Source organism: Nerophis lumbriciformis, linkage group LG12, assembly GCF_033978685.3.
Source record: "Nerophis lumbriciformis linkage group LG12, RoL_Nlum_v2.1, whole genome shotgun sequence".
NCBI classification, from domain to species: Eukaryota; Metazoa; Chordata; class Actinopteri; order Syngnathiformes; family Syngnathidae; genus Nerophis; species Nerophis lumbriciformis.
The window spans coordinates 24,145,321-24,217,409 of record NC_084559.2 but is presented as its reverse complement, the minus strand read 5'-3'; the positions used below and the strand labels follow the sequence as shown (position 1 = coordinate 24,217,409).

Sequence of the window (72,089 nt, the reverse complement as noted above, 5' to 3'; positions counted from 1 at the left end):
ACGTAAGAGACACAATCATTTTCGCACATGCTTAGTAAATCAGCTTTGCGTGCGCTATCAGGTTTGCAAATGTTTTAATACACGCAAACCTTTAGTAGATCAAGCCCAATGTGTCTTACAGGACTGGAGTGTATCGAAATATTCCGTGTTTGCTGTGTGATTCAAGATGAATAAACAAGCGATCACGTCAACACACAAAGGTAAAATACTACAGCGTAATACGCGCATAATTGGACGCTAACTGGAAAAATACACTTCAACTAAGGTAACTTTTTTTGGCTTTAACTGAAAATAACATTACCTCGGGCATTCGATACCTGAGGTACCACTGTAGCTTGTTAACCTCCTTTGTCGCAAGCGAACAATGGCAATTAAAAAGAGACGGGGAGGGTTATTAGAGCTGAATCTAATCCAACAATTACAGTCACTTTTATTGAAAATGTTGATCTAAAATTGGAGAACACCAAGCTAGTAGTATAGATTCAACAGGGGGAGATTTAGTCAGCGCAGCGTACGGCGTTGGGCTGGAATGATTCATCAAGTAAATCCATAATAAGTTTTGATTTATATGTTGTTGCTTTGATTAATCATTTAATGAGTGCAACTTATAGAAATTGATAAAAATCCAGACTGCATGGAGTGTCCAGAACTTTAAATGCGCAAACATTGCTTCCGCACAACTGCTGCAATATAGTGCACGAGTGGTGGCGTGTGGGTGCTGTGATTGTGGTAGCACATTTTTTTTATTCTATTTGTGCATTAAAAAAATAGAATCAGGATCATGCCCATCAGGAAATTTGAATAACCCTAAAATACACATTTAGGCTATAGTGTTTAATCGAACAAAATAATTGATTACTCGATCAATAAAATAAACGATAGCTGCAACCCTAGTATGGTGTCGTCTCGGCCTAACCCAGGATTTATTATTATTTTTATGGGTTGTATATTTACCACATATTTTTGGTATTTGCGGCTGGTTTTGAAACGTAACCCCCGTGAATAACGGCAATCTACTTAGGTTTGAAATTGTCAAATTATTAAATTATGCCAACATTTTATGCCTGTAAAAGTCTTGATTTTCGTCATGGTGAGGTCTATATTTATCTACAGGCTATTTTTAAGACAGCTCTTGCTACCTGCGTGCAGTTTTGGAACATCCTTTTCAGACTGCTTTTCATAACCCTATCCCTTAAAGCCAGTACATAACTGCATCAGAGATAACCTTCAAATCCATCACCTTTCTCCCACTCTAAAAATTTAACAGGCATTTCTAAGTGGTCTGTGTTTTTCTGTCACTTCAACATCAGGGCAAGAACAAAGTCAGGAAGCAAAAGCAATAACCATGGTGTGAAATGAAGGCCATGAAAGTGGGAACATGATGGATACCGTATATGTCGGTGTGTTTTGCAAGTGGGAGTGTGTTTAGTGAAAGGGGATCAGTCTACACGAGTGTTTGGAGGTTCAAGCATTCCTCTGGGGAGAAGAACAGATCAATTCTGCTTGGCCGGGAGCCAAAAGCTGCTTCCAGCCAGATATTCATCCACACTACACATAAGCCTCTAAGCTCTGACTGTATATGAAGAACTATGGGAAGGGGCCGGGGGTGGACATTTCACCAAAGCCAAGTCTTCTTTATAAGAACTTTGTGGCATATGTATGCAAATGAAATCTAAATACAGATGCTTCACATACAAAGAGAGACCCTGCAACTATATATATGGAATTAACCACAGGCACAATCATTAAATGGAGCAACTCAGCACAGTTCAAACCATCAGGAATTCCTTCAGAAACCACAGGATAGCAGGACAGACCACTTAAAACCACTTGCAAAACAACTTTAGAGGGTAAGATCACTATACAATGGTGTTTCTCTACAAACATGAAACCCTGTTGAGCCACAACTGTAGCAAGGAGTCAATGTAAACATTCAATACATGTTCCATTTAACTGTCTCTACATTGAAAAAGCATAATGGAGGCTCAAAACAATGGCTGTGATGCAACAGTAGCTCAGTCGTACACACAAGGAACAAAGAGAATTAGAGCAGGTGACCAGGCTGATGTCCATCAGGCCTTCATGGGAAAGGTTTATACCAGGCGAGGGGGAAGGCAATGCACAGAACAGGACAACGAGGGGTGATAAATGTCAGAGTCCAGTCCCGTGCTAATGGCTGACGAATGGCAGTGTGGCTCATCTTGTAGCCAAAGCAGACGTGTGCTGCTTTGTGCCTGCACTAGCCAACAACTCTGTATCTACTACAGACTACCATCGAAATCTCTGCTGATTGCCGCCACACAGATCACGACACCCACACACTAGCACTCTATTAGTATGTATGTAGAAACTATGTCCACAAATTTTAATTTGATACATTTGTATTAGATTAGATGATTATTTGAATCAACAGAATATAATTTTTTTTTTTTATATCAAATTAATCGATTAATCATTGCAGCCCTATTGGGATCAACAAAGAACTACGGTAGTAGCAAAAGTTGAAAAGGTGCTCCCTTGCTGCTCATCACCGTCTTCACCAATAATTCCAACAAAGCTAACAGTGACGTTTTAATGTTTTTGTCCATTTCATTCGTAATTTTTATGTATTTTATATTGTTTTCTGCATGTAAAACTGTAATTATTCTCTGTAATGGTTTTGTTAATATTTTTGGGTTTGAGTAATTGTTTAAAGTTCATTTTGGTCTTCTTCAAGAGTTGGCGATGTTTTTCGGCCAAGGTTGGAGTCGGCTCTCTTGGTTGCTCTGTTGGGTCTGCTCCTGTCTCTGGCCATGCTCCCCCAACCCCGGCAGACGATGGCGTGGAACACCACAGAGGCCACCACAGTGTATATGTTTTTTGTTTTTGTTGTTGTTTAACTTTTGTGGCTGTGTGTAGAAGTGGCTGGTTGCATCAGCCCCCCCCCAGCATTTACCTGTTTCTCACCTTTTTTGTAAGGGGCGCCGGAAGTTATAATGAGCAGGAAGTGACAAACATTGTGTAAAAGTAAGTGCTCCATTGACTTCCATGATATCAACATGATATTGGTTCAAAAAGTTATACTGAATATTGTAAAACCCTTAACTTATATATGTAACCTATCATTCCAGACTGGCTGCTTTCCAAGTCAAATGAAAATCGCTAAGGTAACTCCGCTCTGTAAAAGTGACAGCAAACACGCTTTCACCAATTACAGACCAATCTCCCTTTTGCCTCAGTTCTCAAAAATCTTAGAGAAACTATTTAACTCTCGACTTGAATCTTTTCTTGAGAAGCATCATATAATCAATGACGGTCAGTATGGCTTTAGGTCCAAACGAACAACCTCAATGGCGATAACTGAAGCTATTGAAGAAATTACTAATGCACTGGAGCATAAAAGATATGCAGTTGGTATTTTTATTGATCTAAAGAAAGCCTTTGATACCATTAATCATTCAATTCTACTAGATAAAATGGAAATATATGGAATTAGGGGGCTGGCTGGTGACTGGTTAAAAAGTTATTTAACAGGGAGGGTACAGTTTGTAAAAATTGGTCAATTTTTATCTGATACTCTTGGCAATGCTTGTGGTGTCCCCCAAGGGTCCGTGTTGGGGCCAAAACTGTTTAATGTATATATTAATGATATGTTTAATACATCCAAAGTACTGAAATTCATACTATTGCAGACGATACAAATATATTCTACAGTAGTGATGACTATAATGAGCTCATAAATACAGTAAACACAGAACTAAACATAATTAAAAAAAAATGGATGAACACAAATAAATTATCTTTGAATATAAATAAAACTAAGATAGTGATGTTTGGAAATCGCAACATAACGTCTGAACAGAAAATAAATATTGATGGTACCCAAATTGAAATCGTAAATGAGAATACATTTTTGGGAGTAATAATTGATAGTAAACTATCATGGAAACCTCATGTCAGACACATTAAAACAAAAATCTCCAAAAGCCTCTCAATTATAAACAAAGCAAAACTATACCTCAATGAAATTGCACTCTATACTGCCATACCTTACATACTGTGTTGAAGTATGGGGGAATACTGACCACAACACAATTCATCCTCTGATCATATTACAGAAAAGAGCAGTGCAGATCATTCACAACGTTGATTATTTAGAACATACTCATAATCTGTTTATGCAATCAAAGTTGCTCAAATTTGATGACCTTGTTAAATATAATACATTAGGGACGGCGTGGCGCAGTGGAAGAGTGGCCGTGCGCGACCCGAGGGTCCCTGGTTCAATCCCCACCTAGTACCAACCTCGTCATGTCCGTTGTGTCCTGAGCAAGACACTTCACCCTTGCTCCTGATGGGTGCTGGTTAGCGCCTTGCATGGCAGCTCGCTCCATCAGTGTGTGTGTGAATGTGTGTGTGAATGGGTAAATGTGGAAGTAGTGTCAAAGCGCTTTGAGTACCTTGAAGGTAGAAAAGCGCTATACAAGTACAACCCATTTATCATTTATTTATCATTTATTAATAATCTTATATAAAGCATTTAACAAATTATTGCCGCCTAATCTACAATGTTTTTTTTATAAGACGAGTGCAGGCTCATAACTTGAGAGGCTTTGGATATTTCTTAAACCACTCGTAAAGGTTTTTGTGTGTCTGTATGCGGACTAAAACTATGGAACAAACTGGATTTACAACACAAGCAATACCAAACTATTAATCGATTTAAACTATTATACAAACATGGGGTCTGGTTCAAATATAAAGATGAGGGTCTTTAATTTGACCTGCTGTTGTACTCTGTCTCAAAGTGTTAACATGTGCTCAATGTTTCCTTACCATTATTTCTGTGTTGTCTATTACCATTGTTGGTATATTCATTATTCCTACATTGTTGATACAAATTATTGTTACAGTATAATAATTATTGTTACCTGTGGTAATGCCACTATGATACAACATCTGTATTATAATCCTTGAACAAAGAAACAGTGAAACTCGTGTGAAAAATCACTGAATGGAGAACTGGGGGTGGGATTAAATAAATAATCTTCTTCCCACTCCCTTTCAGGCAAAACTGGACAATCATGCATTAGATACTATACATTACCTTTTGCACTATATTAATTTATATTTTTATGTGTTGTCAACTTTGTACTTTTTTATGTCATTGCCTGAAATAAATAAATAAATAAATAAATAAATAAATGAAATGAAGTTGGCAGACCCGTCAGCGCACCTGTTCTGTCTCCCTGTAATGTTTGTGCTGAAAATCTTAATTTCCCCTCTGGGATTATTAAAGTATTTCTGATTCTGATTTTGGAACAAATTAATGTACACCGGGTTACTACTGTATGAATATTTTGAATCAAAATCAGGGTCATGCAGCACAGTATATCGCCTGAGCAGCTAGCCATTAGTTGAACACAGACTAACTTAATTACACTGTATTCTGCAGGTAATTCTACTGTGAATGAATCAATGGAAACTGACATAATGCAGATCAATGCACAGTGAGGTCACCTTGCATACATACAGTACATATTTGGTTCGCTCCACTGACGTTACGCAATATCATTAAATCATCTCCAAGAGAGATTCACTTAGCCTGCTTCAATTTCAATGTGAAGACTAAGCTACCTTTCCTCCACATAAATTATGCTTTAAATGCTGGGACAAAAGCAAAAAGAGCAAGCATGCTCTGAAGTACGAGATGTGTCATGATGTACGTCAAAGCTGACATGTTAATTTCTTCAGAGTAATGGGCCACTCTTTTACAGTACACTTACTGCCCTTCAAACTGTGACAAAATCCACACAATAAGATAAAATGACAATTAGTAAAAACGTGCACTGAATCGCATTCAAATGCTCACTTCAAACTCATTTCATGGATTCGACATCCTGATAAGAGACCTTTGCTCCAAGCTACAGGACCCATTTACTTGATGAATGCGCTTCCCCTGTGACACTGTGCCCTTCAGCAAGGTTTCACCACAGCAGCAACCCCCTCCTGAATGAATAAATAATTGCAGCACCTTTTCATCTGGGTGGCTCATGCCGTGTGGACGCTCCGAGCTCAGCTGGAGTCCCAAAGCAGGCCGGGACATTCAGGACTCCGATTTATTCCCTGGGACCTTACGTAAGACTTGTGTGGCTAACGCATCAAGGCTGGCTCCGTTTTAATCAGTCCCAAAGAGAGATGATGTGACATCATTTGCAGAGGAAGCAGGATTCTCCTAATTATAGATCTACATCATATTTTTTGTACTAACCGTGTACTTACATGTATCTACCTGCAGGGGCGTAGCACCAAATTCTGGGCCCCCATACACAAGATGCCTGAAGGACCCCCCCATCCCACCCTAAACCCAACATCACCGCGACTCATATTCACACACTTGATATGTTTACATGCACTACAAAACTCATTTTTACATGGTTTTGGTTGAAACCAGCTTTTTCAAAACACATGTAAAAACTTTAATTAAGTTTTTGACTGTTTAAAGATGGAATCAACATATATTTTTGATAATTTGGTTTTGGCACAAAAACATGCCAACAGAATGTGAATTTATATAAATAATAATATAACTTGACAGATATATATATATATATATATATATTAGGTGAACAATGACAAGTTTTCATTTACTTCAGAGTGTAACATATATCATCAGCAGTGGATAATACAAATCATAACAATACAATATCATTACTAAGATTAAATTATTATTAGTGCATCTCCAGGTGGTTGAGTCTCCCCCTGTCTTGAAAAACTCTCTATTTATAACTTTAATCAAGGGTCTTTGAACCCACCACAATTATGTGCAATGAGATGCAAAAGTGAACATTTAAAGACAAGACTTGACTTTGACTTGATTATTTCAGTTCTTCCTATTATTTTTCAACTGTACTACGTCACAGCTGACTTTGGGTGAGTCTTTAATTAATGTGTATGTATATACATATATATTAGAAACATATATATCGCAATTCAGACATGGAAAATTCTATAATCGATTAGTAAACTTCAATACTCGATTGGTTTATTAATTGAATTAATTATCCTCTCTGTAGACTCATACTAATCTACTTGCTCATTTCATGTTAATATCTAGACTTCTTAAAGTTTAAAAAGCACCTATTTGTGTTGTTTAAAGCCAACTTAGCAGTTAGCTAAGCTATTAGCACGCATTCTCTTGGTTTACTCGTGGCGTGTAACATCTTTAGGCTCATCCTTCAGTGATAATACTTAAGATACAAAAAAGTTCAGTTAATTTGCTGCAATAAAGGGGATCATTAATAACTTAAAGGAACGCCGCCACATAATTAGCTGCTAGCCGCTTGTCAGCCGGGGACTAAAAATAAATACAGTCAGCCAGAGGGGATTGTTTTTGATTCGAAATTACGTACTATTTCACAAAAATCTGCTGATCAACTGGCATATTTCTACAAAATACGATTCCGTTCAACTTGAATGTCAAAATATGCGTTTTCCATTTTTAAGCACCATTTTAAGAGTACCAATTTGTAGGGTTGTAGGATTTTTGCAAAACATATTGAATCAGGATTATTTTGATTTGATATTCAAGTCATGATTAATAACACAATCATTAATTAATTTTAAAACATGAGAATTTATTGTACCAACAAAACACAACTTTTAATATAATTTAAAAGAACCACGAATGTCAATTATAAACCAGTAATTGATGTCAAAGCATAATTTTGTAAATGTATCAATATATGTTTTAAGTACACTAAGCTTGTGTAAGGTACTTTTTTGAAACCTTTATTTTGTCAGTGCAGTTACACCGGATGTTGCACACCATGGTATTATTGTGAAGGGGTTTGGGGGTGACGGTGGGGGTGTGTGCTGCTGTCCTGTTTGTACATTGATCTTAAATCGAGATGTCTGAGATGTGTTGTCGGTGTACAGATTGTATAGATTGTTGTGCTTTAGTTTAGTAGTTTAGTCGCTTTTTCAAGTGGCTGTCTTGACATTGTTTAGTTCAGGACGGAGCGGTTGAGTGTTCGGTGATACATTTGCGGTCCCAGACAAATTAATTTCCCAAACATCCATCCATCCATCCATTTTCTACCGCTTATTCCCTTTGGGGTCGCGGGGAGCGCTGGAGCCTATCTCAGCTACAATCGGGCGGAAGGCGGGGTACACCCTGGACAAGTCGCCACCTCATCGCAGGGCCAACACAGATAGACAGACAACATTCACACTCACATTCACACACTAGGGCCAATTTAGTGTTGCCAATCAACTTATCCCCAGGTGCATGTCTTTAGAAGTGGGAGGAAGCCGGAGTACCCGGAGGGAACCCACGCAGTCACGGGGAGAACATGCAAACTCCACACAGATAAATCGAGATGTCTGAGATGTGTTGTCGGTGTACAGATTGTATAGATTGTTGTGCTTTAGTTTAGTAGTTTAGTCGCTTTTTCAAGTGGCCGTCTTGACATTGTTTAGTTCAGGACGGAGCGGTTGAGTGTTCGGTGATACATTTGCGGTCCCAGACAAATTAATTTCCCAAACAAATGTTTTTTTCTCCTCACAATGACAGCATTTCACTCACATTCATGTTAATTTCCTTGATATTCTGCGTTTAACAGTGGATTACATTTTATTTGCCATTGTTATTCGGTCTGCAGTTACGTGAATGCTGAAATCATGTGCCTTACTTTAGTGACTCTTGATTAGGCATACTAGTGTTGTGTCAAATAAAAAGTGCCAACCATGGTGACATCTCAACCTTCTAGTAGATGCACTCTTTTTTCCACTAAAACGCTCACTTGTCTGTTTCCCCGTTACAACACAAACAAACGACGCAACAAATTCCCTTTTTGTCTCTCATGGAAACACACCTGTTGTTGACTTTGGACTGACTGGCGGCTGCAACAACACCAAGGCTGGGGAACAGAGACACGCGGCAGGCTTACACACAGACATGCATCCACAAAAAATATACACCACGCACACATACCCCACCCACCATCCAATGCCCTTGACGCGAATCGCTTAGGGGTGATGGACGGCTGGGCAGCGCCTGAAGAGCTGCAGCCTTACACCGTAGCCCCCCACTCCCCTCTGTTGCAAGTCTCGAGTTGTACTTTGTATGTTGTAATATGTATATATGTGCTTTGCTATGGAGTTTTTTTCCCACTCCAGACTGGGCCCCCTTCGGAGCCCAGTCTAGATTGCATTTTCTTTTACTCATCCTCCCCCAGCGTTGACCTTTTTCCCATCTTTTACAGGGCGCCTTGTGGCAACCCATCAGCGTTTCTGTTCTGTAACCCTTTGTTTACACAAACAATGTGCATCTGGACTGTGGAACCATTGGCACACATGTTTGTATGTCAGAAACTGACATTTGGGCTTTATGTTTTATTGTTTTGTTTTTACTGCTTTATTGTTTTGTTTTTTTATTGTGTTTTTATATGTTTAATGGATCTGAAGGTCTGCAATAAAGATTGATGATGATGATTTGTCTCATCTTGAATGGGTTTGTGCTGAAAACAAAGATTTGTTGTACTTGTGCTATGACAATAAAGACCGACCTACAAGTTCAGGAATTTGCATGCACGTGGCGCGGCCCATAATGTTTTTTTTTCCATTATACTTTTGATAGGAGAAGCCATAATCGAAATTAAAATTTGATTTATTGTCCACCCGGTTTGTCACCGGTATCGTTTCAAATGTAAACGATGCCCATTCGTACTTATGGCCTGTATCGCACGTAGCTAAAGCGTCTCTTACCTGTATCCTGACGAAACTGATGCATGGACTGCAAATCAACGATGTAAGGGGAGAGCTGACCATCCACCTGGCCCAGAACCACAGTTCCGCGGGCATCCCCCTTCAGGATGTTCTCGATGTGGTGGCAAACCGCCGCACCGTAGGGCCTCCAGCGGCCATGTTCATTCAGCCATTCCCAGACCACTACTCTGGCCAGGTTTTGAGGAGGGTAGCCCAGACCATTAACAGGCAGCAGCAAGCCTGGTCCCAGGCGGGCCATCGTCCCTTTGCAGGCCTAACCGAAAACCACCTGTCTGTCAAATGTCACCCAGGATCCTGATCATCATCATAATTATCAGCGCCACTGGTGGGGGGGGGGGGGGACAGTTAAATGAGAGACTTTAGTGATCTGCTTTCAAGCAAGCAGTCATGGTCTCTAAGGTCTGTCATGAAGCTGGCTGCCTAATCCTTGAAGCCTCTCGGATGTGAGCTGGCAGATGTTGAGGAGCTGCAGCAGCGTTTTTTCTGCTTCCTGAGGAACAGGTAGACAGACGGGGGTGTTTGCTGTAGAAATCACAGAAAGGTGCACCAGTGAGTCTTCCAGTGGTTACAATCACACATTCACAAAGCATCAGCATATTGGATGTCATCTGTATTGTGTGAGCTGTTTGAAGGGCGAGAATGATGATGATGATAATGCTCTTCAGGTTGAAGCAGGGGTGACTAATGTGCTATCATCTTGCCATGTCAATATAATGATAATCTTATATCACGTGACACATATTTGGCATGCCTTGTATATATGTATGTATGTATATGTGATGTCAGTACAGACCTGTAGGTTGCAGATGTGGTCCCTCACATCTGGCAGGCAGAGGCTACATTTTACTGGTCCAAAATCACTAAAAAGGGAGAAAAAATAAACAGAACAATATTCCAACGAACCCGAATCTTCACAAGTGTTAATCCCTCGACGCAAGAAAAAAAACTGTCTTCATGAACGCAGAAAACAAATCCGTCGCTTCTTCAGTGCCGTTGGTCTGATTCGCCAGTTTGTTGCTCCGTCGTGTTTGAGCGCCTTCGTGTCCCAGTTAGTCTTACGTGAAGACATGAGAGGTCGCCATTAAGTCTTACTTAACACATTTCGAAGATAAATTAAATACGCACTGTTTGCTTCAAACAGTTAAAACGCCAATGTCCGAGCGCACCTGTATGGTGAGTGGCTGAAAACCATCCAAGTCGTCAAGCGCTTTTTTTTTAGGATAATTCCACTTCCGGTGTGTGGTTTCAGAATAAAAGCGTTGGCACTAGAAACATCCGGGCGTCGTTCGTTTCTTTTCTTTTTTTTGTTTAGGTTTTTTTAATCTGTCCTGTCCAGCTTCTCGGGCAAATCATACTGTTGATGTAGATGCCCATATCGGCTGTACAAATTGACTTTACAAAAGAGAAATGTGGGATACTTCTCTTGTTGCTTTATTTGTATTTGACTTTATTAAATGGATTTATATTATTATTTGGTGCAGCCGGGCCAGAGCAGGAGGGGATAGAAAGAGAGAAAAAAGGAAGACAGAGGGGGAAATTGTGGGGACAAGAGGGGGATAAGACAGAGAGACAACAACAACAACAGCAAACACAACAATAACAATAACAACAACAACATCAGCAAATAGGATATGTACAAATATGATGATAAAAGTGATAGCAAAGAAGCAGTTAGTGAAATGAATAAATAATACAGAAATGACAATGAACATTATTACACTAAAAATGGAGCTGTCATGTCTTTTGATCATGTTTTGTTTGGCTAGGTTCTGTTTGGTTTTTGGACTCTTTTCAGTTCCTGTTTGTGCACTCTTGTTTGTTTTTGTTTCCATGACAACCAATTAGTTGCACCTGTTTTCACGTTCGGACTCACGCACCTGTCAGCAATCATGTCACTATTATCTAAGCCTGTCCTTTTCATTTAGTCTGTCTGGCGACATTACCTTCTGTTACCTCGGATACCCATATCACCCTTGCTACCCTTGTTACCATAGTTCATGCTGATCGTTTCATGTCACAGTAAATGTTTTTGTTTCTTGCCCATAGTCTGCCTAAGTGCTAGTTTTTGTTTCATTAGTCAAGTTGTGTCTCCGCCTTGTGCGCGCTTTTTGTTTGTTCTTTTCATAGTAATAAATAAATCATGTCCTTACCTTCACGCCGTGTCCGATCCAATTTCCTTGCATCTCGGGAAAACAAACCCCGCCATAGTCCACGTCGTGACTGGAGCAATACAAATACCAATAGAAATAGCGCTATTGATAATGAATATTAACAATAATTACCTCTATTATCAACAATACAATTGTTCAAATGCAACCATATATATATGTAATGATAACTTGAAATACAAAAGAAAGCAGGTAAATGGAGGGGAAGAAAGAGAAGCCAACTATATTAACCTTGTAGATTGTTATAGTAACAATAGGTTAAGCTCAGTCAGTGTGCCGTGTGTTACCCAGTTTCCCCTAGGGCAGGGGTGTCAAACTCAAATACAGAGTGGGCCAACATGTAAAACTGAACAAAGCCGCGGGCCAAGGTTGAACAAATTAACCTTGTAATAGGGACCCAAATAAGTTTTGCATTGAATATTGAACAAGCAAGGCTTATATAACTTTATAGTGACAAGCAAAATCAAGTTTAAGATAATAATAACAATAATAAAAAAATATCAATGGTATATCAAATCAAATGTAAATAAAAATTGAATGCCTCTTTTCTATTTGCAGCCTTCTGAGGTAAATATCAAAATAAACTTTTTCCACAGGCTAATAATAAATTTGAAAATAAAATAACAATAATGAATGAATCAAACATTCAAGCCTTAAAGTAGCAAGAGAAAGGGCATAAATAAAACGTTAATTATTGTTCAGTTTGCTACACTGGTTTGCTTTAACACTTAATATGAAACAAGCAACGCTTATATAACTTAATGGTGCAAAATCAGCTTTCAAAAAACAAACGAAAAAACATCAATGGTATATTAAATACAATTTAAATAAAACATTGAATGCCTCTCTTCTATTTGCAGCCTTCTGAGGTAAATATCAACATTAACTTGGTGGACGGGAGCGGGGTTTGGTGGTAGCGGGGGGTGTATATTGTAGCGTGCCGGAAGAGTTAGTGCTGCAAGGGGTTCTGCTATATTTGTTCTGTTGTGTTTATGTTGTGTTACGGTGCCGATGTTCTCCCGAAATGTGTTTGTCATTCTTGTTTGGTGTGGGTTCACAGTGTGGCGCATATTTGTAACAGTGTTAAAGTTGTTTATACGGCCACCCTCAGTGTGACCTGTATGGCTGTTGATCAAGTATGCCTTGCATTCACTCATGAGTGTGTAGAAGCCGCATATATTATGTGACTGGGCCGGCACGCTGTTTGTATGGAGGAAAAGCGGACGTGATGACAGGTTGTAGAGGACGCTGAAGGTAGTGCCTTTAAGGCACGCCCCCAATAATGTTGTCCGGGTGGAAATCGGGAGAATGGTTGCCTCGGGAGTTTTTCGGGAGGGGCACTGAAATTCGGAAGTCTCCCGGGTATATCGGGAGGGTTGGCAAGTTTGAGTATTAGCGGTGGATGCTGTTTGTATATGCTGTATAATACCGGCGGGCCAGCTCTAATGTTAATTTGATATTGCCGCCAGAGTTTGACACCCATGCCTTAGGGCAACAACGTTAATATATGTTTGATGAAACGTGATTATATGTATGAGTGTATGTATGTGTACAGTATGTGTATATGTATGTTTGTACAGTGCATGTATATGCCTCATTCATTTCTAAGACAAAAAAGTGCCATGTGTGAGTTATTATTAACCCCCCACCCCAAAAAATATATATATTTATGATGTCTGGATGAACTTTAAGTGATGTGTGCAGGTTAAAAATGTGCACTTCAAGGGTTATTGGAATAATGCATCGATGTCCAAGTGACCAGGGGCCATTTTCATCCTGTAGCTCGTTTTTTATTGGCCCTCCCTATGTTCTAACAATACATTTAATTAATTATTGATGAGATATATTATTACAAACTACACACAATTGCTTTTCTACTTACAGTTTAACAAAATGTCAACGTTTTGTTCAGATAGCACAGCAAAGCAATTAATTGCCAACCTTTGTTGGTTAAGACACATTCAGTGCATCCAGAAAGTATTAACAAAGTCCCTTCCTCGAGTCTTCATGTCATAGTAGCATTTTTGTTTCATATCAGCTTTTTGCAGCCATTCCCGGGCAAAACTGTGTTCTGAGTCCAGACGGTCCTGCAGTTTCCTGGCGTACTCTGGCCATAAAGGGCCAGGGCAACAGGTGTGCAGCCAAAGGCCAGCTCTGCCAGGGCGCACATCTCTCTCCCTAAAATGAGGTGCGCCGGTGTGCACTCCGTGGATTCCTGGACAGCATAGCGACACGCCATCAGCACCAGCGGCAAGTATTTGTCCCAGTCACGCTGGTGGTGGGAGGTAATGATGAGGAGCGGATCTCCCAGGTTCCGGTGAAACCGCTCCACCAACCCATCTCTCTGAGGGTGCAGTGGGGTAGTGCGGGTCTTGTGGATGCGCAGGCGCTGGCAGAAGACCGCCAACATCCGGGACTCAAAGTTTGTGCTTCTGTCACTGTGAAGGGCCGCCATGACGCTAAACCTGTTTATCATGCCCCCCAGCAGGGCATCAGCGATGGTCTCCGCCACTTGGTTAGGAATGGCGTAGGCCTCCGGCTATTTAGTGAAATAGTCCATGGCAGAGAGGTCGCCCTCGTTCTCGTGCTTCCCTGCAATCGCAGAAATGACATCCATCAATGTCATCAGTCAATCAATGTTTATTTATATAGGCCTAAATCACAAGTGTCTCAAAGGGCTGCACAAGCCACAACGACATCCGCGGTACAGAGCCCACATAAGGGCAAGGAAAAACTCCCCAGTGGGACGTCGATGTGAATGACTATGAGAAACCTTGGAGAGGACCGCATATAATGGGGACGGCGTGGCGAAGTTGGTAGAGTGGCCGTCCCAGCAATCGGAGGGTTACTGGTTACTGGGGTTCAATCTCCACCTTCTACCATCCTAGTCACGTCCGTTGTGTCCTTGGGCAAGACACTTCACCCCTTGCTCCTGATGGCTGCTGGTTAGCGCCTTGCATGGCAGCTCCCACCATCAGTGTGTGAATGTGTGTGTGAATGGGTGAATGTGGAAATACTGTCAAAGCGCTTTGAGTACCTTGAAGGTAGAAAAGCGCTATACAAGTTTAACCCATTTATTTATTTATGATTTATATGTGGGTAGCCCTTCCCCCCTCTAGGGGAGACCGAATGCAATGGATGTTCGAGTGGGTCAGACATAATATTGTGAGAGTACAGTCCATAGTGGATCCAACATAATAGTAAGAGTCCAGTCCATAGTGGGGCCAGCAGGAAACCATCCCGAGCGGAGACGGGTCAGCAGCGCAGAGATGTTCCCAACCGATGCACAGGCGAGCGGTCCACCCCGGGTCCCGACTCTGGACAGCCAGCACTTCATCCATGCCACTGGACCTGTGTCCCCCCTCGACAAGGGAGAGGGGGAGCAGAGGAGAAAGGAAAAGAAACAGCAGATCAACTGGTCCAAAAAAGGGGGGCTATTTAAAGGCTAGAGTATACAAATGAGTTTTAAGATGGGACTTAAATGTTTCTACTGCTGCACACGATCGGCATGAGAGAGTATCCGTGTTGGAGTGGCGAACCCCTGGTCGATGTTGTATTTCAAAGTAATATCCTTGTAGCTCCTCCAGCCATCTGGCGACCTGCCCCTCCGGCTCCTGGAAAGTCATTAACCACTGGAGGGCAGAGTGGTCAGTCCTTTTACTTCTAGACCTCCACCCCAGATCACACCTCACTCATACCCACTTCTCCAAAGTGGGCTGGCTCAGGTTGGAGGACAGAGTAAAACAACTTGCACTGAGCCTAGTCTATAAAATCCACTACACCTCCCTGATACCGAAGTACATGTCAAACTACTTCCTTAACGTAGTAAACGACCGCCATAACCACAACACCAGGTGTAGCTCCACTAACCATGTCAAACCCAGATTCCGATCTAACAAAGGTCTTAACTCATTCTCTTTCTATGCCACATCAATATGGAATGCACTCCCAACAGGTGTAAAAGAAAGGGCATCTCTATCCTCCTTCAAAACCGCACTATAGGAACACCTCCAGGCAACTTCAACCCTAAACTAACACCCTCCCTTCCACATCCTACCTCCCCGGATTGTGAATAATTAAATGTAAATAATCAAATGTAGATACTTATTCTCATCCTTATGCTTCCTGATCTCTCTCTCTCTATGTCCACTACTTGCTGTACATATCCTACCAAGTCAGTCCTAAACTGTTCCAATGTTCATTTCTCTGATGATGCAATTGTTGATGACTGAAGTGTTGATGTCAACCAAACCTAACCAACCAAACACCCCGGATTGTAAATAATGTAAATAATTCAATGTATATACTCTGATGATTATCTTGTGTGATGACTGTATTATGATGATAGTATATATCTGTATCATGAATCAATTTAAGTGGACCCCGACTTAAACAAGTTGAAAAACTTATTCGGGTGTTACCATTTAGTGGTCAATTGTATGGAATATGTACTGCACTGTGCAATCTACTAATAAAAGTTTCAATCAATCAATCAATCAATCAATCACAAATGGGAGGCCGCACTGTTAGAATTTGAAGTGTCTGATGGAGAACACCACCTCCAGGATTTCTCGGCGGGTGACAAAGTACTTCCGTTCACGCTTTGTGAGTTTCTGGCTGAAGTATGCAAACACCTTCTACCCTTCCAGTCACAGCTGTGAAAGTATGTCCCCTACCCTCACCCAGCTGGCGTCAGTGTCCAGTCAGAAGGGTAGGGCGGGGTCAGGTCGGGCAGGTACCACGGCCTCACACAGGGCTTGCTTCAGACCCCAGAATTCCTCTTGGTATGCCTCGGACCACACATAGTATTTGCCCTTTTCCAGCTTACAAAATAGGGGCGCAGTAATTGTAGCAAAACCACACATGTGCCTCTGATAGTAGGAGGTAAGCCCTATAAAGCTCTTCAGCTGTCCTTGGTCAGGAAATTTGGGTCAGTTCTTCACAGCCCGCACCTTCTCGCCCATGACACCGATGCCATCTGCATCCAGCTTGTGCCCTAAGAAGGTCACCTCTCGCCGCATGAAATCGCATTTCAGGCCCGCTGTTTGAATCCTCTTTAGGGACACCAGGGCTGCTTCGAAAGTACACCCATGGACCAAGATGTCGTCCAGGCACACCAGGCACTCTTGGCGGGTAAGCACTTTGTTAATAAGCCAGGCAAAAGTGGCAGGGGCATTGTAGAGCCCAAAACAAAGGACTTTGAACTGCCACAAGCCCCGGGGAACTTGGTAGTATCCGCTTTTAAGGTCCAGTGTGCTGAACCACGAGGACCACTAGGTCCAAGGACTTGTCAATACTGGGGAGGGGGTAAGAGTCCTCTGTGGTCACATTGTTCAGCCTTCTGTAATACACACAGAATCGCCAGTCCCAAACCTTCTTCTTCGCAACCATGACCACAGGTGCTGCCAAGGGACTGTCAGACAGCTCGATAAAGTCGGACTGCAGCAGGTCGTCCATGGCCTTGTCGCCTACCTGCTGTCGAGCAAGGGGGATGCGGCTCGTGTGGCACTTGATGGGCCGCGCCAGGTCAGTGTCTATTACATGTTCCTCCCACCTCACTCTCGTTCATTGCAAAACTGTCCTGGAGTTCCTTAAGCAGCTGTTTCAGAAACAGAAAATATTTGAGAAACACTGCTCTAGGGCCAGGGGTGACGGCTGCTGGCGGGGTCCATGGACAGGGCCGCCATGGGCTGGCACCCCTGGGTCGCGAACATCTCCGACTCCCCCCTCGTTGGCTGAAGGGGGACAGCGTGAGGGCAGGAGTAGTAGTCAGGGGTGGTGTATGGCATCGACAGTGCCTGGGCGGGCAGGGCAGCGGGCGGCGGAGCGGGCACTAGGGGACCCTTGGCAACCGTAAAGGTGTTGCACCCCTAGTAAAAATTACATGTTATCGTGAATATGCCCGGTTGTACATATATATATATATATATATATATATATATATATATGGCCCTGCGATGAGGAGGCGACTTGTTCAGGGTGTACCTTCAGTGACCCCCTGCAACCCCGAAAGGGACAAGCGGTAGAAAATGGATGGATGGATGGATACTAATAAAAGTCTCAGTCAATCAATCAAAATGGATGGATGGCCTCTCGACCCGCTTATTGTGACTAAGTCTTGTGACGTGCAAGTGGACAACAGTACCACCTGGTGTTAAAATAATGTTATTACAAGGGAAACATGACAGCATGCATGTTCCCCCGTTAATTGCTACCAAAATATTAACTTGACCCTTTCGACGCCATAAAGGAAAAAAAAAAAAAAACACTTTTAATATCGTCCAAATTCTTGCTTTGATCTATGTTGCATTAATAAAGTTGCATTTTTGTCGAGATATCGCGTTAAAAAAAAAAAGTTTATTTAAATTATGCAAGCAAATAATTAATTGTAAATAATCGGGATTAATCAATATTTAAAAACAGTGATTAATCTGATTTAAAAAAAAAATAATGAACTGAAAGCGCTAAAAAAAATATATATATAAAAAATAGAATTTATCTTTCTTCAAAGTTCCCAGTCATGACGTCACCTTGACAAATTGTATTGTTTTTTTATTTCTGTTTCTGAGCTTTAAACTTAATATTATCATTTTATCCTTTTGCGTTTCTGTTTTTCTCTTTATACACAGATGTAAATTAGCAATTTATATAAGTAATAAGATATAAAATGGCTCATTCACAGTCCTTGAAGCAGATTATTTATTATTGTACAGTGTACACTGTCCTGAATACAAAAAAAAAAAAAAAAAAGAATACAAATAACTCATACGCTTGTAAGCCCTTCTAAAAACTGGATGTAGGTTTACTGCTACAGCAGCATCACCTAGTGGTCACTTGAAAAACTACACGCAGAGGAAGTCACCAGCAGATGACATGGCACCCCAAACCATCACTGATGGTGGAAACTTTACACTAGACTTCAGGCAACGTGGATCCTGTGCCTCTCCTGTCTTCCTCCAGACTCTGGGACCTCGATTTCCAAAGGAAATGCAAAATTTGCATGGTTGGGTGATGGTTTGGGGTGCCATGTCATCTGCTGGTGTCGGTCCACTCTGTTTCCTGAGATCCAGGGTCAACGCAGCCGTCTACCAGCAAGTTTTAGAGCACTTCATGCTTCCTGCTGCTGACCTGCTCTATGGAGATGGAGATTTCAAGTTCCAACAGGACTTGGCGCCTGCACACAGCGCAAAATCTACCCGTGCCTGGTTTACGGACCATGGTATTTCTGTTCTAAATTGGCCCGCCAACTCCCCTGACCTTAGCCCCATAGAAAATCTGTGGGGTATTGTGAAAAGGAAGATGCAGAATGCCAGACCCAAAAACGCAGAAGAGTTGAAGGCCACTATCAGAGCAACCTGGGCTCTCATAACACCTGAGCAGTGCCAGAAACTCATCGACTCCATGCCACGCCGCATTAACGCAATAATTGAGGCAAAAGGAGCTCCAACCAAGTATTGAGTATTGTACATGCTCATATTTTTCATTTTCATACTTTTCAGTTTGCCAACATTTCTAAAAATCCCTTTTTTGTATTAGCCTTAAGTAATATTCTAATTTTGTGACACACGGAATTTTGGATTTTCATTTGTTGCCACTTCAAATCATCAAAATTAAATGAAATAAACATTTGAATGCATCAGTCTGTGTGCAATGAATAAATATAATGTACAAGTTACACCTTTTGAATGCAATTACTGAAATAAATCAAGTTTTTCAAAATATTCTAATTTACTGGCTTTTACCTGTATATATGTATGTGTGGGAAAAAAAAAAATCACAAGACTACTTCATCTCTACAGGCCTGTTTCATGAGGGGTTCCCAAAATCTCCTGATGATTGAGGGAACCCCTCATGAAACAGGCCTGTAGAGATGAAGTAGTCTTGTGATTTTTTCCCACACATACATATATTGCGCTCTACCACGGTATCGAGCACTATTTTTTGGATAATCTTATTAAGACATATATATATATATATATATATATATATATATATACAGAGGTGGGTAGAGTAGCCAGAAATTGTACTCAAGTAAGAGTACTGTTACTTTAGAGATTTATTACTCAAGTAAAAGTAAGGAGTAGTCACCCAAATATTTACTTGAGTAAAAGTAAAAAGTATGTTGTAAAAAAACTACTCAAGTACCGGTACTGAGTAACTGATGAGTAACATACACACACATATCATATATATATATATATATATATATATATATATATATATATATATATATATATATATATATATATATATATATATATATATATATATATATATATATATATATATATATATATATATATATATATACATACACACACACACACACACATATATACATATATATATATATATATACACACACACATATATATATATATATATTTATATATATACATACATTGATATATACAATATATAATTTATATATATATTTTTTTGCCGTTTTTGTTTACATGTTAATAGTGTTTTAATGAATATACATGCATGTTTAACACATATAGATTCCTTTCTTTCATTGAAGAATATAAGTTGGTGTATTACCTGATTCTGATGACTTGCATTGATTGGAATCAGACAGTAGTGATGACAAACGTCCACGTTTTCAAATGGAGGAGAAAAAAAGTTCCTCCTTTCTGTCTAATACCACATGAAAGTGGTTGGTTTTTGGCATCTTATATGTCCAGCTTCCATATTCGTTTTTATACACTTTACAAGAAATACATTGGCGGCAAACTCCGTAGCTTGCTAGCTTGTTTGCGCAGGCTTTCGGAGACTCTTATTTTGAAAGCGCAGGCGCGATGGAGCGGCACTTTTATTGTGAAGACAGGAACTGTGCAGTCAGTCTTTAGGCTTTTGACGGGGTTTACGGTTGAAATAAAAAATGGTCTTTTTTCCTTCACACTTTTGATTGATTGATTGGAACTTGTATTAGTAGATTGCACAGTACAGTACATATTCCGTACAATTGACCACTAAATGGTAACACCCCAATAAGTTTTTCAACTTGTTTAAGTCAGGTCATGTGACCCCTGGCTCTGTTTGATTGGTCCAACGTCACCAGTGACTGCATTTGATTGGTGGAACGGAGTGAACGTCACCAGTGACTGTATTTGTTGAAACGCAGGCACTATGAAGGTCTGTCTGACAGACCAAAACAAACAAAGCGTGCATTAACAGATCGATAAAAATTAGTAGCGAGTAGCGAGCTGAATGTATATAAAAGTAGCGGAGTAAAAGTAGCGTTTCTTCTCTATAAATATACTCAAGTAAAAGTAAAAGTATGATGCATTAAAACTACTCTTAGAAGTACAATTTATCCCAAAAGTTACTCAAGTACATGTAACGGAGTAAATGTAGCGCGTTACTACCCACCTCTGTATATATATATATATATATATATATATATATATATATATATATATATATATATATATATATATATATATATAGAGTGTCCGCCCTGACCCTGAGATTGGTAGGTCGTGAGTTCAAACCCCGGCCGAGTCAAACCAAAGACTATAAAAATGGGACCCATTACCTCCCTGCTTGACACTCAGCATCAAGGGTTGGAATTGGGGGCTAAATCACTAAAAATGATTCCCGGGCGTGGCCATCATTGCTGCTCACTGTTCCCCTCACCTCCCAGGGGGTGATCAAGGGTGATGAGTATAATAATTTCGCCACACCTAGTGTGTGTGTGACTATCAGTGGTACTTTAACTTTAATATATGTATGTATGTATATGTAAAATCCCCTGAAGAGCAGAGAAACCTGCGAAACATGCTTGTAGGGATGAAATAGCCTTCGTGTTTTTTCCTGACCTAACGTATATGTATGTATATGATATATACATATGTGTGTGTGTGTGTGTGTGTGTGTACACACTCAAGTATACACTCTAAGCCCTCTTCATCAATGACATTTAGTATGAGAAGAAGAATTAATAGATTTGGATAACAATTCAACACATGTATTAAGTACATTTATTTGATCATTTTATACAGTTCCATCTATACAAAATTACATTATAAGGTATGACAGTCTTCTTCAGAATTGTTGATGATTCTGCTTGGTATTAAGCATAACGAACATGACAGTAGAGACATTATCAACATACTACAACAATTTTCTCATCAACAAAAGAGTGCTGGTGGTCGAGCATCGATTGTGCTCACAGAATAACATACACGAAGAGAGCCATGATGGCGGCACTGATAAGGCCTGAGATAGGAACAGTGACGAACCAAGCAATAAATATGTTCCTGAACAGATGCCAGTCCACCGATTTCCTTGAGCGCAGCCATCCCACAGCGACTACGGATCCGACCTGCGTCCATGTGATAAGAGAGTTTATAACCGAGCCCACATTGAATTGCCATACTGAGTAATTCCAGTACCTTGCAGTGTGTTGTGCTGACTGGAAGACCAACATTGGACGCCACGACAACTGTGAGGGCGGAGGCTAACTCGATGCTGAAGCCACTAAAATGGAACAAAATATGCCATTGTGCTTTAAAAGTGTCACATTGTGAGGGAAGTGATATTTTTTGTGTGTCATACCTAGATGGTGTAATGGGAGTGAGGTCTTTTCCCATGGTCTGGATGACCCTGCGACCCCACACCCAGAGCCCCGTGCAAATGCCTACACTGCCATAAAGCAGTAGCCAGATTGGTGTCGGTGTATTGGAATCCACAGAACCACTCTCGTATAGAAGCCACAGTGCCACAAGTGGACCGATGGCATTGCTAGGGGAGAAAATACGCCGTAAATTAATTACAAATATGAAAATATAATAAAAATTTAATATATATATATATATATATATACATATATATATATATATATATATATATATATATATATATATATATATATATATATATATATATATATATACAGTACAGGCCAAAAGTTTGGACACACCTTCTCATTCAATGCATTTTCTTTATTTTCATGACTATTTACATTGTAGATTGTCACTGAAGGCATCAAAACTATGAATGAACACATGTGGAGTTATATACTTAACAAAAAAAGGTGATTACTGCTTTGCACACTCTTGGCTGTTATTATCGGCCGATAAATGCTTTAAAATGTAATATCAGAAATTATCGGTATCGGTTTCAAAATGATCAGTATCGGTTTCAAAAAGTAAAATTCAAAACTTTTTAAAACGCCGCTGTGTACACGGACATAGGGAGAAGTACAGAGCGCCAATAAACATAGAAGGCACTTCCTTTATGTGCCGGCCTAGTCACAAAATATCTACGGCTTTTCACACACACAAGTGAATGCAAAGCATACTTGGTCAACAGCCATACAGGTCACACTGAGGGTGGTCATATAAACAACTTTAACACTGTTACAAATATGAGCCACACTGTGAACCCACACCAAACAAGAATGACAAACACATTTCGGGAGAACATCCGCACCGTAACACAACATAAACACAACAGAACAAATACCCAGAATCCCTTGCATCCCTAACTCTTGCAGCACTAACTGTTCCGGGACGCTACAATATACACTCCCGCTACCCCCTACCCCCGCCCACCCTAAACCCCGCTCCCCCCAACCCCGCCCACCTCAACCTCCTCATGCTCTCTCAGGGAGAGCATGTCCCAATTTCCAAGCTGCTGTTTTGAGGCATGTTAAAAAAAATAATGCACTTTTTGACTTCAATAATAAATATGGCAGTGCCATGTTGGCATTTTTTTTTCTCCATAATTTGAGTTGATTTATTTTGTAAAACCTTGTTACATTGTTTAATGCATCCAGCGGGGCATCACAACAAAATTAGGCATAATAATGTGTTAATTCCACGACTGTATATATCGGTATCGGTTGATATCGGAATAGGTAATTAAGAGTTGGACAATATCGGAATATCGGCAAAAAAGCCATTATCGGACATCTCTAATTAATATCTTAAACTTTAAACTAGCCAATTGCAGATTTAATATACTCTACAACAGTATTAAAATGACACTTTGTAGAGTGGACCCCATGAGACACTCTACAAATATAAATATTGTTCCAATATTTCCATGGTTACTGTGTCAACATCTTACCTGACATCATTCCCACCATGAGCAAAAGAGCCGAAGCATGCTGTTAGTATCTGCAGGAACTGAAAAAGCGATGAGACAGCAGGCTGATCGAGCTCATCTTCCTCTGGAGGATGCTCCCAAGTAACCTCCTGCGTCACACTCGCATCCTTGATAGAACTTCCTCTGGTCAAGGCCGAGCTGTAGCTGCTGTAACTGTCCACCCGGGACCTCCTCTTCCAGTCGTCCTGTGGGCCCTTAGGCTCTCCCTGGATGCCGTAGAGGGCCATGGTGTAGGAGGTGTAGCTGTTGTTCCGGCGAATGGGCCGCTCCTCGGTGTCACTGTCACCAATGCAGTCCCCGACTTTAGCTACGTGCAGCTTATAAAGCAGGTCTTTGTAGAGACCTGAGTCTTTGTGGATTGCATGCGACCGACCACTGTTAGGGTCCGTGATCATCATTGGGCCATTCAGTCCTGTGAAAACAAATCAGCACACTGCAAAAAGTCAGTGTTCAAAAACAAGGGGAAAAAAAATACAAAAATTAGGGGTATTTTATTTGAACTAAGCAAAATGATCTGCCAATAGAACAAGAAAATGTGGCTTGTCAAGACTTTCCAAAACAAGTAAAATTAGCTAACTTCAATTAACCCAAAAACACCTTAAAATAAGTAAATTCTCATTAATAACAAGTGCACTTTTCTTGGTCGAAAAAAAAAAATGAGACCCTTTTGCTCAATATGTTGAAAAATATTCTTAAAGGGGAACATTATCACAATTTCAGAATTGTTAAAACCATTAAAAATCAGTTCCCAGTGGCTTATTATATTTTTCGAAGTTTTTTTCAAAATTTTATCCATCACGCAATATCCCTAAAAAAAGCTTCAAAGTGCCTGATTTTAACCATCGTTATAAACACCCGTCCATTTTCCTGTGACGTCACATAGTGAATACAAACAAACATGGCGTATAGAACAGCAAGATATAGCGACATTAGCTCGGATTCAGACTCGGATTTCAGCGGCTTAAGCGATTCAACAGATTACGAATGTATTGAAACGGATGGTTGTAGTGTGGAGGCAGGTAGCGAAAACGAAATTGAAGAAGAAACTGAAGCTATTGAGCCATATCGGTTTGAACCGTATGCAAGCGAAACCGACGAAAACGACATGACAGCTAGCGACACGGGAGAAAGCGAGGACGAATTCGGCGATCGCCTTCTAACCAATGATTGGTATGTGTTTGTTTGGCATTAAAGGAAACTAACAACTATGAACTAGGTTTACAGCATATGAAATACATTTGGCAACAACATGCACTTTGAGAGTGCAGACAGCCCAATTTTCATCAATTAATATATTCTGTAGACATACCCTCATCAGCGCTCTTTTCCTGAAAGCTGATCTGTCCAGTTTTGGAGTTGATGTCAGCAGGCCAGGGAAGCTAGGGTCGATAGGGGGTTTAGCTCGCTCGTCTTCGGGAACAAACTGCTTTGACTTTATCGTTGGAAATGCATCTGCTTTGAGTGTCGCAGGATATCCACACATTCTTGCCATCTCTGTCGTAGCATAGCTTTCGTCGGTAAAGTGTGCGGAACAAACGTCCAATTTCTTGCCACTTTCGCGTCTTTGGGCCACTGGTGCAACTTGAATCCGTCCCTGTTCGTGTTGTTACACCCTCCGACAACACACAGACGAGGCATGATGTCTCCAAGGTACGGAAAACAGTCGAAAAAACGGAAAATAACAGAGCTGATTTGACTCGGTGTTTGAGAAATTGGCGGATTGCTTCCCGATGCGACGTCTTATTGTGACGTCATCGCTCCGAGAGCGAATATTAGAAAGGCGTTTAATTCGCCAAAATTCACCCATTTAGAGTTCGGAAATCGGTTAAAAAAATATATGGTCTTTTTTCTGCAACATCAAGGTATATATTGACGCTTACATAGGTCTGGTGATAATGTTCCCCTTTAAATTAAGTAAATGCTAGTGCCATTATCTTGACATAATGATATGCGCTCGGCATTACATTTCTTGAAACCAGCAAACTTATACTAAAAAGTAATTTATTGTTCTTAATGGAAGGCAACAAGGCAACCGCTTGTTACTCTCGGGGTCTCCTAGCCGCTCAGGCAAATCATATGGTCTAAAAATGCATTTTTCCATCGATAACATGACATCATCCCGACAAGTGCGTGCTCTTTCAGTCAATTAGTGCGCATATATACAGCCCGGAACACCGGCCAAATTTTTTTAATTGAAATGATGAAGAATTCATCTGAATGTGCATGAACTATTTCTGTTCAAAATTGTTAGAAATGTCACATGTTAAATGTTTAAATATCAACTGTCCGTTTACTGTACCGTGCCAACTATATGAGTACGTATTTTCTATTGTTTCATTGAAAATAAAACAGTTGTTTTAATTATGAGACACAATTGTGTCAAAATCATGATTTTTTTTTTCATGCTTGAAATAAGAAATTATTACTTTAAAAAAGTAGTCTTATACTTGTGAGTGTTGATGACACAGCTTTGCAACAGTTGATATTCTAGTTTCATGTTTTACTCAATATAGGTCATAAAATCTCAGCAACAAGCTGTAATATCTTACTGAGATCATTTAGGACCAAAACCCTTAAAACAAGTAAAACACTCTAACATAAAATCTGCTTAGTGAGAAGAATTATCTTATTAGACAGAAAATAAGCAAATATCACCCTTATTTGAGATATTAAATCTTACTTAGATTTCAGTTTTTGCAGTGCACAGGTCAACTTTTTTCAAGTTGACTGAAGCGATTTTTATTTCTAACTGGGGATGGATACGTATCACATTTGAACCCATACACTACCAATTCCCATACCAATTTTTGGTACTTTTGTGTGTGTTCATGTGTTAACAAATGTTCATTTGGGTGACATTGTTATCACCAGGAAAGATGAGGTCACCTACCTAGGTTCCATTCTAGAGGCTAATCTTTCCTGTGATAAAATGGCAACCAAGGTAATCAAAAAGGTCAACCAACGAACGAGATTCCTCTATAGAATCTCCTCTCTGGTCAACAAAAGCAACATGAGGATTCTAGCGGAAACTCTCGTTCAACCCTTTTTCGATTACGCTTGCACCTCCTGGCACCCCAAAACCCTCAAATCTAGACTCCAAACATCCCAGAACAAGCTAGTCAGATTACTTCTAGACCTCCACCCCAGATCCCACTTCACTCCTACCCACTTCTCCAAAGTGGGCTGGCTCAGGGTGGAGGACAGAGTAAAACAACTTGCACTGAGCCTAGTCTATAAAATCCACTACACCTCCCTGATACCGAAGGACATGTCAAACTACTTCCTTAACGTAAATGACCGCCATAACCACAACACCAGGGGTAGCTCCACTAACCACGTTAAACCCAGATTCCGATCTAACAAAGGTCTTAACTCATTCTCTTTCTATGCCACATCAATATGGAATGCACTCCCAACAGGTATAAAAGAAAGGGCATCTCTATCCTCCTTCAAAACCGCAATAAAAGTACACCTCCAGGCAACTTCAACCCTAAACTAACACCCTCCCCGGATTGTTAATAATCAAATGTAAACAATCAAATGTAGATACTTTTCTTATGCCTTCTGATCTCTCTCTCTCTATGTCCACTACTTGCTGTACATATCCTACCATGTCAGACCTACACTGTTTCAATATCCATTTCTCTGTTCTCAATTGTTGATGACTGATGATAACAACTAAACCTAACCCCCTCCACACCCCAAATTGTATTCAATGAATTCAATGTATATACTCTGATGATTATCTTGTGTGATGACTGTATTATGAAAATAGTATATATCTGTATCATGAATCAATTTAAGTGGACCCCGACTTAAACAAGTTGAAAAACTTATTGGGGTGTTACCATTTAGTGGTCAATTGTACGGAATATGTACTTCACTGTGCAACCTACTAATAAAAGTCTCAATCAATCAATCAATCAATAATAGTGAAACCTTTTTTCATTTATCATTTAAAAGTGAGCTGGTCATGATGACTGTGCTGTCCAGTTGTATCATCTTGATTTCTTACTCATTTTTTTCCAAGAGTGTAGTGGCTGCTGTTGGCACGAGCTCTGTGCTCTTGTGTCATCCTTTTGTGTTCCTGATGTTTCCCTCTTGTTTTTATGTGTTTTGTTTTTGCCTTTTGGTTCGGGACCCTTTGGGACTGTGTGACAAGGGGTGGCACTTTTGTGACTTCTGCGATGCTTTTTTGTGAACTTCTGGAGCCTTTTGGCCATGGAGACCAGCTGCTGGGTCTCTGCCACACCAGAGTCTGTTTGGAAAGACTGGAAGAGATGCGGATGAAAAGACAGGGCTGCGGAGCTAGGATGAACAAGCTTCACAGTGTCTTGGCTGAATGAGCAGGTATCGGACACCTCGGTCTCCTTGGACGCATCCTCGCTCATCCATGTGGACTGGACACTGACCGAGAGATAGTGGGTGGCTGAGGGTAGAGTCGGTTCTCTTCGTTGCTTTGTTGGGTCTGCTCCATTCTCTGGCCATGCTCCCCCCCCACCCCAGCAGACGATTGATTGATTGATTGGTTGAAACTTTTATTAGTAGATTGCACAGTACAGTACATATTCCGTACAATTGACCACTGAATGGTAACACCCGGATAAGTTTTTCAAGTTAATCAATTCATGGTACAAATATATACTATCAGCATAATACAGTCACCATACAAGTTAATCATCAGAGTATATACATTGAATTATTTACAATCCGGGGGGTGGGATGTGGAGCTCCCCCTGGTGTTGTGGTTATGGCGGTCATTTACGTTCTGGAAGTAGTTTGACATGTACTTCGGTACATGTACTAAGATGGCGTGGGACATCGCAGAGGCCACCACAGGGGATAAATATTATTATTTTTGTTGTTGTTGTTTTACTTTTGTGGCTGTGTGTAGAAGTGGCTGGTTGCATCAGCTCTGCTCTTTTAATGTCTTTAATGTCCTTTGTGTTCTTTGATGTTTCCCTCTTACACACATGTTTATGTGGGCTATGACTATGTGTCTTTTTTTCCCTTAGCCTCAGTCTGGACCCCTCTCCAGGGGCCCAGGCTTAGACTGATTTTTTTTTTCTCAACCCTCCCCCAGCGTTTACCTGTTTCTCACCTTTTTAGTAAGGGCAGACCTGTCAGTGATCCTGTTCTGTCTCCCTGTAATGTTTATTTGCTCTTGAATGGGATTGTGCTGAAAATCTTAATTTCCTCTCCGGGATTATTAAAGTATTTCTGATTCTGATTTTGATTCTGATTTGCAAGTATTATAAAGTAGACTTTGCATGCAGTTACAATTCCAAGACGTTAGATGACAGTAGTGTATAGACCAGTGGTTCTTAACCTGGATTCGAACGAACCCTAGGGGTTCGGTGAGTCGGGCTCAGGGGTTCGGCAGAGGTCAAGACACACCCGACTCATCGTGTAAATAAAAACTTCTCCCTATTGCCGTATTAAGGATACGGTAACAGCAGAAGTCAGACTGATTTGCAGGTGTGTAATTTGTTGTGAGTTTATGCACTGTGTTGGTTTTGTTCTTTGAACAAGGTGATGTTCATGCACGGTTCATTTTGTGCACCAGTTGTTTATTAACATGCAAATTAGCAACATATTGGCTCTTAACTAGTCATTATTAAGTACTTATTAATGCCTTATTCGGCAAGGCCTCATTATAACCCTAACCCTCTAACCCTAACCCTAACCAAATAACTCTAAATTAAGTCTTTGTTACTTAGAATATGTTCCCCTAGTGTCCAAAAAACTGTAAATTAAGTCTTTGTTACTTAGAATATGTTCCCAAAACTGTAAATTAAGTCTTTGTTACTTAGAATATGTTCCCCATACTAAAGTGTTACCAAAAACATATAACTTTGTCTTGAATTTGAAAAAAAAAAACATTTTATTTTTCACTAAAGAAGGGTTCGGTGAATGCGCATATGAAACTGGTGGGGTTCGGTACCTCCAACAAGGTTAAGAACCATTGGTATAGACCATGGTGTGTTGCCTTGTCAGGGAGTAGTCTTTGCCATTAAGCAGAATCTAGTTATTTGTTGAGCCATAAAAAGTGTTTATATTGTAAATAGTCTATTTAATACACACTAGTTGTTTGATTGTAACGTGCATCTTAGTCGTAGTTTTCATTAATGAATTTAGAACTGAAGTTGAAATTGCCATGTACAATTGCTAATGATAATCAGTAGAAGTTATTTCTATTTAAAAAATGGTTGGAATGTTTGATAATATATTTTTGCATAATTAGACAATATTTAAGTTAACATAACTTGCGATTACATGGAGTACATACATATTTTGTCTCCCAAAATAGAAAGAAATAATACATTTAGTAAGATTTAGTGATAAATATTATTTCCAGGCTTTTGAGGGCCAAATCTAATGAAGTGGCGGGCCACATCCGGCCCCCGGACCTTGAGTTAGAGACCTGTGGTTTATCGGGAGTGAGGGGGACTGAAACACACGGCGTATAGGAGCCTTTGTGATTAAATAGCTGTGACGTTTTTAATCCCAGGTCATAGTAAAACCAGTTAGTCGTTGCATCCCCATGAAAACAAAGGTACCACTGTACAAGATGATGATGATTTTGTCTTTTCTCACCATTACTCAGATCCAGGTCTTTGGTCTCCTTGTCTAAGTCGGCCTCCTCCGAGCCTCCGAGGTTGAAAGCAACATTCTGACTGCTTCCCGGGGAGCTCCGAGGTTGAGGGGGTATCGGCACATTTACCGCTTTACCATTGGCTTCAGTGTTTTTTTCCATCAGAGGAGTTTCACAAGGAGCAGCGCCTGTTTCTTCTTCTCAAGAACAACACAAGAGGTCAGCAGCTGAATGTGTGCAAGCTCACAGATGTAAAAAACAACAACAACAAAAAACATGGTCTTTTGTTTTGAAAAGAAAATATACACTCACGTTTGATTTTCTTCCTAAGGCGCGGACAAACAACAATCCAGACAACCAACTGTGTGATGACCCCACAGCCCAGCGAGATGCACACTGTACCCCACCATGGAACTCTGTCAAAACCCAACACTGTGCACAAAGAAACACACATAATCAGTCAAGCTTTCCTCTAAATACTCACAAATAATATTATATCCAATGTCTATTCTAAAGCATAAATGGTGGTTCTGGGAATCATTAATTTCTTTGTGGTGTTTGCATGTTTTTTCCCCTGGTTTTTGGTTCCTTGATGCATAGTCCATAAACATGCATCAAAGTGTGAGAGTGTGTGAATGTTAGTGAGAATGGTACACTGTAAAAAAATTACCAGGATTTTACAGCATGTAACAGTATTTAAAAAAAAAAGTAAAATAATGTAACATTAGAACAAATTAATGTTATTTCTAGGGCTGTGAATCTTTGGGTGTCCCACGATTCGATTCAATATCGATTCTTGGGGTCACGATTCGATTCAAAATCAATTTTTTTTTTCAATTCAACACAATTCTCGATTCAAAAACGATATTTTCCCGATTCAAAAGGATTCTCTATTCATTCAATACATAGGATTTCAGCAGGATCTACCCCAGTCTGCTGACATGCAAGCAGAGTAGTAGATTTTTGTAAAAAGCTTTTATAATTGTAAAGGACAATGTTTTATCAACTGATTGCAATGATGTAAATTTGTTTTAACTATTAAATGAATCAAAAATATGACTTATTTTATCTTTGTGAAAATATTGGACACAGTGTGTTGTCAAGTTTATGAGATGCGATGCAAGTGTAAGCCACTGTGACACTATTGTTCTTTTTTTAATTTTTATAAATGTCTAATGATAATGTCAATGAGGGATTTTGAATCACTGCTATGTTGAAATTGTAACTAATATTGATACTGTTGTTGATAATATTCATTTTTGTTTCACTACTTTTGGTTTGTTCTGTGTCGTGTTTGTGTCTCCTCTCAATTGCTCTGTTTATTGCAGTTCTGAGTGTTGCTGGGTCGGGTTTGGTTTTGGAATTGGATTGCATTGTTATGGTATTGTTTTGTTGGATTGATTAATTAAAAAAATGAAAAAAAAAAAAAAAAAAAAAAAAAAAAAAAAATAGATTTAAAAAAAAACGAGAATCGATTCTGAATCCCACAACGTGAGAATTGCGATTCGAATTCGAATCGATTTTTTCCCACACTCCTAGTTATTTCCCATTAAAATACTGTAACTCAGTAGTGTGCCGTCAGGGCCAACAAAGCCTTCTCTGCTATATTAATATTCTCTTCATGCCCTATTATGCCCCTTTCAGTGCTGTTGGTTTTAGTTTTAGTTTGTATTAATAATAATAATAATAATACCTGGGATTTATATAGCGCTTTTCTAAATACCCAAAGTCGCTTTACATGTGTGTGTGTGTGGGGGGGAGGGACGATAAAAACAACTTTATTAGAAAAAAAAAATAAGAAAAAAATAAATAAATAAATAAGAGACACCTAGGGCAGGGTCAGTTTGGAAAGGCTAATGTGAAGAGGTGAGTTTTTAGGGTGGCTTTGAAGGTAGGGAGGGAGGGTGCATCTCTGATGTGCCTGGGGAGAGCGTTCCAGAGAGAGGAGGCAGCCACGGAGAAGGCCCTGTCGCCCCAGGTTCGGCGCCTGGTCTTGGGGACCTCAAGGAGGCCGGCATCACTAGACCTGAGGGAACGGGACGGGACGTGTGGCTGGAGGAGGTCAGAGAGGTAGGGTGGAGCCAGGTTATGGAGTGCCTTGTAGGTGGTGAGGAGTATTTTAAAGGTGATTCTGTATTTGACAGACAGCCAGTGGAGGTCATGAAGGACAGGTGTGATGTGCTCTCTGGAGCGGGTTCCGGTGAGCAGGCGGGCAGCAGAGTTCTGGACGTATTGCAGTTTGTTGAGGGTTTTGGAGGTGATGCCGTAGAGGATGCTGTTGCAGTAGTCTAGCCGGGATGAGATGAAGGCGTGGATGAGGCTTTCGGCAGCAGAGGATGTGAGGGAGGGCCGGAGACGGGCAATGTTTCTGAGGTGGAAGAATGCAGTTTTGGTGATGTGGTTTACGTGGGGGAGGAGTGAAAGGGTAGGGTCGAAAATTACACCTAGATTGCGGATGTGGGTGGAGGTAGTGACAAGGGAGCCGTCGATGTTTAATGAAAAGTCCTGAGTGGAGCGAGTGAGGGAGTCGGGGCCAATGATAATTATTTCAGATTTGTTGCAGTTGAGTTTTAGAAAGTTTTTTTGCATCCAGGATTTTATGTCTGTGAGGCAGGTGGTGAGGGTGGAGTGGGTGGCTGTGGTGATGGTCGTGGTGGAAATGTATAGTTGTGTGTCGTCGGCATAGCAGTGAAATTGAAGGCCGTGGTGTCGGAGGATCTGACCGAGGGGTAGGAGGTAGATGGTGAAGAGTAGGGGGCCAAGTACTGAGCCCTGGGGGACGCCGTAGGTGACTGGGGCAGTGGAGGAGGTGCAGTTGTTGGTTGAGATGAATTGCTGACGGTCAGAGAGGTAGGATTTCATCCAGGAGAGGGCAGTGCCGGATAAACCAAGGGAGGAGTGGAGGCGTGTTAGGAGGATGGAGTGGTTGATGGTGTCGAAGGCAGAACTGAGGTCGAGGAGGATGAGGATGGAGAGGGAACCAGAGTCGGCGGAGAGGAGGATGTCATTGGTGACCTTGAGGAGGGCAGTTTATGTGCTGTGGAGTGAGCGGAAGCCGGATTGGAACTTTTCGTATAGGTTATTGTGGTGAAGGTGGGATTTGATTTGGGAGGCAACTGCAAGTTCGAGAATTTTAGAGAGGAAGGGGAGGTTGGAGATGGGCCTGTAGTTGTTGGGGGAGTTGGGGTCGAGACTGGGTTTCTTGAGAATGGGGGTGATGGCAGCCAGCTTGAGGGCAGGAGGGACAGAGCCAGTGGATAGGGAGGAGTTAATTATAGTGGTGATGAGAGGTGAGAGTGAGGGGAGGCAGGCTATGACTAAAGTGGATGGGATTGGGTCGAGGATGCAGGTGGAGGCTTTCATACCAGAAGTTATGGAGGATAGGTCAGTTGTGGTGATTTCGGAGAAGAAGTTGAGTGGGTGGTTGGAGAGTAAAGGGGGGGCATGATCAGGGGTAGTGGAGAAGGTGGGAGAGGAGGCGGCCAGTTCAGAGTGGATGGTGTTGATTTTTGATTGAAAAAATGATAAAAATTCTTCACATTTGCTGGTGGTGAATGAGGTGGTGGTGGTGTCCATGGGTTTGAGGAGTTTGCTTACGGTAGAGAAGAGTATCTTGGGGTTGTTGCTGCCGGATTGTATGACGGAGGAGTAGTGGGAAGTGCGTGCATTGTTGAGGGCATCTCTGTATTCCTGTTGGTGTAGTGTGTAGATGTCCAGGTGAACAGTGAGACCGGTTTTCTTTGAGAGCCGTTCAAGCTGCCGGCTCTTGGCTTTTAGGTGACGGAGGTGGTCAGTGTACCAGGGGGCGGTGTGGGTGTAGGAGACAGTTTTGGTTTTTATGGGGGCGAGTTGATTGAGACAGGAGGAGAGTGCGCTGTTGTAGCTGTTAACCAGTTCAGTGGGGGAGGCATTAGTGTTGTCCCGATACCAAAATGTATTTTGATACTTTTCTGTACTTTTCGATACTTTTCTAAATAAAAGGGACCACAAAAAATTGCATTATTGGCTTTATTTTAACAAAAAATCTTACTGTACATTAAACATATGTTTCTTATTGCAAGTTTGTCCTTAAATAAAATAGTGAACATACAAGACAACTTGTCTTTTAGTAGTAAGAAAGAAAACAAAAGCTCCTAATTTAGTCTGCTGACATATGCAGTAACATATTGTGTCATTTTCCATTCTATTATTTTGTCAAAATTATTAAGGACAAGTGGTAGAAAATTAATTATTAATCTACTTGTTCATTTACTGTTAATATCTGCTTATTTTCTTTTTTAACATGTTCTATCTACACTTCTGTTAAAATGTAATAATCACTTATTATAATAATCTAATATAAACATCACCGTAGCCATACCGGGATAGCAAAGAAGGAGAACAAACGTTGATTAGGTGGCAGATATATATTTGCAAGGCTATTTTCAAGAAGGATATTTTAAGAGAAACTACATCAGTTAGCTCAGCTGTTCTGGCGATGAAATGCTCGCCATTTCCACTCGAATAAGCCGACGACGAGGGGTACCACTGGCTTATACGGCGTCCAATAGGTCCTACTAATTGTGAGTTCATAATATTTTATTTTTTCACTTTTATTACTTTTTTGCAATGTTATTTTTGACAGTACCACATAAGATATGTTTTAACTGCTGATGCGTTTTAATTGATTTTTAAATGCGCCAGAAAATAACCCGTTTTGTACACTGTTGATGTGTTTCAATGGGCCGTTGGGGCGTAAATGTGGTCCTGTATAGTATTTCTCCAGCAATGGTCATGTGGTGACATCAATTATGGTATTTTGAGAGGTAGTCTTTGAAGTCGGACATCACTGAAGGCCTAGGTGGGAAACGCACGGCCCGCCACTGCTGCTGTAACCACATAGTCTGTCACGGCGCGGATTCGAACCCGTGTCTCTCTTAATTCTGAGTGTCACAATTCCTCTTCTGGCTGCTCGCTCGGACACGCCCCCGCTCACGCTGGGCAGCAACAAGGCTGCAGGCAATCACTCATCATCACACCTGGGCTTGACGAGAGGGAGCGGCATAAAGAGACAGCGAAGCCAGGAGACCTTTGCCAGAACGTAGCCAATCTCACCTGAGTAAGCATCACGTCTGGCACCTCTCCCTCGTTCCTTGCTCGCCTTCATTGTGCTCTTCCTCGTTCCTGTTTTGATGTCTTTTGTGTCTTCCACAGTGTTTTCCGCGATCGTGTCTTGCCTCACGACCTCCTCCCGGATTGTTGCTTGCCTTCCCCGATCCTTGACCACTGTTTGGACCCTGACATCGTTGCCTCTCTCCAGCCCCCGACTGCTTGCCTTCCTGCTGACTACCCCTTCGCCTTCCCCTTTGGATTCGACGAAAGATACATCCAACACGCACCGACAACACCCTCTGGTAAATTATACATTGTTAATTCCACACATAGTCTGCATTCACTCACTAGTGGTAGCATACACTTCCCACACATTCATCAAAGGTTTAAATAAACCTTCAAAAACGCAGTTCTGCCTTGGTGTCGCCTCCTTCCCTTTGCCTAGTATACAACAGTACGTTCTGGCCAAAAACATGACGGAACCAGGCGACACCCGAGAAGCCCTGTCTCGATCCCCCAGGACTTCTGGCTTGTCCATGCTTAGTGCTGTGGTTAACGAGCACCAAGAGCGTTTTATTGCCCTTGAGGACAATTTTGAGAGAGCTTTTTCTAAACTTCACTCTAGGCTGGACTGCCTTATGCCTAGAGTGACCCCCTCTGCAGCTACCCCGCAGCTCACTTCCCCAGTCCAAAGACCGGAACGCTGCGGTCTGGAACGAGAGCCCAAAATGGCTTGTCCTAGACCCTTTGAGGGTGATTTTGAGCTGTGCAGGGGATTTCTTGTTCAGTGTGATCTTATTTTTCAACACCAGCCTTCACGCTATTCTTCTGATGGGGCTAAGATCGCTTTTATTTTTGCCCTACTCACGGGACCTGCACTCAAGTGGGCTACGGCTGCCGTGGACAAGACCTTGGGGCTAGGCACAGACTACGCTGCTTTCCGGGCCGAATTTCGGGCCGTATTTGACCACCCCAAAGATGGGGGGGGACGCGGCGGGACACCTTCACTCCATCCAGCAGGGACTTCGCTCGGTGGCGGCCTACACTCTGGAATTCCGGACCCTGGCGGCTGACAGCGGATGGGACGATCGGGCACTCCAGAGCGCGTTCCGTCGAGGACTTTCGGAGGAGATTAAGGACGGACTACTGAGGGACAGACCCAGATCCTGCAGGGACCTCATCGAACTTGCACTCTTGTTCGATCAGAGATTGACGGAACGTGCGGCTGAGCGAGCCCAGGAAGCCACAAGGATCAGTACCCGACCTCAACTGCTACCCACTTTTGAAGCTCCAGCCCCACCACATATGGCTCCAACCACCATGCTGACAGCCCCGGAGCCCATGCAGTTGGGAAGGACTCGGCTGACCATTGAAGAGAGAGAGAGAAGGTTCAGACAACGCCTTTGTCTTTACTGTGGTCTAACCGGACATATCCTTCGTTTTTGTCCGGCTAAACCAAAAGACCAGGCTCGCCAGCTGAGGGGGTCCTGGTGAGCCATACTTGTTTTCCCCAAGATAAGGAAAACCCTGACTTCGTGATACCCGCTACCCTAGCGTGGGGCTCTAAATCTATCCAAATAAAGGCTTATTTGGACTCTGGAGCCGATGAGAGTCTCCTGGACTATGAATTTGCCCAAAGGATGGGCATTCCCCTGGTCCACCTGAACCGGTCACTTCCTGCTCAAGCCCTGGACGGACGACCTTTGGGACCCATCAGGTTTCGTACTGAACCCATTACCATGACAATTTCAGGAAACCACAGCGAGACCATCAGTCTTTGGGTTCTGGAGACCCCCGTCGCCCCGCTGGTGCTGGGTAGATCTTGGCTCCGTCAACATGACCCCCACGTCTCTTGGTCTTCTGGCAGGATCTTGGCATGGAGCACACCCTGCCACGCTAACTGTCTCAGGGCTGCCTCCCCTCCGGTCCACGTTCCCAGTATTGCTACCCCCCAGACAGATCTGTCCCGTGTACCTGCCTGCTACCATGACCTAGCGGAGGTTTTCAACAAGGAGCAAGCACAGGGTCTACCCCCGCATAGGCCATACGATTGTGCTATTGAGCTACTCCCGGAGGCTAAGCTACCTGCAAGCCGGCTTTATAACCTGTCACTCCCCGAGAAAGAGGCCATGAAGACATACATCACGGAGGGTCTAGCTTCAGGAATCATCACTCAATCTAAGTCTCCACTGGCAGCTGGATTCTTCTTTGTCTCCAAGAAGGACGGTTCACTCAGGCCTTGCATCGACTACCGTCATCTCAACAACATTACTATTAAGAACAAGTACCCCCTGCCTCTTCTCAACTCATCCTTCGAACCATTGGCACCAGCCACCATCTTCTCCAAATTGGATCTTCGGAACGCCTATCATCTTGTGCGGATTAAGGAAGGGGACGAGTGGAAGACAGCGTTCAACACCCACCTTGGGCACTTCGAATACCGGGTCATGCCTTTTGGACTCACGAACGCCCCAGCTGTTTTTCAGGCCCTCGTCAATGACATTCTGCGTGATATGCTTGATAAATTTGTCGTTGTTTATCTTGATGACATTCTGATTTTTTCCCAGAGTTTGGCTGAACACCAGGAACATGTTAGACTTGTACTCCAGAGACTTTTAGAGAACCGGCTCTTTGTCAAGGCCGAGAAGTGCAACTTTCACACCTCTTCAGTGGAATTCCTCGGTTTTGTAGTCGAGAAGGGACACATCCGAGCCGACCCCAAGAAAGTGGATGCTGTGGTGGATTGGCCTCAGCCATCTTCTAAAACGGAGTTGCGGAGATTTCTCGGCTTCGCTGGATTTTACCGACGCTTCATCCAGGACTTCAGCCGGATTGCCGCACCACTCCATGCCCTCACCTCTCCTAAAGGTTTTTTTGTCTGGTCTCATACTGCTAACAAGGCTTTCGAAGAGCTGAAGAAGAGATTCATCTCCGCCCCTGTCCTCGTCCACCCTGACTTGGACGTTGCCTTTCTTGTGGAGGTGGACGCTTCAGATTCCGGGATTGGAGCTGTACTTTCTCAACGCTTTAAGATTGACAATCTCATTCACCCAGTTGCATTTTTTTCCAGACGCCTATCCCTGGCAGAGCGGAACTACGACGCTGGGAACAGAGAACTGTTGGCGGTCCACGAAGCTCTTGCCGAATGGAGACACTGGTTGGAGGGGGCTCGTCACCAATTCCAGATCCTAACTGACCACAGCAATCTCCTCCACATCCGCTCTGCCAGGAGGCTGAATAATCGACAGGCAAGATGGCAACAATTTTTCTCCCGCTTCGACTACTTGCTGTCTTTCAGACCCGGATCCAAGAACGCTAAGGCGGACGCTCTCTCCAGAGTGTTTATGGAGGAACCTTCTGAGCGCCCAGTGGATGTCCCCATTCTTCCTCCCTCTCGCATTGTGGGGATGGTTTCCTGGAAAGTGGAGGAACTTGTTAAAACTGCACTGTGCTCCAATCCAGGACCTGGGGGTGGACCACCCAACAAGCTCTTTGTCCATCAGGAACTGCGATCCAGAGTCCTGGATTGGGGCCACTCTAGCCTGTTTTCCTGCCATCCTGGATTCCAAAGAACCCTTTTACTGCTTCGTAGACGCTTCTGGTGGCCATCCATGGCCAGAGACACGCGTGAGTTTATCGCAGCATGTTCTTCTTGTGCCCGCAGCAAGGCATCACACAGACCCCCAGCTGGTCTCCTTCACCCGCTCCCCATCCCTGCCCGCCCTTGGTCACACATCGCCTTGGATTTCATCACTGGATTTCCAGCCTCCAGAGGTAACACTACCATATTAACCATTGTAGACCGATTCTCCAAAGCAGCCCATTTCATTCCTCTTGGCAAACTACCTTCTGCTTCGGAGACGGCTGACCTCCTCACACTTCACGTCATCAAATTGCATGGTATCCCGGTAGACATTGTGTCTGATCGGGGCCCCCAGTTTTCTTCACAAGTCTGGAGAGCCTTTTGTAAGGGGATTGGGGCCTCGGTCAGTCTCACTTCGGGATACCACCCCCAGAGCAACGGGCAGGCTGAAAGGGCGAACCAGAGCGTGGAGACCATGCTCCGCTGCGTCGCCAGTAAGAAGCCCACTACCTGGAGCAAGTTCCTTCCTTGGGTGGAATACTCCTACAACTCCTTGAGGAGCTCCGCTACCGGTATGTCACCTTTTGAATGTTCTTTGGGCTATCAACCCCCCTTGTTTCCCCAGCAAGAATTGGAGATTGCAGTGCCCTCTACTAAGGCCCACATAAGGAAGTGTCAGAGGGTGTGGAGAGCCGCTCGAGCAGCCTTAGAGAAGGCTTCTGCAAAGATGTGCCGCAACGCCAACCGTCATCGCGTCCCGGCTCCATCCTATCGGCCGGGCCAGCAAGTCTTGTTATTGGCCAAGGACCTTAATCTTCAGGTACCTTCTAAGAAGTTAGCACCCCGTTACGTTGGTCCATTCCCCATCATCTCTATAATTAACCCCGTATCTGTCAAGCTAGCTCTCCCACCCTCGGTTAAGAGACACTCGGTAGTACATGTTTCACAGATAAAACCGGTAGCGGAGAGCGCTCTGTCTCCCCCTGTCCCTGCCCCCCCTCCCTCTAGGTTCCTGGAAAATGGAGATCAGGTTTGGACGGTTAAAGAAATCCTCAGGGTCCGTCGACAGGGTAGGGGGCTTGTGTATCTGGTCGACTGGGAGGGTTATGGACCAGAGGACAGGTCTTGGGTACCAGCCTCCTATCTTGCCGATCCCTCACTTCTAGAGGATTTCTACCGCGCCAATCCTGATGCTCCCCGGCGCTCGTCGGGTCCCTCGCCTAAGGGGGGAGGTACTGTCACGGCGCGGATTCGAACCCGTGTCTCTCTTAATTCTGAGTGTCACAATTCCTCTTCTGGCTGCTCGCTCGGACACGCCCCCGCTCACGCTGGGCAGCAACAAGGCTGCAGGCAATCACTCATCATCACACCTGGGCTTGACGAGAGGGAGCGGCATAAAGAGACAGCGAAGCCAGGAGACCTTTGCCAGAACGTAGCCAATCTCACCTGAGTAAGCATCACGTCTGGCACCTCTCCCTCGTTCCTTGCTCGCCTTCATTGTGCTCTTCCTCGTTCCTGTTTTGATGTCTTTTGTGTCTTCCACAGTGTTTTCCGCGATCGTGTCTTGCCTCACGACCTCCTCCCGGATTGTTGCTTGCCTTCCCCGATCCTTGACCACTGTTTGGACCCTGACATCGTTGCCTCTCTCCAGCCCCCGACTGCTTGCCTTCCTGCTGACTACCCCTTCGCCTTCCCCTTTGGATTCGACGAAAGATACATCCAACACGCACCGACAACACCCTCTGGTAAATTATACATTGTTAATTCCACACATAGTCTGCATTCACTCACTAGTGGTAGCATACACTTCCCACACATTCATCAAAGGTTTAAATAAACCTTCAAAAACGCAGTTCTGCCTTGGTGTCGCCTCCTTCCCTTTGCCTAGTATACAACATAGTCCTCTGTAATATCACAACAAATCACTGTAAAATTCAAACTGATTTGTCACTTAAGGGGACATGGAGATGGTCTGTAAAACATAATCTTTGCAACATTTCGATCAAAGGACCACCATTACGTGTTATGTAGACCACAAGGAAGTGTTTTGAATGAAGAAAAAACTTGGACTTACAGATGTAGTGACGAATTGTAGTTACAGACAGTGGGTTTCTTTTAAGTGTTCCTGAGCCCATGTGGTGATATCCTTTACACACTGATGTCGCTTTTTGATACAGTGCCGCCTGAGGGATCGAAGGTCACGGGCATTCAATGTTGGTTTTCGGCCTTGCCGCTTACGTGCAGTGATTTCTCCAGATTCTCTGAACCTTTTGATGATATTAAGGACCGTAGGTGGTGAAATCCCTGAATTCCTTGCAATAGCTCGTTGAGAAATATTGTTCTTAAACTGTTCGACAATTTGCTCACGCATGGACGTATTTTGAATGAAGAGAAAAAAATCATAATATGACCCCTTTGATGCGCCTTATATTCTGGTGCGCCTTTTGTGTGAAAATAGACCTGAATAGACCCGCTCATCGGCATTAAATCTTATAATTCGGAGCGCCCTTTGGTCAAAATGCGGTACATACAAAAGCTGATAGTTTTCCTAAAAATAGAAGAGCTGGACGAAGTGGCTGGGGAGAGGGAAGTCTGGGCTTCCCTGCTTAGGCTGCTGCCCCCGCGACCCGACCTCGGATAAGCGGAAGAAGATGGATGGATGGACAATATTGAAAGTATTATCGAGAGGAGGTATACTTGATGAATGGAGAAATGGACTTGTGTTCATTTTTGTTGAGTTGATTCTTATGTATTTCTGATTTTTATAACAGAAATTAGCACGCAAATTAATTAATAACAAACAGCAAGTAACAAAATTCATCTAAATCCAATGGTCTTAAATTGTTTTCACAGAGTACCAACTCAGAAAACCAAGTACCACCATAATAACCAACATTAAAATACAGTAATGTAGTAGGCCTAAGTATTCATTAAAAACAAGGCACAGTTTTTGTTTTTAAACTAGTATATCATTATTTTTGCCGAATGTTGAATTACACAAGGTTTGAACAGAAACACTGTGTTTGAATATTTTTCATTTTGTGATTCTTTAGTGTACCACTAGATCAGACATGGGCAAATTAAGGCCCGGGGGCCACATGCGGCCCGCCGGACATTCCCAAATATTTTTTTTAGATCTTTAAGATGGAAAGTGTAGCTGCCATTATGATGTGCAGTCATGTTTTCTAACTACCATAAGTCTTGAACTATACAACGCATTTCAATGGTTGGAATCTGCGCTTTTGCATGATATTTTAGTGACTAGTGTTGTCCTGATACCATTATTATGTCGATTTTTTTCGGTACTTTTCGATACTTTTCTAAATAAAGGGGACAAGAATAAATTGCATTATTGGCTTTATTTTAACAAAAAATCTTAGGGTGTGGTGGACAAGTACTTTTCAGAGGCGGTATGGTACCGAATATGATTCATTAGTATCGCGGTACTATACTAATACCCGTATACCGTACAACCCTACTAGTTACTATGGTAATCTACATCACAGCAGGTCAGACACCAAGCAGTGTGGGTGGGGAGCGTTTCCACAGAGTGTTTCCATAGTGGCCAGCCTGAAATGTGGGTGTCAGGGACAGATGCGGAAGGAGATTTTTTTGGTTAGAGTGTCCGCCCTGAGATCGGTAGGTTGTGAGTTCAAACCCCGGCCGAGTCATACCAAAGACTATAAAAATGGGACCCATTACCTCCCTGCTTGACACTCAGCATCAAGGGTTGGAATTGGGGGTTAAATCACCAAAAATGATTCCCGGGCATGGCCACCGCTGCTGCTCACTGCTCCCCTCACCTCCCAGGGGGTGATCAAGGGTGATGGGTCAAATGCAGAGAATAATTTTGCCACACCTAGTGTGTGTGTGACAATCATTGGTACTTTAACTTTTTAACTTAACAAGAAAGTTCTAAAGCTTAGTGATGTATCAGATATATCAGATTGTAGATGTTTTTTTGTTTTTTTACCCTTCACGTTCATATTTCGCTGTGTTTGTCGCATTTTTGTTGCATTTGGCTTGATTTTAAAATATATCGATTGAGAGGGGGTGTGACGTTCATACGTTGTCAATATTCAGGGTTTTATCGTTCGTAGAAAAAAATACAATTCCATTCTGTTTTTAGGGCAGTCTGTCATAACATTTTTAGCATTCAATCAGACTTTATTGTGAGGTTTTGTATTAGTTTTCCCCAAAAATAGATATACTGGTTCTAGACACATTTTTTTCCCTAAATTTGGCCCCCGAGTCAAAATAATTGCTCAGGTCTGCACTAGATAGAGCCTGCGTACCACAGTCTGAGAAGCATTGTTCTAAATGTTGAATTTTTTTTTTATTTTAATCTCCCTTGTGTCTCCCTTTACACTTAAAAAGGCCATTTGGTTGGGGTGTGGTGTGTAGTATCACTCACTTGGTGCTCCTGTAAACATAATGGAGAACAGGTTGATGCTCATAACGATGGCGTAGAACACTGGAAGAACTCGGAGGCCGTTGGGCAACGGGTCAGCCTGCCGAAAGGGTCAAACAAATATAATACATGAATGCAAATGTAAAGCTATTGGGTGTGAGACCACATTTAATAGTGGTTATAAACAGTTTAATGTTGCATTTTATCAAATGTAAAAAATACAATTACCATATTGACCTGAATACAACAAAAAATTCTTAGCAAAAAGTCAAAAAATCTTATAGTTGGGGTCTAGAGATTATAGATATAGACCAACAGGTGTGATAAAACGACTTTTCTCCCAAAGTGTGTCACAGTTTTTCTTCCTGTAGGGATGTGTAGCTTTCACATTTGAACCGCTATGGTGCCAATACCTGGTACCTGTTAGTCGATACAGGTAATAAACCGTACCACTTTTCGGTACTTTTATGTAATGTCGGAGGCAGATATTTACATATATCCGAATTTAAGTGTTACTTCTTTTATTTCATAATCATATTACAAAACAGTTAGTGTTTTTCCTTCCAATTGTGGTCTTTTGGTTGTCTGCAAATACTGTCTGCTTAACCTTGAATATGGAATGTAAGAAAGAGAGATACTCCTTCTTTTATCTCTCCTCATGTCCAGGTGCGGAGGACAGTGGGCATGTGTTTTGGCTGGAGGGACATGAGTGCGAGGGTGGGAGAGAGAGAGACTTAAGAGGGGAGAGGGTTTTTCGGGGGGGGGGGGGGGGGGGGGGGGGGGGCAGACCATCTTGGCGGCGCGATTGAATGTTCTGTGCTGGACTGGTCTCAATGTATATGCAAAGCTTTGCAAATATATTACAAAATACCTATTCTGTCTCTGGTGGTTTTTCTACTCAGCTTTAAGTGTCGTAAAGAGCTTGGGAGCGACTTGTGACTTGAATTCCCTGGGAGGAACAACTGGTCCAAACGCAACAGTATGTTAATCAATGTTAATTGTTTAGTAATACAATCAGTCCAGTCCAGTTGTTATAACTTGATTTCTTTTGAGTCTCATTTGCAAGTAATATATAGTAGACTTTGCATGCAGTTGCAATACCAAGACGTTAGATGGCAGTAGTGTATAGACTACGGTGTGTTACCTGGATAGGAAGTAGTCTTAGCCATTAAGCTGAATTGTGCCAGTGTAGTCTTATGTTGAGCCCTACAAAGCGTTCATCCTGTAAGTATTTACTACACACCAGCTGTTTGATTGTAATGTGTTAGTTCCCACATCTGCGGTCCTCTCCAAGGTTTCTCATTGTCCCATTGGGTTGAGCTTTTCCTTGCCCTGATGTGGGATCTGAGCCGAGGATGTCGTTGTGCCCTCTGCAGCCCTTTGAAACACTCGTGATTTAGGGCTATATAAGTAAACTGATTGATTGATTGATTGATAGTTGTAGTTATCATTACCAAATTTTGAAGGTGTTTAAATCGCCATGTAAAATCGCTAACGCTAATCAGTGAGCATGTGCAAATTAACATCGATCTTGCCCATTTTGGGAAATTGGAGGCTTACCTCACGTTCAAGTTTCTTCTATCAGGCATACTTGCTTTGTTGGCATGGGAAATTGTAACATTACCAAGAGGCAGTTTGACTGAGTCTGTTTTGAGTGCTGTTTTGGTGCTTGTTTTCCCGCCAAGTGTTGAGCAGGTTCATTCGGCAATATCAAAATATGGTACCGTAGTAGCCGGTTGTACCAACGGAATTCTTATCCCAATAAAGGTAGCGAATTCGGTACTCATCCCTACTCACACACACCAGTAACTTGGTGGGATGCGGCCGAAACCGAACAAAAAGTTCGGGGAACAGTTAGCGACCAACCGGAGATTTCCCGATAATGGTGATCAAGAGCTACCAAATAACTCTTAAGCAGTTGATAATTATGATATCATTTTGAGTTGCAATCATATAGTGTTACCATATCTGAGTTATTGTGCAGAAATATGGGGAAATAATTACAAAAGTACACTTCATTCATTAACGGTGTTACAAAAAAGATCAGTTAGAATAATACATAATGTTGGATATAGAGAACACACAAATCCTTTATTTATTGAATCAAAGATTCTGAAATTCTACGACATAGTGAATTTGCAAACAGCTAAAATTATACACAAAGCAAACTATAACCTGCTACCCAAGAATATACAACAATTCTTCTCAAAAAAAGAGGAGAAATATAATCTTAGAGAGAAATGTAATTTAAAACATTTGTATGCACGTACAACACTTAAGACCTTCAGTATATCAGTATGTGGAATTAAATTATGGAATGGATTAAGCAAAGCAATCAAACAATGTACTAATATGATCCACTTCAAGAAACTCTTCAAACTTAAAGTGTTTACAAAGTACAAAGAAGAAGAACCATGATAAACATTCTGAATTTATTTAACTCATCCATTCTTTCATTCTTTCACTCACAAAATAATCTTACTTATCTCAACATATGAAATGTAACTTACTTCACCAATTATTATTTATTTACTTATTTTATTGTGATTACTTATGGAGTATATTGTGAATAAATTGAGAACAGGAAGTGAACAAAAGTTTTAGCAACTGTCATGTAAAAGAAAAGGGGTAGGATTAAATAAGCTTTGCTTCTTCCTACTCCTTTTCGAACATGTTGAAAAGAGAAACTGGAGATTGTGATGTATCATGTTGTATACTTGCATGTTCGAAATAAACTCAAACTCAAACTCAAAAAAACCAGTATGTCTATTATTCTATTGTAAAAAAGGGGGTTGTCTTATATTCAGGTCAATCAGCAATTAGCCCTTAAAACCCTTAAAGAGAGTTGCCATACCTTCCTAAGAATGAACTTGCGGAGAAAGTAAAAGAGAAATCCTGACAAGATACCAGACAGCACTGGCGACAGGAACCAGGATGCCACTTTGCACAACAACGGACAATAATAACCATGAGTTTTACGTCACACTTTCAATTTGCATGCTGTAAAAACCCCGTATACATTATACTCACCTATGCGGAGAAGCTCAACCCATTTGATCCCATGGGGACCCCTGGCTACCATGGAATAACCTATTGTCGCGCCAACAATACAGTGAGTTCCAGAAATGGGGAGCCTCAGGAATGATGCAACCAGCTGCCACACAGCAGAGCCTGTAAAAAAAAAAGGGATTGGTCTGTGAATCATGGCACCCACCTGTTCCCAATTAGCCTGTTCACCTGTGGGATGTTCCAAATAAGTGTTTGGTGAGCATTCCTCAACTTTCTCAGTCTTTTTTGCCACTTGTGCCAGCTTTTGTTGAAACATGCTGCAGGCATTAAATTCCAAATGAGCTAATATTTGCAAAAAAATAACAACGTTTTCCAGTTCGAATGTTAAATATCTTGTCTTTGCAGTGTATTCTATCGAATATAAGTTGAAAAGAATTTGCAAATAATTGTATTATGTTTTTATTTACCATTGTTAGAATAATTATGTACATATTATCACACAACTCTTATGTTTAAGGGCCGTTGCTATAGGTATTATCAATTGTGCTGAAGTTGTACTTTTTCTGTCTTTTCTAAAATAAGTTAAATAAATTAAAAACATTTTCTTGAACAAAAAAAGAAGTAAAACAATATAAAAACAGTTACATAGAAACTAGTAATTAATAAAAATGAGTAAAATTAACTGTTAAAGGTTAGTACTATTAGTGGACCAGCAGCACGCAAAATCATGTGTGCTTACGGACTGTATCCCTTGCAGACTGTATTGATATATATTGATATATAATGTAGGAACCACAATATTAATAACATAAAGAAACAACCCTTTTGTGTGAATGAGTGTGAATGGAGGAGGGAGGTTTTTTGGGTTGGTGCACTAATTGTAAGTGTATCTTGTGTTTTTTATGTTCATTTAATTAAAAAACAACAAAAAAAAACCAAAAAACGATACCGATAATAAAAAAAAAACCGATACCGATAATTTCCGATATTACATTTTAAAGCATTTATCGGACATCTCTAATACTCATATATTGTGTCTAACTGGGGCTGTCGAAATTACCCCCTTCCCTCGGCGATGGCTTCAGTGATGTAACCAGGGACCTCCCAAATAAATAGAGGAAGCACGTGGGCTGGACTTTAAAACATAGTTTGGATCTGTAACTAGAGTACAGCCCAAAAAAACGTCTCTCCTCAATTGAGCAAAATTTGCATGATTCCTTGCTTCTTGTCTGTTTAATAGATGTCATCAGTGTTTGAACCTGACAACCATGTACACAACGTGCCAACTTCACTGGTTTTGGGGTTTGTAGTTGACTTCAGACTTGAGTCGATCTGTCTTGTCTTGAGACTTGAGTTGTACTTGGGGACAGAAGACTTGAGACTTACTTAAAGGCCTACTGAAACCCACTACTACCGACCACACAGTCTGATAGTTTATATATCAATGATGAAATCTTAACATTGCAACACATGCCAATACAACCGGGTTAGCTTACTAAAGTGCAATCTTAAATTTTGCGCGAAATATCCTGCTGAAAACGTCTCGGTATGATGACGTCTGCGCGTGACGTCACGGATTGTAGAGGACATTTTGGGACAGCATGGTGGCCAGCTATCAAGTCGTCTGTTTTCAGCGCAAAATTCCATAGTATTCTGGACATCTGTGTTGGTGAATCTTTTGCAATTTGTTCTATGATCAATGGAGACAGCAAAGAAGAAAGCTGTAGGTGGGAAGCGGTGTATTGCGGGCGGCTGCAGCAACACAAACACAGCCGGTGTTTCATTGTTTACATTCCCGAAAGATGACAGTCAAGCTTTACCATTGGCCTGTGGAGAACTGGGACAACAGAGACTCTTACCAGGAGGACTTTGAGTTGGATGCGCAGACGCGGTACCGTGAGTACGCATGCAGCTGCGGCTTCCAAACATATGATCGCTTGCCCGTACGTGCGTGCCGCTATGTGCATGTCACGTACGTAACTTTGGGGACTTTGGGGAAATATATGTGCTGTATGAACTTTGGGGAGGTGAACAGTACTTTGGGCTGTGGGATTGAGTGTGTTGTGCAGGTGTTTGAGTTGTATTGGCGGGTTATATGGACGGGAGGGGGGAGGTGTTTGTTATGCGGGATTAATTTGTGGCATATTAAATATAAGCCTGGTTGTGTTGTGGCTAATAGAGTATATATATGTCTTGTGTTTATTTACTGTTTTAGTCATTCCCAGCTGAATATCAGGTCCCACCCGCCTCTCACAGCATCTTCCCTATCTGAATCGCTCCCACTGCCCTCTAGTCCTTCACTCTCACTTTCCTCATCCACAAATCTTTAATCCTCACTCAAATTAATGGGGAAATCATCGCTTTCTCAGTCCGAATCGCTCTCGCTGCTGGTGGCCATGATTGTAAACAATGTGCAGATGTGAGGAGCTCCACAACCTGTGACGTCTGCTACTTCCGGTACAGGCAAGGCTTTTTTATCAGCGACCAAAAGTTGCGAACTTTATCGTCGATGTTCTCTACTAAATCCTTTCAGCAAAGATATGGCAATATCGCGAAATGATCAAGTATGACACATAGAATGGAACTGCTATCCCCGTTTGAATAAGAAAATCGCATTTCAGTAGGCCTTTAAGACTTGCCATATATTGGCTTTGACCCACATCTGCTGATTACTTACCAAACATTGCACTTATCGATCCCGCCATCAGGACATGTTCAGAGCCGTTGTACATTTGGACGTCGATGATGCCCTTTCGAATGGTCTCGCTGACTTTGGCCCCCAGCAGGACCGAGCCCACCGTCTCGAAGATGGTTGCCAGGATGCAGGCCTGCCGCAAGGTGACCACTCCAGAGCCGACCGCCGTGCCAAAGGAGTTGGCCACGTCGTTGGCCCCCACAGAGAAAGCCAGGATGAAGGCGATGATGAAGCCCAACACCAAAAGCCACATGTGGCCGGACATGTCCGACTGAGAGGACGGAGCCACGGTGGCGCTGCCTGCGGCGAGGGCGGCTAATGTGAAGTCCATCCCTAGCTTCCAAACAAAGTTTTTTTTATACTAAGTTAAGATGGTTGTAGGAAATACTCTGATATAAAAATAAGCAATCAAAATGCATCACTATCTAGGTGTGCATGGTGCTTCCCATTGTGAAGTATCAGCATGCAGAGAACCACATCCATCGTCACAGCAAACCTGTGCTGCAAAAATAGAAGTGAACAAGTTATTCAGCAATGAATCCATTTTACCTTTGGAAGAGACATAAATCATAGTGCTGACATGTATAATCTATTATAAGTATAGACAAATAAATACCGTATTTTCCGGACTATAAGTAGCAGTTTTTTTCATAGTTTGGCCGGGGGTGCGACTTATACTCAGGAGCGACTTATGTGTGAAATTATTAACACATTACCGTAAAATATCAAATAATATTATTTAGCTCATTCACGTAAGAGACTAGACGTATAAGATTTCATGGGATTTAGCGATTAGGAGTGACAGATTGTTTGGTAAACGTATAGCATGTTCTATATGTTATAGTTATTTGAATGACTCTTACCATAATATGTTACGTTAACATACCAGGCACGTTCTCAGTTGGTTATTTATGCCTCATATAACGTACACTTATTCAGCCTGTTGTTCACTATTCTTTATTTATTTTAAATTGCCTTTCAAATGTCTAGTCTTGGTGTTGGGTTTTATCAAATACATTTCCCCAAAAAATGCGAATTATATATGTTTTTTTTCCTTCTTTATTATGCATTTTCGGCCGGTGCGACTTATACTTTGGAGCGACTTATACTCCAAAAAATACGGTAAATAAATCCATTTACATGACATATTGGTTTTATACAGTCGTGGTCAAAAGAACTTAATGTCATGGCTGTCTTGAGTTTCTAATAATTTCTACAACTCTTATTTTTTTGTGATAGAGTGATTGGACCACATACTTGTTGGTCACAAAAAACATTCATGAAGTTTGATTCTTTTATGAATTTATTATGGGTCTACTGAAAATGTGACCAAATCTGCTGGGTCAAAAGTATACCTACAGCAATGTTAATATTTGGTTTCATGTCCCTTGGCAAGTTTCACTGCAATAAGGCGCTTTTGGTAGCCATCCACAAGCTTCCAGTTGAATTTTTGACCACTCCTCTTGACAAAATTGGTGCAGTTCAGCTAAATTTGTTGGTTTTCTGACATGGACTTGTTTCTTCAGCATTGTCCACACTGTAAAAAAAATTCTGTAAAAAAACAGTCGTCTACTGGCAGCTCCGTCTGCCAAACGAAAACCATAAAATTAAAGTAAAAAATTGTAAACCAAATAATGATCAAAAACATTATATTTACAGAAATGTTCATGAAACGTTTTGCGGAACAATATCGGAGGACTTGGTGGTGGGCCGCCAGGCCACGTGTCCCCGAAGCCACCGGGGACAAGTCAGGTGGCGGCGGCGGGTGGATTGTCGCCGCAATCGTCGAGGCGGGCGACCTCGGAACGGCCATGTCTGTGGCCGTTGAGGAGGCGGACGAGACTGGCGCCAGAACCTCAGCAGTCTTTGAGTCCTGTACCAAAGTCTGGGGCGTCGCTGCTGTTGGCGCCAAAAGTGTCCATGAAAAGTCCAGAAACGACAAGGTGGGTGGCGCCGTGGTGCGGCCCGCCGGACAAGAGGAGGTGGGCGGCGCCGAGGTGCGGCCCGCCGGACACGAGGAGGTGGGCGTTGCCGTGGTGCGGCCCGCCGGACAAGTGGAGGTGGGCGGCGCCGAGGTGCGGCCCGCCGGACAAGAGGAGGTGGGCGGCGCCGAGGTGCGGCCCGCCGGACACGAGGAGGTGGGCGGCGCCGTGCTGCGGCCCGCCGGACACGAGGTGGGTACGTCGTAGACGAGGCAGGCGCGGGAGGCGTCGTCGCCGTGGTAACAGGAAGCGTCGTCGCCGTGGAAACAGGAAGCGTCGTCGCCGTGCAAACACGAAGCGTCGTCGCCGTGGAAACAGGAAGCGTCGTTGCCGTGGAAGCAGGAGGCGTCGTCTCTGTCGGCGTGGGCGGAGCCGTCGCCATGGAAGCAGGAGGCGTCGTCTCTGTCGGCGTGGGCGGAGCCGTCGCCATGGGAGCAGGAGGCGTCGTCTCTGTCGGCGTGGGCGGAGCCAGAGGCGGAGCAGGCGGCTCGTCTGTCGGCGTGGGCGGAGCCAGAGGCGGAGCCAGAGGCGGAGCAGGCGGCTCGTCTGTGGGTGTGGGCGGAGCCAGAGGCGGAGCAGGCGGCTCGTCTGTCGGCGTGGGCGGAGCCAGAGGCGGCGCAGGCGGCTCGTCAGTCGGCGTGGGCGGAGCCAGAGGCGGCGCAGGCGGCTCGTCTGTCGGCGTGGGCGGAGCCAGAGGCGGAGCAGGCGGCTCATCTGTCGGCGTGGGCGGAGCCAGAGGCGAATCAGGCAACGGAGTATCTGCGGGTGGTGGATGTCTGAGCTGGACTGCTGTGTTGGCCGTAGGGGGAATCATCACCTGCAGTGCGGAGAGTATACTTCCCATCTGTCTCTCCAAAGCACCAAGGCGGGCGTCTTGGCGTTCCGCTATGGCGTTGACGCAAGCCCCAAGAACGCCAAACTGTTCCTCTTGTTGTCCAAGTTGTTTGTCCTGTTGGTGCAATGCCCATTTTACTTGGTTGGTCTCTGCGGGGTCTTGTGTGCTTTGCAGTGCTGGAGCAGGAGGTGGAGAGGATGGCGTTTGCAGGACCACCAGGGTTGATGGTGGCGTAAGAGTGGCAGGCGTCCGGGCTGTCGGCGTGGGAGGAGCCAGAGGAGTGGGCGACTCAGAAGTGACAGGCGGGGTCAGAGTGGTAGGTGGCTGCAGGACAGAACAGGATTGTTCCTCCCTCTCCAGTTCCTTCAGCACCCCTTGGTACCATTCGTCCACCCACTCTGCGCTGTACTTCTCTGGCGGATCCAACTTGCTTTTTGGCACTGGAGCAGGAAGTAGGGCCGAAGCAGACAGCGCCCCCGCTGGAGGAGAGGCAGGCAGCATCCTCAGTGGAATGAGGTCTGCTTGTCCCGCTGACACGCTACCAGCACTAGCCCCCCCCTCAGGAAGCAGATTCCAGATGCTAGATGGAGCTGGTGGGGGGAGCGCTTGTGAGAGTTCGGCAGGAGCAGAGGGCACGGGCGGGTGGGCTCTAGGAAGCCTGGAAGCTGGCTTTGTGCGTGTGCGCCGCTGGCGCCTTTCTCGACAGTTGCCAGCAGGTGGTGTCTGAGGGGAGGAGAAGCCGCACGGGAAGAGCCTGGCAGACAATGTTGAGGGCAAAGTGTCCGTGTTGTACCCCTTCTGCGCCTGCGCTGAGCTGGCCCGCTGCCGGAGCCTTCGCGTACCAGGTGGGGTGGACGACGTCCGGATGGCTTGAGAGTGGGGGAGGAAACGGGTCTCTGCTTCCGACAACTTCGCCATAAGCTGCCCCCATGCTACCATGGCGTCGGCCGGAAGGTCTTCTTCGGACAGCTCGGCTTCGTCCTCGTCTTCCCATGGCTGCGCGTCCGCTCTGAGCTCCAGGAGGATGTCTTGCTTGTCCATGTTGGACAGGAACACTTCGTTTGGCTGGGTCAATCTGTTACGTCTTGGACGCATGGTTGAGATTGTCGTGTTCCTTCCAAGGCAGAAGACAAGCAGAAGGAGTGTGCAGGTAGGATTAAGTATTTTTAATAAATAAAAGGCAGGACAAAAATACGAAACTGAGGACGCTAGCAAGCGTGGAGCTAAACAAAAACCAAAATGTCACCAAGGGTGATAAACAAGGAATGCTAGCGTGCACAAACTTACTATGAGGAGAAAACCAGAGGAGACGTAAATGTTGCATAAAGCAAACATTGACCCAGCACTTACTGCTGGGTGACAGGAAACTATAAAGGGGAGTGATTAGCCAAAACACCTGGTGGAAACACTAATTGCCAAAACTAAGACAGGTGAGGAGAATCAGTGCCCATGGAAACCAGCAGTAAACAGGGAAAGAGGGTGCACCCAGGAAACCGACTAAAACCAGAAACATAACCAACATAATTCATGCCATGATCCGGGTAACGGATCATGACATTATCAAGATCAACCACCTTTAATAAAGTGACGATGCAAACAGTTCTGCAGAAAAATACCTTTATTCTACAGAGTTTTTCCAAATTATTACGATCAAACACCTTTAACGAAGTGACAATGCTGGCAGTTCCACAGAAAAATACCATTATTTTACAGATTTTTTTTCTGAATTGTTAAGATCAACCACCTTTAATAAAGTGACGATAAAAGCTGTTCTGCAGAAAAAATACCTTTATTCTAGATTGTTAGTATGGACATAGACTTTTATATAACAAGCTACCGTATTTTTCGGAGTATAAATCGGACCGGAGTATAAGTCGCACCTGCCGAAAAGGCATAATAAAGAAGGAAAAAAACATGCATAAATCGCACTGGAGCCCGGCCAAACTATGAAAAAAACTGCGACTTATAGTCCGAAAAATACGGTACAAATTCAATGAAAGATAATTACTGTAATTTTACATGAATAATAATAATTTAAGAAAACAGAAAATGCTATGTATAATTAATTTGGTATTTTTCTGTAAAAAAAAATAGAAATATACATCGTTTGTCATTACTGGCATATTACTTAAAATAACAGGCGGATTGTTTATTTACAGATAATGTCTTCAATTCTACAGTTTTATAAACTATTTAAAAAAAATAGAAAAATTACAGTAGAAATTTAGAGTAAATTAACCTTTTTTTTTTTACAGTGCACACCCAAAGTCAGGACTTTGGGAAGTCCATTCTAAAACCTTCATTCTAGCCTGATTTAGCCATTCCTTTACCACTTTTGACGTGTGTTTGGGGTCATTGTCCTGTTGGAACACCCAACTGCGCCCAAGACCCAACCTCCGGGCTGATGATTTTAAGTTGTCCTGAAGAATTAGGAGGTAATCCTCCTTTTTCATTGTCCCATTTGTACAAACCCTGTTTCCATATGAGTTGGGAAATTGTGTTAGATGTATACATAAACGGAATACAATGATTTGCAAATCCTTTTCAACCCATATTCAGTTGAATGCACTACAAAGACAAGATATTTGATGTTCAAACTCATAAACTTTATTTATTTTTTGCAAATAATAATTAACTTAGAATTTCATGGCTGCAACACGTGCCAAAGTAGTTGGGAAAGAGCATGTTCACCACTGTGTTACATGGCCTTTCCTTTTAACAACACTCAATAAACGTTTGGGAACTGAGGAGACACATTTTTGAAGCTTCTCAGGTGGAATTATTTCCCATTCTTGCTTGATGTACAGCTTAAGATGTTCAACAGTCCGGGGGTCTCCGTTGTGGTATTTTAGGCTTCATAATGCGCCACACATTTTCAATGGGAGACAGGTCTGGACTACAGGCAGGCCAGTCTAGTACCCGCACTCTTTTACTATGAAGCCACGTTGATGTAACACGTGGCTTGGCATTGTCTTGCTGAAATAAGCAGGGGCGTCCATGGCAACGTTGCTTGGATGGCAACATATGTTGCTCCAAAACCTGTATGTACCTTTCAGCATTAATGGCGCCTTCACAGATGTGTAAGTTACCCATGTCTTGGGCACTAATACACCCCCATACCATTACAGATGCTGGCTTTTCAACTTTGCGCCGATAACAATCCTGATGGTTCTTTTCCTCTTTGGTCCGGAGGACACAACGTCCAAAGTTTCCAAAAACAATTTGAAATGTGGACTCGTCAGACCACAGAACACTTTTCCACTTTGTATCTGTCCATCTTAGATGAGCTCAGGCCCAGCGAAGCCGACACCGTTTCTGAGTGTTGTTGATAAACGGTTTTCGCCTTGCATAGGAGAGTTTTAACTTGCACTTACAGATGTAGCGACCAACTGTAGTTACTGACAGTGGGTTTCTGAAGTGTTCCGGAGCCCATGTGGTGATATCCTTTACACACTGATGTCGCTTGTTGATGCAGTACAGCCTGAGGGATCAAAGGTCACGGGCTTAGCTGCTTACGTGCAGTGATTTCTCCAGATTCTCTGAACCCTTTGATGATATTACGGACCGTAGATGGTGAAATACCTAAATTCCTTGCAGTAGCTGGTTGAGAAAGGTTTTTCTTAAACTGTTCAACAATTTGCTCACGCATTTGTTGACAAAGTGGTGACCCTCGCCCCATCCTTGTTTGTGAATGACTGAGCATTTCATGGAATCTACTTTTATACCCAATCATGGCACCCACCTGTTCCCAATTTGCCTGTTCACCTGTGGGATGTTCCAAATAAGTGTTTGATGAGCATTCCTCAACTTTATCAGTATTTATTGCCACCTTTCCCAACTTCTTTGTCACGTGTTGCTGGCATCAAATTCTAAAGTTAATGATTATTTGCAAAAAAAAAAAAGTTTATCAGTTTGAACATCAAATATGTTGTCTTTGTAGCATATTCAACTGAATATGGGTTGAAAATGATTTGCAAATCATTGTATTCCGTTTATATTTACATCTAACACAATTTCCCAACTCATATGGAAACGGGGTTTGTATGATCATGGACTTCATGAAAGTCACAGCCCCAAAATCCCCCCTCACCCTGATTGACTCTCCCACCCCCAGTCTCCATTGTGGACTCCTTCCGTTTCTTGGGCACCACCATCACCCAGGACCTCAAGTGGGAGCCGACCATCAGCTCCCTCATCAAGAAGGCCCAGCAGAGGATGTACTTCCTGCGGCAGCTGAGGAAACTTAAGGTGCCGACCTAGATGCTGGTGCAGTTTTACTCAGCCATCATCGAGTCCATCCTCACCTCCTCCATCACCGTGTGGTTCCCCGGCGCTACAGTCCAGGATAAGCACCTGTTCTCCACCAGGACCAGGAGGCGTGTGGGTCGGATCACAGCAGACTCTTCTCACCCTGGTCGCAAACTATTCTCCCCTTTCCCCTCGGGCAGGACACTACGGTCCATCCAGACCCACACCTCCCGCCACCTGAACAGTTCTTTCCCCTCGGTCATCAGGCACATTAACAATAACAAGATCTGATAGCTCAGTTACAGCTCATTTTTATTACCTATTCTGTGTTAGGTGTTTTATGTTGCACGATTGCACCAAGAAAAATTCCTAGGTTGTGAACCCGTTCTCAAACAATGGCAATAAAAAACTGTTCTTAATCGGATTCTGATTCCATTTACACTCTATAAAACACCAGTTCTATTGGCAGCAAAACAGGCCTAGAGCACAATACTAGCACCACCATGCTTGACGGTAGGATTGGTGTTTCTGGGATTTTCTCCTCCAAACATATTGCTGGGTATTGTGGCCAAACAGCTCATTTTTTGTTTCATCTGACCACAGAACTTTCCTCCAGAAGGTCTTATCTTTGTCCATGTTGTCATGTCTTTGTGATCATGTCTAGTTTAGTTATGTTCTGTTTGGTTAAAACTCCATAGTTCCTGTTTTTTACGCATCCTTGTTTGTTTTGTCACCATGACGACCATTAGTTTCACCTGTCTCACGTGTTGGACTCATGCACTTGTTTTCAATCATATCATCACATGACTATTTAATCCTGTAGTTGCCAGGTAGTCGGCCTGGCGCCATCACTCTGATTATGCTCAATCCATGCCATAGTTCCATGCTTTTCCAAGTACGTTTTTGTTTATTCATGTCAAGTTTAGCGAGTCTTTTGTTCCTTGCCCATAGTCTACGTTAAGTGTAGTTTTTGTTCTTTAGCCAGTTTTGTGTCTCCGCCTTGTGCGCGCCTTTTGTTTACACTTTTGAGAGTAATCATTAAATCATGTATTAAATCATCCAATTCTTATGCATCTCGGGAAAACAATAAACTCAGGAAACTGCACCATAGTCCAAGTCGTGACACATGTGATGTCAGGTGGAACAAAAATTGAGCCACAATTGAGTGTATTATGATATAAGCGAGACGTGGTATTTGAGGAAGTGTCCATGTGAAGATAATTTCTGGTAACAGCCTAACTGTTATCTGTTTGAACACATGACTCTGAATTTGAACCCACCCCATATTTGTATTCATACTTACTTTCTTTTTTCAAACTTTTTAAAAAATATGGGTGACATACTTTTTTTGTTTGTACTTTTTTGTTATTAGTATTTTATAGGGTTTTATAACAACATAATGGTGTATATTAACAATAAAGACTTTATTTGGTCAGTTTTTCCTAATACAGCTATATAACAATAATAGTAGTATTGGACCCACGCTAACAGTATCTGCTTAAAAAAGTTCAAAACAAAGTGAATAATTGGTCCTTTCACAGTTCAGTATTAATGAACCAAGTTATTACAGTCACAATGGAAAGTAGTGTGACTTTAATCTCTTTAGTTGTTCTTGCATAACACAAATGGAGCAACATGATGGCAAAAATACAAAAAAAGTGGGCTCATGTGATTTAAGAAAAAACAAAAAACAAAAAAAAACAGTTGGTACTCACATTTGTGCCAGAAGAGAACGTTCCCACTGGTCTTTGTTGTTCGGAGCCAAGCAGCCTCGATTGAGCTGACTGCTAAGTGCTGTTTGGAACACCAGCTGTGGCTGTGAGGTCTGCCTCTTTATATATTCAGCAGGTTGAGGTCATGAGACTTACAGCTAATGTTTAGCCTGTTTATCGCCATGCGGAAAATAATTGCACTGGGCCTAATGGAAGATGAGACGTCATATATGAACCAGGAATCTAGAAATTTTATGCTGCCCCTTTTTTTTTTTTTTTGCTGCAGCTGTTACATATACTGTAATATAGTACATGGTAATTGGGATTTGTTATATATTGTATATATCATATACAAATATAATATAATAATATAATATATCAGTATATATTTGTGGAGAGGGGCGTGGCCTGTGGGCCTGCAGCGAAGCGGGGTGTGCCAGGACCGGCTTCGAAATCAGCGACAGGTGCGTAGATGGTCCACCTGGGCCTTGTTATCTATTTTATGCTGCCCCTTTTTCTTTTTTTTTTGCTGCAGCTGTTACATATACTGTAATATAGTACATGGTAATTGGGATTTGTTATATATTGTAAATATTATATACAAATATAATATAATATAATAATATAATATATCAGTATATATTTGTGGAGGGAGGCGTGGCCTGCGGGCCTGCAGAGAAGTGGGGTGTGCCAGGACCGGCTTCGAAATCAGTGACAGGTGCGTAGATGGCCCACCTGGGCCTGGTTATCTATTTTATGCTGCCCCTTTTTTTTTTTTTTTTTTTGCTGCAGCTGTTACATATACTGTAATATTGTACATGGTAATTGGGATTTGTTATATATTGTATATATTATATACAAATATAATATAATATAATAATATAATATATCAGTTTATAATTGTGGAGGGGGGCGTGGCCTGCGGGCCTGCAGCGAAGCGGGGTGTGCCAGGACCGGCTTTGAAATCAGTAGATGGCCCACCTGGGCCTGGTTATCTATTTTATGCTGCCCCTTTTCTTTTTTTTTTGCTGCAGCTGTTACATATACTGTAATATTGTACATGGTAATTGGGATTTGTTATATATTGTATATATTACATACAAATATAATATAATATAATAATATAATATATCAGTATTTATTTGTGGAGGGGGGCATGGCCTGCGGGCCTGCAGCGAAGCGGGATGTGCCAGGACCGGCTTCGAAATCAGCGACAGGTGCGTAGATGGTCCACCTGGGCCTGGTTATCTACTTTATGCTGCCCCTTTTTTTTTTTGCTGCAGCTGTTACATATGCTGTAATATTGTACATGGTAATTGGGATTTGTTATATATTGTATATATTATATACAAATATAATATAATATAATAATATAATATATCAGTATATATTTGTGGAGGGGGGCGTGGCCTGCGGGCCTGCAGCGAAGCGGGGTGTGCCAGGACCGGCTTCGAAATCAGCGACAGGTGCGTAGATGGCCCACCTGGGCCTGGTTATCTATTTTATGCTGCCCCTTTTTTTTTTTTTTTTTTTTGCTGCAGCTGTTACATATACTGTAATATTGTACATGGTAATTGTGATTTGTTATATATTGTATATATTATATACAAATATAATATAATATAATAATATAATATATCAGTATATATTTGTGGAGGGGGGCGTGGCCTGTGGGCCTGCAGCGAAACGGGGTGTGCCAGGACCGGCTTCGAAATCAGCGACAGGTGCGTAGATGGCCCACCTGGGCCTGGTTATCTATTTTATGATGCCCTTTTTTTTTTTTTTTTTTTGCTGCAGCTGTTACATATACTGTAATATTGTACATGGTAATTGGGATTTGTTATATATTGTATATATTATATACAAATATAATATAATATAATAATATAATATATCAGTATATATTTGTGGAGGGGGGCGTGGCCTGCGGGCCTGCAGCGAAGCGGGGTGTGCCAGGACCGGCTTTGAAATCAGCGACAGGTGTGTAGATGGCCCACCTGGGCCTGGTTATCTATTTTATGCTGTCCCTTTTTTTTTTTTTTTTGCTGCAGCTGTTACATATGCTGTAATATTGTACATGGTAATTGGGATTTGTTATATATTGTATATATTATATACAAATATAATATAAAATAATATTATAATACATCAGTATATATTTGTGGAGGGGGGCGTGGCCTGCGGTCCTGCAGCGAAGCGGGGTGTGCCAGGACCGGCTTCGAAATCAGCGACAGGTGCGTAGATGGCCCACCTGGGCCTGGTTATCTATTTTATGCTGCCCCTTTTTTTTTTTTTTTTGCTGCAGCTGTTACATATACTGTAATATTGTACATGGTAATTGGGATTTGTTATATATTGTATATATTATATACAAATATAATATGATATAATAACATAATATATCAGTTTATATTTGTGGAGGGGGGCGTGGCCTGTGGGCCTGTAGCGAAGCGGGGTGTGCCAGGACCGGCTTCGAAATCAGCGACAGGTGCGTAGATGGCCCACCTGGGCCTGGTTATCTATTTTATGTTTCCCCTTTTTTTTTTTTTGCTGCAGCTGTTACATATACAGTAATATTGTACATGGTAATTGGGATTTGTTATATATTGTATATATTATATACAAATATAATATATTATAATAATATAATAAATCAGTATATATTTGTGGAGGGGGGGGTGGCCTGCGGGCCTGCAGCGAAGCGGGGTCTGCCAGGACCGGCTTCGAAATCAGCGACAGGTGCGTAGATGGCCCACCTGGGCCTGGTTATCTATTTTATGCTGCCCCTTTTTTTTTTTTTTTTGCTGCAGCTGTTACATATGCTGTAATATTGTACATGGTAATTGGGATTTGTTATATATTGTATATATTATATACAAATATAATATGATATAATAATATAATATATCAGTATATATTTGTGGAGGGGGGTGTGGCCTGCGGGCCTGCAGCGAAGCGGGGTGTGCCACGACCGGCTTCGAAATCAGCGACAGGTGCGTAGATGGCCCACCTGGGCCTGGTTATCTATTTTATGCTGCCCCCTTTTTTTTTTTTTTTGCTGCAGCTGTTACATATACTGTAATATTGTACATGGTAATTGGGATTTGTTATATATTGTATATATTATATACAAATATAATATAATATAATAATATAATATATCAGTTTATAATTGTGGAGGGGGGCGTGGCCTGCGGGCCTGCAGCGAAGCGGGGTGTGCCAGGACCGGCTTTGAAATCAGTAGATGGCCCACCTGGGCCTGGTTATCTATTTTATGCTGCCCCTTTTCTTTTTTTTTTGCTGCAGCTGTTACATATACTGTAATATTGTACATGGTAATTGGGATTTGTTATATATTGTATATATTACATACAAATATAATATAATATAATAATATAATATATCAGTATTTATTTGTGGAGGGGGGCATGGCCTGCGGGCCTGCAGCGAAGCGGGATGTGCCAGGACCGGCTTCGAAATCAGCGACAGGTGCGTAGATGGTCCACCTGGGCCTGGTTATCTACTCACCTGTCGCTCTGTTAAAAGGCAGCAGCAGGGAGGAGAGAGTGGTTGGAGTGGGAGCTGAAGGAGAGTCGGAGCGAGAGCGAGAGAAAAAGACAATTGCTGAAAAGCCACAAAAAGACTGTATTTGAAAAATAAAACAGCATTGTGAATCTGAACTGGACTCTCATGTCGATGCTTGGTGGTCCGAAGAACCCACTAGAAGGCAACCTCCACCAAATTATATACTGTATATATAATATGTAAATATGACATATATGTTACATTTTATATTGCTACTATGGTACATTTTTAGTTTACTTTAGACCTGCGTTATCCTTTCCATCCTTACCCATTCCATCCTTTGTAACTGAGCTACTGTGTGTAACAATTTCCCTTGTGCATCAATAAAGTTTGTCTGAGTCTGAGTCTAAATTTTTAATGTATGCTTATAGGTTAAATCGAGACTGCTACTAAAGTGTACATGGGATTTTATTATGGACTATAAAGCACATACATTTGTACATTTACAGTTTCAGTCATGGGAATACATGTCATACATTTTGGGTCCTTAATGATTCATTTGAACCATTCATTTCCCAATAATTTATAAAAACAAGAATTGGGTGCACACGATTGACCTTACTTATCAATCATCAAACACCAACAGTGTAAAAATAAAACAAACAGGATCAAACACAGTGGTACTTCATTTTACAAGTAACTTTTGTTACGACCCCAAGTAGTAGTATTTACTAGTATTTATTAACTAGATCCACTCGACGTCCATTGCACCGGTCGCTCATTGGGTTGAGTTTTTCCTTGCCCTGATGTGGGATCTGAGCCGAGGATGTCGTTGTGGCTTGTGCAGCCCTTTGAGACACTTGTGATTTAGGGCTATATAAATAAACTTTGATTGATTGATTGATTGATAGTATTTATCACAGGGTTGCATTAAAGAGATATGTTCTACACGTTGCTATTTCTGCTTTGTTTACACAAGAAACCACTTAGGGATTGACACAATCCTGCCTTCCTACTCCCGGAACTGAAAAAGTTAGTGCAAAGGAGAAGAAGCGGACAACGAAATCAGAGAAACACACCATAAAAAACATGCCCTACTGCGTCACACAAGCCAGCCTCCATGGCACAAACGCCAAGCAACGGGGGGTTTGAGGTGTGGGAGGGCGGGGTTTGGTGGTAGCGGGGGTGAATATTGTAGCCCGGAAGAGTTAGGGATGCAAGGGATTCTGGGTATTTGTTCTGTTGTGTTTATGTTGTGTTACAGTGGGGATGTTCTCCCGAAATGTGTTTGTCATTCTTGTTTGGTGTGGGTTCACAGTGTGGCGCACATTTGTAACAGTGTTAAAGTTGTTTATGCGGCTACCCTCAGTGTGACCTGTATGGCTGTTGACCAAGTATGTCTTGCAGTCACTTTCGTGTGTATGCAGAAGCCGCAAACAACATGTGACTTGCCCAGCACGCTGTTTGTGTGGTGAAAAAGCGGACGCGTCGACAGGTTGTAGAGGACGCTAAAGGCAGTGCCATCAAGGCACGCCCTTAAAGGGGAACATTATCACCAGACCTATGTAAGCGTCAATATATACCTTGATGTTGCAGAAAAAAGACCATATATTTTTTGAACCGATTTCCGAACTCTAAATGGGTAAATTTTGGCGAATTAAACGCCTTTCTATTATTCGCTCTCGGACGTGACGTCACATCGGGAAGCAATCCGCCATTTTCTCAAACACATTACAAACACCGAATCAAATCAGCTCTGTTATTTTCCGTTTTTTCGACTGTTTTCCGTACCGTGGAGACATCATGCCTCGTCGGTGTGTTGTCGGAGGGTGTAACAACACGAACAGGGACAGATTCAAGTTGCACCAGTGGCCCAAAGATGAGAAAGTGGCAAGAAATTGGACGAAATTTGTTCAAAATACGAGGGTGTGGGGAAAGCCGACGAAAATGGTCAGTCGTTTGTTCCGAAAGCTATGCTACGACAGAGATGGCAAGAATGTGTGGATATCCTGCGACACTCAAAGCAGAAGTGTTTCCAACGATAAAGTCAAAGAAATCTGCCGCCAGACGCCCATTGAATCTGCTGGAGTGTGTGAGCAATTCAGGGACAAAGGACCTCGGTAGCACGGCAAGCAATGGCGGCAGTTTGTTCCCGCAGACGAGCGAGCTAAACCCCCTGGATGTCTTGGCTCACACCGTCCCTTATGCCACCGAAGATGATCAAGAGAAGAATATCGACCCTAGGTTCCCTGGCCTGCTGACATCAACTCCAAAACTGGACAGATCAGCTTTCAGGAAAAGAGAGCGGATGAGGGTATGTCTACAGAATATATTAATTGATGAAAACTTTATTCATTACTCGCGGTTTTACGTAAATTATTATACATAAACTGTGTTTACCAATAATTTAGCTTAAAAACATTACAACACTTAAAAACCAACACATACCAATCGTTGGTTAGAAGGCGATCGCCGAATTCGTCCTCGCTTTCTCCCGTGTCGCTGGCTGTCGTGTCGTTTTCGTCGGTTTCGCTTGCATACGGTTCAAACCGATATGGCTCAATAGCTTCAATTTCTTCTTCAATTTCGCTTAAGCCGCTGAAATCCGAGTCTGAATTCGAGCTAATGCCGCTATAGCTTGCTCTTCTATCCGCCATGTTTGTTTGTGTTGGCATCACTATGTGACGTCACAGGAAAATGGACGGGTGTATATAACGATGGTTAAAATCAGGCACTTTGAAGCTTTTTTTAGGGATATTGCGTGATGGGTAAAATTTTGAAAAAAACTTCGAAAAATATAATAAGCCACTGGGAACTGATTTTTAATGGTTTTAACCCTTCTGAAATTGTGATAATGTTCCCCTTTAATATTGTTGTCCGGGTGAAAATCGGGAGAAATTCGGGAGAATGGTTGCCCCGGGAGATTTTCGAGAGGGGCACTGAAATTCGGGAGTCTCCCGGAAAAATCGGGAGTGTTGGCAAGTATGCATATCGCGGTCCCTACACAGAGCTGGTGATCGACCATACCAAGACATTCAAGCTCATGATGAGTGAATGTAAACCTCTGACTGGTAGTTTCATGTTCAACTTTTACATACAATATGAATTTCATTAGGCATTATTCATTATAATGTCAAATAATTTCCGTCGTTGTTTGACCCCTCAAAACGAACAACTGATCGTCTTTGAACTGAGCTACAATCTCAAAGAGATATTTCTCGGTGCTCTGTTTTGAATATTCCTACCAAAAAGGTGATAGATTAAAAGTTTTTCCTCTTTTTACAAGGACCTCATAGAGAATACAGTAAATACTGTGCATGAGTCTATCCCAGGGGTCGGCAACCCAAAATGTTGAAAGAGCCATATTGGACCAAAAATACAAAAACAAATCTGTCTGGAGCCGCAAAAAATTAAAAACCATATTACATACAGATAGTGTGTCATGAGATATAAATTGAATTAAGAGGACTTAAAGGAAACTAAATGACTTCAAATATAGCTACAAATGAGGCATAATGATGCAATATGTACATACAGCTAGCCTAAATAGCATGTTAGCATCGATTAGCTTGCAGTCATGCAGTGACCAAATATGTCTGATTAGCACTACACACAAGTCAATAACATCAACAAAACTCACCTTTCATGCACAACGTTAAACGTTTTGTGGACAAAATGAGACAGAAAAAGAAATGGCATAAAACATGTCCTAGAAAGTCGGAGAAAGTTATACATGTAAACAAACTACGGTGAGTTCAAAGACCGCCAAAATTAGTAGGACAAATCGGTGCTCACCAAATACTCGAATCAGTGAAGCATGTTTAATATAAACAGTGTGCTTTGTAACAATTAGGGAGGCTTGTGTCATGTTTGTCCTCCTACAGAAACCATATTAAAATAAAAAAGAGATTTTTTTTTTTTTTCTTTTTCCATTTTTCATACATTTTTTAAAAAGCTCCAGAGAGCCACTAGGACGGCGCTAAAGATGCGGCTCTAGAGCCGCGGGTTGCCGACCCCTGGTCTATCCAATGCCGACTGAACTATTGTGTACAAAGCGGTTTTCTGTATAGCTCATGTGTGTAAATGTACAGGATGTATATAACCATGCCTGCACAAAATATGTTACTCTTCAACCTTTTATTTACTCACAGATGACTTCTCCCGGAGAAACGTGAGCATCAGCAGAATGGGACTTGTTTCCGAAATGCTACAGTGCTTCCAAATTTGCTGACAGCTTCCTCCTTATCACTCATTTATTTAGCGCCTGTTGGACGAGGTGGATTTTGTGCAAGGTTGGAATAGTCAGCATACAAATAATGAACCAAATTTGGAACAATTTGACCTTTCTGCTTGTAAAGGGAGGGAGCTCTTCTAATGAAGGTGATTCTCAAGGTGGATGTTTCCCCCCCCCCCGTGTATTCAAGGTTAATCAAAATAACTTTTTGTTGCTGTCAGATTGAACAATATTATTTATTAGATGAGCTCTACGGTAAATATGATGGGAATTATATCCAACTTTTTGACAGCGGTGCCGAGTTCTGGTGGAGATTAAGATGCAGGTGGAAAGTTTTCCAGGTATGGTGAGTAGTGTGATTCCCCTGTGGTTGCTAAAGGTGGTCTTCCCTTACGTTTCCAGAAGGGCAGGATTATGCCCCATAGGCGCCGATCCACATTTCTGCCAGTAGGTGCTCGGTGTGTGTGTATTAGTGTTGTCCCGATACCAATATTTTGGTTCAGGTACCGGTACCAAATGAGGAGACCAAATTTTGAAGCTTTTCAGGTGGAATTATTTCCCGTTCTTGCTTGATGTACAGCTTAAGTTGTTCAACAGTTCTCCGTTGTGGTATTTTAGACTTCATAATGCACCACACATTTTCAATGGGAGACAGGTCTGGACTGCAGGCAGGCCAGTCTAGTACCCGCACTCTTTTACTATGAAGCCTCGCTGTTGTAACACGTGGCTTGGCATTGTGTTGCTGAAATAAGCAGGGGCGTCCATGATAACGTTGCTTGGATGGCAACATATGTTGCTCCAAAACCTGTATGTACCGTATTTTCCGCACTATAAGGCGCACCTGTCATGTCTGTGTGATCATGTTTTGTTTTAGTCATGTTCGGTTTTGTTGTTGGACTTTTTGTGCACTTTTGTTTTGTTTTGTCACCATAGCAACCATTAGCTTTCACCTGTCACGTCACGCACCTGTTTCACGTTTTGAGTCACGCACCTGCTTTCAATAATCATGTCTATAGTATTTAAGTTCATTGTTTTCAGTTTGTCGTTCTGACGACATCCCGCATCGATGCTTCTGCACACTCTCCACACACCCTTAAGACCCTTGCTGCTCTCTTTTCATGCCGGTTCCATGCCAAGTAAGTTTGTGTTTATTAAGCCACAGTTAGTGTTTTTTGTTGTTCATAGTTTTTGCCTTTGTGCAAGTATTTGTTTTCATAGCCAAGTCGTTTCTCCGCCACTGTGCGCGCTTTTCGTTTGTACTTTTTTTTGTAGTTATAGTGTTTAAATAAATCATGTATTCACCTTCAAGCCACATCTGGTCCAAATCACTTGCACCTCGGGAGAACAAACCAAGCCATAGTCCAAGTCCTGAAAGCACCTAAAAACCTCAAATTTTCTCAAAAGCTGACAGTGCGCCTTGTAATCCGGTGCACATTATATATGGACCAATATTGAGCCACAACAGGTCTCGCAACCCCAGCCTCTACTGTAGCGTCTATTCTATGCGCCTTATAATGCGGTGCGTCTTATATATGAACAAAGTTTTAAAATAGGCCATTCATTGAAGGTGCGCCTTATAATCTGGTGCGCCTTATAGTGCGGAAAATACGGTACCTTTCAGCATTAACGGTGCCTTCACAGATGCTGGCTTTTGAACTTTGCGCCTATAACAATCCGGATGGTTCTTTTTTCCTCTTTGTTCCGAAGGACACAACGTCCACAGTTTACAAAAATACAAACCCTGTTTCCATATGATTTGGGAAATTGTGTTAGATGTAAATATACACGAAATACAATGATTTGCAAATCATTTTCAACCCATATTCAATTGAATACACTACAAAGACAACATATTTGATGTTCAAACTCATAAACATAATTTTGTTTTTGCAAATAATAATTAACTTAGAATTTCATGGCTGCAACACGTGCCAAAGTAGTTGGGAAAGGGCATGTTCACCACTGTGTTACATGGCCTTTCTTTTTAACAACACTCAGTAAACGTTTGGGAACTGAGGAGACACGTTTTTTAAGCTTCTCAGGTGGAATTCTTTCCCATTCTTGCTTGATGTACAGCTTAAGTTGTTCAACAGTCCGGGGGTCTCCGTTGTGATATTTTAGGCTTCATATTGCGCCACACGTTTTCAATGGGAGACAAGTCTGGACTGCAGGCAGGCCAGGAAAGTACCTGCACTCTTTTACTATGAAGCCTCGCTGTTGTAACACGTGGCTTGGCATCGTCTTGCTGAAATAAGCAGGGGCGTCAATGACAACGTTGCTTGGATGGCAACATATGTTGCTCCAAAACCTGTATGTACCTTTCAGCATTAATGGTGCCTTCACAGATTTGTAGGTTACCCATGCCTTGGGCACTAATACACCCCCATACCATCACAGATGCTGGATTTTCAACTTTGCGCTTATAACAATCCGGATGGTTCTTTTCCTCTTTGTTCCGAAGGACACAACGTCCACAGTTTCCAAAAATAATTTGAAATGTGGACTCATCAGACCACAGAACCGTTTTACACTTTGCATCAGTCCATCTTAGATGAGCTCGGACCCAGCGAAGCCGGCAGCGTTTCTGGGTGTTGTTGATAAATGGCTTTTGCTTTGCATAGTAGAGTTTTAACTTGCACTTACAGATGTAGCGGCAAACTGTAGTTACTGACAGTGGTTTCTGAAGTATTCCTGAGCCCATGTGATGATATCCTTTACACACTGATGTTGTTTTTGATGCAGTACCGCCTGATGGATCGAAGGTCACGGGCATTCAATGTTGGTTTTCAGCCTTACTGCTTACGTGCAGTGATTTCTCCAAATTCTCTGAACTTTTTGATGATATTACGGACCGAAGATGGTGAAATGCCAAGATTCCTTGCAATAGCTGGTTGAGAAATGTTGTTCCTAAACTGTTCGACAATTTGCTCATGCATTTGTTCACAAAGTGGTGACCCTTGCCCCATTCTTGTTTGTTAATGACTGAGCATTTCATGGAAGCTGCTTTTTTTACCCAATCATGGCACCCACCGGTTCCCAAATTAGCCTGTTCACCTGTGGGATGCTCCAAATAAGTGTTTGATGAGCCTTCCTCAACTTTCTCAGTCTTTTTTGCCACTTGTGCCAGCTTTTTTGCAACATGTTGCAGGCATCTAATTCCAAATGAGCTAATATTTGCAAAAAATAACAACGTTTTCCAGTTTGTACGTTAAGTATATTGTCTTTACAGTCTATTCAATTGAATATAAGTTGGAAAGGATTTGCAAATCATTGTATTCTGTTTTTATTTACCATTTACACAACTTGCCAACTTCACTGGTTTTGGGTTTTGTATCTTATTTAAGAATAGTGAGATAAAGCTACGCTGTGGAGGCCACTGCTGTCGCCCGGTTGCTTCAGACAAAATAAAAGTAGTCGCTTGCTAAGAAAAGGGCTGCATGGCCAGGGCGGAGTAATGTTTGTACGTTCGATATAGCGATGCAAAACTTGTTCAGATCTCATTGTCCCGCTGCGGGCAGGGGTCAAATTCCAGAGTGGTCTATCCAGTTTGTTCTGGGTAGTTTTGTAACAAAGGGTATTCCTCATGCCGGGTAGTTGGCCGTGCAATGAATAGTCAGCTGTCGGGGATGCCACCTAACAGCCTGCTGACAGGCTGTGAACCATCAACAATTGGGCGGCATTAATGCCATCCTGGTGCCATAAGCCCCCCCCCTGTGGTTATAAGATCTTAGTACACAAAACCCGGGCACACACCAGGAAGGGTTAAGCTCTGCCACACCTCAACTCGGTTGCAACGTTTCTTGTTCAAGTGGAGCGAGACCCTAAGACTGCGGCAATAACTGTAATAGTAAGATTATTCCGTAAATAGTTATTCAGTGATATGCTTTCAGTATGTTATTGAAGGAAACGATTGACAGAATCAACTATAAAAAAATGTATTGACAAAGATTTGGTATTGTCGAAGAGTTGATTAATTAAGTTTAATTGATAGGCTTTTGACACATTTATCCCTTTACGTCAATAATTGCACTTCTGTTGATTTTCTTGATTGTCTTATATACTTTGTGTAATAAAGTAAAACCGTTCATTTTTCAGTAATTTATGTTTATTCTGTCACAATAGACCTTTACAATTATAGATTTAAAAAATTAATAATAATAGATTTTATTTGTAAAAAGCACTTTACATGGAGTAAACAACCTCAAAGTGCTACAGTGTATTAAAAAAAATAAATAAAAAGATATTAAAAAATAAAATAAAAACTACAACAGACTAATAGCTAGAACTAGTGTGCATATATCTAAAAAAAAATGTTTGTTTTTTAAAAAAAGAAGTGTTTTTAAGCCTTTTTTTAAAGCATCCACAGTCTGTGGTGCCCTCAGGTGGTCAGGGAGCGCGTTCCACAGACTGGGAGCCGCGGAGCAGAAAGTTCAAATTAAATTAGTTCAAATCAAGTCGCGGACTCAACTTCAATCTCAAAACTTAAATGTGTACAGCAGGGGTGTCAAACTCATTTTAGTTCGGGAGGGCCACATGGAGAAAAATCTACTCCCAAGTGGGCCGGACTGGTAAAATCACGGCACGATAACTTAAAAATAAAGACATCTTCAGATTGTTTTCTTTGTTTCAAAATAGAACTAGCACATTCTGAATTGATTGATTGATTGATTGAAACTTTTATTAGTAGATTGCACAGTACAGTACATATTCCGTACAATTGACCACTAAATGGTAACACCCGAATACGGTTTTTAACTTGTTTAAGTCGGGGTCCACGTAATCAATTCATGGTAAGAATTAATTGAAGAATGAAGGTGTACAAATCATAATGTTGTTGCTTTTTATTTACACTTACATGTTGCGGTTAATAGTATTGTATCTTTATTGGTCGTTATTTATATTTTCTGAATAAATTATGTGATAATGTTCATCAGTCAACTCATTGGAGTTAATTTTAAATCTATCAAGATAAAAAAATGATATCAAAATCAAATTACAGGATGTTATTTATGTAGTTTGCCCATTTTCCTTGACTGATGTACTAACATCATGTGGTTTATTTTTTTTTACATATGTAGCATCATCTACAAAGATACAAAGAATTGCTATTGTGACATCCAGTGGACACATTTAGAACAGCAGTTTTTTTCATTTAAAAATTCCAGGTCCATTTTTATACTTGGCAAACTCATCCCGCGGGCCGGATAAAAACCTGTTGATTAGTCACCTAATGAAAAAAATAATAACTGGTTATTTGGCTATTAAAATAATTGTTAGTTGCAGCCCTATTTGGAAGACTTTTAGATGATTTAACATTATTTTTAATTAAATTGTACAAAGTGTTTGGTCGATTTTACATGTATATGTAAAATATGTAAATATATGTATATATAATGTATATTATTATATTTATATATATAATATATATTATTATATATATATATTATTTATATATATATATATAATATATTATATTATTATATATATTATATATTATACATAATATGTATATATAATGTATGTATAATATAATATATGTAAAATCAAAGACACTATACATTGTCTGAGCTATATACTCGGTTAAACATTGTTTTTTTTCGTTGTAGTTGGGGTGTGAAAAATTGTAATCGTCTGTTGTTGTTGAGTCAAAATACAATGCACATTTGTTTTGCAAGAACCGTGAGAATGTCGTTTTCTGTCCTTCTCATGGCTGTGTTCGGCTGTGTGGGTGACAATGACTCATTTAGATAACTTAATGTCTGTGTACCTTCACAGAGTAATTACTTATGTCGTATTTGTTATGTGATTATTTATGATAACTTACATCACATTAGGCAGACTTGCACAATCTTATAAGATCCCCAAATTCTCTCTTAGCTCGGTTGGTAGAGCGGCCGTGCCAGCGACGTGAGGGTTCCAGGTTCGATCCCCGCTTCCGACATCCTAGTCACTGCCGCTGTGTCCTTCGGCAAGACACTTTACCCACCTGCCCCCAGTGCCACCCACACTGGTTTAAATGTAACTTAGATATTGCGTTTCACTATGTAAAAGCGCTTTGAGTCACGAGAGAAAAGCGCTATATAAATATATCAGAATCAGAATACCTTTATTGTCAT

The 72,089-nt window shown here is 42.0% G+C and overlaps 2 protein-coding genes across 3 annotated transcripts in view; both read right to left on the bottom strand.

Annotated features, from left to right (window-relative positions):
* The window catches only part of dtx1 (deltex 1, E3 ubiquitin ligase), an 81,938-nt gene extending 70,969 nt beyond the window's left edge, over positions 1–10,969 (bottom strand). The window contains exons 1-2 of the mRNA XM_061986145.1: positions 10,562–10,969; positions 9,748–10,290 (exon numbers count right to left, since the gene is read on the bottom strand). Of these exons, the coding sequence (XP_061842129.1) occupies positions 9,748–10,006 (259 nt within the window). The 5' untranslated portion in view covers positions 10,007–10,290; positions 10,562–10,969. The remainder of the gene's footprint in view (positions 1–9,747; positions 10,291–10,561) is intronic.
* Positions 10,970–21,908: 10,939 nt separating this feature from the next.
* On the bottom strand, positions 21,909–58,301 carry slc20a1a (solute carrier family 20 member 1a). 2 transcript variants are annotated; one of them, XM_061986128.1, is made up of 11 exons: positions 58,218–58,301; positions 49,420–49,938; positions 46,764–46,904; positions 46,588–46,673; positions 43,737–43,833; positions 30,961–31,080; positions 30,651–30,845; positions 24,015–24,465; positions 22,500–22,685; positions 22,337–22,421; positions 21,909–22,266 (listed from the first exon to the last, which is right to left on the bottom strand). In XM_061986128.1, exons 2-11 carry the CDS (start codon positions 49,766–49,768, stop codon positions 22,111–22,113), a joined length of 1,866 nt encoding a protein of 621 aa, XP_061842112.1. In that variant the 5' UTR covers positions 49,769–49,938; positions 58,218–58,301; the 3' UTR covers positions 21,909–22,110. The 2 variants fall into 2 exon arrangements, with proteins under 2 accessions (XP_061842112.1, XP_061842113.1); XM_061986129.1 differs by having other exon boundaries at positions 49,420–49,933; positions 58,218–58,281.
* Between the last annotated feature and the right edge of the window lie 13,788 nt (positions 58,302–72,089).

Coding starts and splice junctions, on each gene's coding strand:
- slc20a1a (XM_061986128.1), bottom strand. CDS start 49,768: ATGGACTTCACATTAGCCGCCCTCGCCGCAGGCAGCGCCACCGTGGCT. Junction 46,905..49,419: donor ATCGATAAGTGCAATGTTTG/GTAAGTAATCAG, acceptor TTTTTTTTACAG/GCTCTGCTGTGTGGCAGCTG. Junction 31,081..43,736: donor TATGTTTACAGGAGCACCAA/GTGAGTGATACT, acceptor CTTTGTGCACAG/TGTTGGGTTTTGACAGAGTT.